General features: G+C 46.0%; 1 protein-coding gene across 2 annotated transcripts; it reads right to left on the bottom strand.

Annotated features, from left to right (window-relative positions):
* Positions 1-28493: 28493 nt before the first annotated feature.
* LOC139232881 (kynurenine--oxoglutarate transaminase 1-like) lies at positions 28494-66298 on the bottom strand. Of its 2 annotated transcripts, XM_070863372.1 has the most exons (10): positions 66223-66298; positions 65642-65700; positions 64905-65046; positions 56572-56721; positions 55275-55361; positions 48774-48899; positions 34171-34291; positions 30856-30932; positions 29399-29488; positions 28494-28582 (listed from the first exon to the last, which is right to left on the bottom strand). In XM_070863372.1, the coding sequence occupies exons 2-10, from the start codon at positions 65692-65694 to the stop codon at positions 28559-28561; spliced, it is 870 nt and encodes a 289-aa protein (XP_070719473.1). In that variant the 5' UTR covers positions 65695-65700; positions 66223-66298; the 3' UTR covers positions 28494-28558. The 2 variants fall into 2 exon arrangements, with proteins under 2 accessions (XP_070719473.1, XP_070719472.1); XM_070863371.1 differs by lacking the exon at positions 28494-28582 and having other exon boundaries at positions 29333-29488.
* Between the last annotated feature and the right edge of the window lie 5791 nt (positions 66299-72089).

Genomic DNA, 72089 nt, shown 5'->3' with positions numbered 1-72089 from the left:
GAATTCCACAGGTTAACAACTCTCTGAGTGAAGAAGTTTCTCCTCATCTCAGTCCTAAATGGCCTACCCCTTATCCTAAGACTGTGTTCCCTGTTTCTGGACTTCCCCATCATCGGGAACATTCTTCCCGCATCTAACCTGCCCAGTCCCATCAGAATCTTGTAAGTTTCTATGAGATCTCCTCTCATCCTTCTAAACTCCAGTGTATAAAGGCCCAGTTGATCCAGTCTCTCCTCATAGGTCAGTCCCACCATCCTGGGAATTAGTCTGGTGAACCTTTGCTGCACTCCCTCAATAGCAAGAACGTCCTTCCTCAGATTAGGAGACCAATACTGAACACAATATTCCAGGTGAGGCCTCACCAAGGCCCTGTACAACTGCAGTAAGACCTCCCTGCTCCTATACTCAAATCCTCTAGCTATGAAGGCCAACATACCGTTTGCCTTCTTCACTGCCTGCTGTACCTGCATGCCCCCTTTCAATGACTGATGAACCATGACACCCAGGTCTCGTTGCACCTCCCCTTTTCCTAATCTGCCGCCATTCAGATAATATTCTGCCTTTGTGTTTTTGCCCCCAAAGTGGATAACTTCACATTTATCCACATTATACTGCATCTGCCATGCATTTGCCCACTCACCTAACCTGTCCAAGTCACCCTGCAGCCTTTTAGCGTCCTCCTCACAGCTCACATCGCCACCCAGCTTAGTGTCATCTGCAAACTTGGGGATATTACACTCAATTCCTTCATCTAAATCATTGATGTATATCGTAAAGAGCTGGGGTCCCAGCACTGAGCCCCCGTTCACATTTAGTGCAGTACTGTTGCTCCTCGTACATATGCCTGCGCAGCGCAAGCATTCTCATACCTCCCCTTCTCTTCTACTAACCTCAATTATGTTTCCCAGCTCCCCAGGCACAACGGTAAGTCACTGGAGCATCACCCCCGTTGCTGCAGGTCATGCTCACCACAGGTGAAGATGATAGTACAGAGGAGGACGATGTGCCGGTTGAAGAAGTACTGTGGCCACGTCATCCTCAGCAGATGAAGTAGCGGGGCCAAGCGGATTGCAGCAGGGCACTCCAAGTCGTCCAGTGCCCACGCCCAACCCCGCGGAGGTTGGGTCGGCGAGGTACATAAGAACATATAAGAACATAAGAATTAGGAACAGGAGTAGGCCATCTAGCCCCTCGAGCCTGCTCCGCCATTCAACAAGATCATGGCTGATCTGGCCATGGACTCAGCTCCACTTACCCGCCCGCTCCCCATAACCCTTAATTCCCTTATTGGTTAAAAATCTATCTATCTGTGACTTGAAAACATTCAATGAGCTAGCCTCAACTGCTTCCTTGGGCAGAGAATTCCACAGATTCACAACCCTCTGGGAGAAGAAATTCCTTCTCAACTCGGTTTTCAATTGGCTCCCCCGTATTTTGAGGCTGTGCCCCCTAGTTCTAGTTTCCCCCACCAATGGAAACAACCTCTCTGCCTCTATCTTGTCTATCCCTTTCATTATTTTAAATGTTTCAATAAGATCACCCCTCATCCTTCTGAACTCCAACGGGTAAAGACCCAGTCTACTCAATCTATCATCATAAGGTAACCCCCTCATCTCCGGAATCAGCCTCGTGAATCGTCTCTGTACCCCCTCCAAAGCCAGTATATCCTTCCTTAAGTAAGGTGACCAAAACTGCACGCAGTACTCCAGGTGCGGCCTCACCAATACCCTATACAGTTGCAGCAGGACCTCCCTGCTTTTGTACTCCATCCCTCTCGCAATGAAGGCCAACATTCCATTTGCCTTCCTGATTACCTGCTGCACCTGCAAACTAACCTTTTGGGATTCATGCACAAGGACCCCCAGGTCCCTCTGCACCTCAGCATGTTGTAATTTCTCCCCATTCAAATAATATTCCCTTTTACTGTTTTTTTTCCCAAGGTGGATGACCTCACACTTACCGACATTGTATTCCATCTGCCAAACCTTAGCCCATTCGCTTAACCTATCTAAATCTCTTTGCAGCCTCTCTGTGTCCTCTACACAACCCGCTTTCCCACTAATCTTTGTGTCATCTGCAAATTTTGTTACACTACACTGTGACCCCTCTTCCAGGTCATCTATGTATATTGTAAACAGTTGTGGTCCCAGCACCGATCCCTGTGGCACACCACTAACCACCGATTTCCAACCCCATTTATCCCGACTCTCTGCTTTCTGTTAGCCAGCCAATTCTCTATCCATGCTAATACATTTCCTCTGACTCTGCGTACCTCTATCTTCTGCAGGAACCTTTTTTGTGGCACCTTATCGAATGCCTTTTGGAAATCTAAATACACCACATCCATCGGTACACCTCTATCCACCATACTCGTTATATCCTCAAAGAATTCCAGTAAATTAGTTAAACATGATTTCCCCTTCATGAATCCATGCTGCGTCTGCTTGATTGCACTATTCCTATCTAGATGTCCCGCTATTTCTTCCTTAATGATAGCTTCAAGCATTTTCCCCACTACAGATGTTAAACTAACCGGCCTATAGTTAACTGCCTTTTGTCTGCCCCGCTTTTTTTTTTAAACAGAGGCGTTACATTAGCTGCTTTCCAATCCGCTGGTACCTCCCCAGAGTCCAGAAAATTTTGGTAGATTATAACGAATGCATCTGCTATAACTTCTGCCATCTCTTTTAATACCCTGGGATGCATTTCATCAGGACCAGGGGACTTGTCTACCTTGAGTCCCATTAGCCTGTCCAGCACTACCTCCCTAGTGATAGTGATTGTCTCAAGGTCCTCCTTCCTACATTCCTGTGACCAGCAATTTTTGGCATGGTTTTTGTGTCTTCCACTGTGAAGACCGAAGCAAAATAATTGTTTAAGGTCTCAGCCATTTCCACATTTCCCATTATTAAATCCCCCTTCTCATCTGCTAAGGGACCAACATTTAAGGAGATTGGAGACACGCTCTCCCGAGATGCAGCGTGCAACAGATGCGACTCAGGTTGTGGCATTGGGTATGGAGACCAATGAGCTTACCTGATCACTCATCGGTAGCATCAGTGCAGTGGGTGAAGAGTTGACGGTCCTGACGGGAGAAATAGCAGTAATGACACGGGAACTTAGGGAGGGAATGTCCGAAGGAGTGCAATCGACGGCACAGGCCGTCAGGGAGGGCCTGGTTGAGGTAGCTGCTGCAATAAGGGCACACAGCCCAGCCAGTCAACTGACACCCCCATGAGGAAGTGAACATTCACTGAGATATGGATGAGACATGGTTGCAGCCTTTCTTTGCTGCTTTTGTTCTTGTTTTTGATGTAGCTGTAGTAATGTTTTTCAAATTGAAATTGTTTTGTAAGTTTTGTAACTTTACAACTTATAAGGGATCTTATGGTTTTTAAGTGATCTTATAGTGTAAATGCTCTCACATTTTTTTGTATCTTATTTAATTTTGCACCTAAAAAGTGATCCTGAAGTTTAAGTGTTCTTCAGAGTGTAAGATTTTTCACATTTAAACTGTTTTGTAAGTTTTGTAACTTTACAACATATAAGTGATCTCAGGGTTTTCAAGTGATCTTATAGTGTAAATGCTCTCACATTCTGTAACTTATTTAATTTTCCATCTAAAAAGTGATCTTGAAGTGTAAGTGATCTTAGAGTGTAAAATTTTTCACATAGAAATTGTTTTGTAACTTTTGTAACTTTACAAGTTTATAAGTGATCTTAAAGTTTTTAAGTGATCTTCAAGAGTCATATTAAAAAGTATAGTTTGATACAACAAATATTTTATTACAGTGACGTTAACTTTTCAATAAAATATTTTTTCATTAAAACTGTTTCATGTTCCATTAACACAACACAACGTAGGAATAACTGCAAAGGATAAACATGTCCATGCGCAAAAGTAGTCGCAGAGCCCTCAGGCATCAGTAGTTGAAGCGTTCACGGATGAACTGCTGGCGCAAGGCTCGAGCAATCGTTAAAGGGGCACGATGGACGGCCCTCCTCCAACCTTGTGCTCCGGCATCAGGCACTTGCATGCTTTCCTGATCGTCGTTATCATCCACATCCTGCTCTTCCGTAATACTATCATCATGCACTGGACCCTCACGTAGATCTTCTGGTTCCACTACCAGCTCCTGCTGCCTCATGATGGCTAAGTTATGAAGCATGCAGCACACAACAGTGAAGTGACCGACAATCTGAGGAGAGTATAGCAACTGTCCTCCGGAATGGTCCAGGCATCGGAATCGATGTTTCAATATGCCAATGGTCCTCTCAATGTGCGCCATGTTGTATTGATGGTCAGCTTCTGTCCGTGTCACGCGTAGGGGCGTCATGAGCCAGGTGGTCAGGCCGTACCCTTTGTCTCCCAGTAGCCAGCTCTGCCCTTCTGGCTGCTGCTGAAACATGTCAGATATAACGCTGTCGCGTAGGATGAACGCATCGTGGGTGCTGCCAGGGTATCTCGCATCGACTGACATGATGCGCTGCTTGTCGTCACACACGAGCTGCACATTGATAGAGTGGAAACCTTTCCTATTTCGGTACTGCTCAGAATTCTCCACAGGTGCTTGCAAGGCTATGTGGGTACAATCAATGCAGCCCTGTACCTTTGGGAAACCGGCAATCCTGAAGAAGCCCACAGCCCTCTCATGGATTGCTTGTGCGGTCATTGGGAAATTGATGAAGTCATTCCTTCGTGCATACAGTGCAGCCGTGACCTGGTAAATGCAGGCATGTATTGCACGTTGAGAGACGGCACACACATCTCCAGTTGTAGCCTGAAACGATCCCGAGGCATAGAAAAAAAATGCAGCTGTTACCTTCACTGCAACAGACAGGGCAGTTGCCGTTCTGCTTCTGGGCTGCAAATCTGCTCTCACCATATCACAGATCTGTGACAACTTCTCTGCGAAAACGCAGCCTTTTCACACAATCAGCCTCGCTCATGTCCAGGTACGAGCGCCTGGCTCGATATTGTCGACATGGGTAAGGTCTCCTGCCCATCAACCTACGGGCTACGACGTTCCTGGTGCGGTGAGCTCCAATCAATTCTCTCCTATGCAGTGAATTGATGGCGAACCATTGCATAATACGTGGTGTTGACAATGCAGCACCCATTCTGCAAATTTAAGTATAAAACTGTCGATGTGGCTGCCTCTCCCTGTCCAAATGGCCTCAGTCCCCCTCACAGCTCGAAGGCTGCTGCTGTATCTTCGGTTGTCGTCGAGCCACTGACGCCGCCCCTAAAGCGTGGCCAAATGGCCTCAAAAACCTTAAAGAGCTGCGTCGGTCCGGTGTTGATTATTCGGCTGCTGGCCAGCCACTGACGTCGTTGCTATCCCATGGCCGAATGGCCTCACGTCCGTCCGGTGTTGGTTCTTCGGCTGCTGGCCAGCCACTGTCGCCGCTGCTATCCCATGGCCGAATGGCCTCACGTCGGTCCGGTGTTGGTTCTTCGGCTGCCGGCCAGCCACTGACGTCGTTGCTATCCCATGGCCGAATGGCCTCACGTCCGTCCGGTGTTGATTCTTCACGGCCAGCCACTAAGAGAATGACGACCTGCCTGAAGCACCGCAGCTCAGCTCGAAGGCTGCTTGCTGCCGCTGTTGGGGCTGCCGTAGACACTGACGCCACACCCCTGCCTGTCTCCAACATGAAAGGCCTGCCTGAAGCACAGCAGCTCGAAGGCTGCTGCTGTTTCACACAGATAGGAACATGGTTTATTTAATCTTTTCTTTGCTTCTAAATTTTTATTCAGGTTGGATTTATTTGTATAATATTTGTATAAGTATAACTAAGGATTGATTGTAGAATTTAATGACTTCCCTTCCCCCCATTCCCTCGTTCCCTATGCCTAATTTGTAACCTACGCCTGATTTTCTAAAGTGTAGACAAGGTTTTTTCGAACGTACAAAAATCTTCACTTACTCCATTCTAAGTTAGTTTGGAGTAAGTTTTCACTGCCTAAACTTTGAAAACAGGTGTAAGTGGCCGGACACGCCCCCTTTTGAAAAAAAAATTCTGTTCCAAAGTGAAACTGTTCTAACTGACTAGAACTGGAGCAAACTAAATGCCGAGAATTCAAATTTCTAAGATACTCCGTTCTAAACCAGTTGCTCCAAAAAAACAGGAGCAACTCAGGCCGAAACTTGGCCCCAATGTTTTCATCATTGAAGATTGATTTCTCAAAGCCTCTCTGCCTCAATCGTTTACAAATTTAGTTAATCCAGAATTCCACAGGTTACGTCCATTCCTACAGATCAACACTGTCTTTGCCAATCTCCACTGGTGCCCTGTACATCAGAAAATCAACTTCAAGATCGTCATTCAGTCTCCCAAGTCCCTCCAGAACCTTGTTTCACCCTTTCTGAGCAGTTTTCTCTAGCCATATGTCCCTTGTCACGCACTCTGCTCTTGACTGTAGATTACTGTTCCAATCCTGCTCCCTCTGCTCCACCATCAGAGTTCAGTACTATGCCCGTGTTCTCAAATTCTTTCTAATACCACATTGCTTTGCCATTGAGGAGTGCCAAATAAATGCAAGTTGATTTTGTAAACTTCACATTTCTAATCAGTTTGACCACTAAGTGGAGCTCTGTGATAATACAAGAGAAAATAATGCACTGATCCTGCTCATTTCCTGTAACAATCTCAATTTTCAGCAACTCAATATTATAGACCAGCAATGGTGGTGGTTATGGAGTGTTATATTCTCTTGTAAAATACATCAATGCAAGTAGCATATGGTGAAGACAGAGACAAAATATGATTTAAGACAAAACAAGGAGCTTTATTAAATGCAAGAAGTGTGCTATATAATATATTGTGGTCATAGAAGCAAACCTTGTGTCTCCTGAACACTGCAGGTTCATGGAGGATTGAGTAGTTAATATACTTTAAGAGACAAGGGAGTCGATTTTTGAGCTGCTTCCATCCATTTTCGGGCAGTTTCTGGTAAATCAAGGGTGGGAAATAAGTTGGGGAGCCTCTTCAGCAGCTTTCTGGACACTGTGATCTAAGGTGCTGAACACACCTGCCCAGTTTATTCAAATTAAATGTTATTGGTAAAAATTTGTCATCTGACATATTTACAGTCATCAATCCTTTAGAAAAAGGTGGCATCAGAAGTGCTGTTGTGTTCCTGGTGTCATTATGTTAAGGTTGCGAAGGGCTGCATATTCATTGTGCAATTGATCGTACTGTAAAAATATTCTTAATAAACAGTTTATTTCACCATGACCAACTATACCAACCATGCCATACTGTGGCAAGTACTAAAGAAAGAAAGGCTTGCATTTATAATAGCACCTTTCATGACTTCAGGACATCCCAAACTGCTTTACAATGAAGTACTTTTGAACATAAGAACATAAGAAATTGGAGCAGGAGTAGGCCATACGGCCCCTCGAGCCTACTCCGCCATTTAATACGATCATGGCTGATCCGATCATGTACTCAGGTCCACTTCCCTGCCTGCTCCCCAAAACCCCTTATTCCCTTATCAGTTAAGAAACTGTCTATCTCTGTCTTAAATTTATTCAATGACCCAGCTTCCACAGCTCTCTGAGGCTGCGAATTCCACAGATTTACAACCCTCAGAGAAGAAATTTCTCCTCATCTCAGTTTTAAAGAGCAGCCCCTTATTCCAAGATTATGCCACCTAGTTCTAGTCTCCCCTATCAGTGGAAACATCCTCACCGCATCAACCTTGTCAAGCCCCCTCATAATCTTATACATTTCGATAAGATCACCTGAATTCTTCTGAATTCCAATGAGAGGCCCAAACTACTCAACCTTTCCTCATAAGTCAACCACCTCATCTCCAGAATTAACCTAGTGATCCTTCTCTGAACTGCCTCCAAAGCAAGTATATCCTTGCGGCAGTTGGCGAGAGGTGGGAGCAGTGTCGGAGCGGCCAAAAAAGGCCCAGCGGGAGCTCGAGAGTCAGTGGCAGTTGGCGAGAGGTGGGAGCAGTGTCGGAGTGGCCTATAAAGGCCCAGCGGGAGCTCGAGAGTCAGCGGCAGTTGGCGAGAGGTGGGAGCAGTGTCGGAGCGGCCTATAAAGGCCCAGCGGTGCAGTTACAGCGGGAGAGAAAGCAGAAAAGAAGTAGAAAGGAATCAAAAGGTGATGTCACAGCCAATGGGGTAAGTGATTGGCTGGTGATTGGTGAGTAGCTTTTCTTTTTCTTTTTATATCAGTAAGTAAACTGTAACATTGTTATTACCAATTTAAGGGTATCTAAGGGTTAAGGCATGGCAAGAGAGATCGGTCACGTGATATGCTCCTCCTGTGCCATGTGGGAACTCAGGGACGATTCCGGTGTCCCTTACGACTACATGTGTAAGAAGTGTATCCGCCTCCATCTCCTGATGGACCGCGTTGTGGAATTGGAGCTGAGGGTGGATTCACTCTGGAGCATCCACGATGCTGAGAATGACATAAGTGGCACGTGTAGTGAGTTGGTCTTACCGCATGAGAAGGATCCACAGCCAGCTAGGGAATGGAAGACCAGCAGGAAGAGTAGTACAAAGAAGGTAGTGCAGGGGTCCCATCTGGTCATCCCCCTGCAAAACAGATACACTGTTTTGAGTGCTGTTGAGGGGGATGACTCATTAGGGGAGAGCAACAGCAGCCAAGTTCATGGCACCGTGGCTGGCTCTGTTGTACAGGAGGGCATAAAAAAGAGTGGGAGAGCGATAGTGATAGGGGATTCAATCATAAGGGGAATAGATAGGCGTTTCTGCGGCCGCAATCGAGACTCCAGGATGGTATGTTGCCTCCCTGGTGCAAGGGTCAAGGATGTCTCTGAGCGAGTGCAGGACATTCTGAAAAGGGAGGGAGAACAGCCAGTTGTCGTGGTGCACATTGGTACCAACGACATAGGTAAAAAAAGGGATAAGGTCCTACGAGACGAATTTAAGGAGCTAAGAGTTAAATTAAAAAGTAGGACCTCAAAAGTAGTAATCTCGGGATTGCTACCAGTGCCACGTGCTAGTCAGAGTAGGAATCGCAGGATAGCACAGATGAATACGTGGCTTGAGCAGTGGTGCAGCAGGGAGGGATTCAAATTCATGGGGCATTGGAACCGGTTCTGGGGGAGGTGGGACCAGTACAAACCGGACGGTCTGCACTTGGGCAGGAACGGAACCAATGTCCTAGGGGGAGTGTTTGCTAGTGCTGTTGGTGAGGAGTTAAACTAATATGGCAGGGGGATGGGAACCAATACAGGGAGACAGAGGGAAGCAAAAAGGAGACAAAAACAAAAGACAGAAAAGAGATGAGTAAAAGTGGAGGGCAGAGAAACCAAAGGCAAGAAACAATAAGGGCCACTGAATATAAAAGGGCTGCAGGAGGGGTAAAAACTAAAAATCATGGTTTAAAAACTAGGATGAAAACACTCTACCTAAATGCACGCAGCATTAGAAATAAAGTAAATGAGTTGACGGCACAAATCATTACAAATGGGTATGATTTGGTGGCCATTACAGAGACATGGTTGCAAGGTGGCCAGGACTGGGAATTAAACATACAGGGGTATCTGACGATTCGGAAAGATAGGCAGGAAGGGAAGGGAGGTGGGGTAGCTCTGTTAATAAGGGATGATATCAGGGCAGTTGTGAGGGATGATATTGGCTCCAATGAACAAAATGTTGAATCAATGTGGGTGGAGATTAGAGATAGTAAGGGGAAAAAGTCACTGGTCGGCGTAGTTTATAGGCCCCCAAATAATAACTTCATGGTAGGGCGGGCAATATTCAAGGGAATAATGGAGGCATGTGAAAAAGGAACGGCAGTAGTTATGGGACATTTTAACCTACATATCGATTGGTCAAATCAAATCGCACAGGGTAGCCTGGAGGAGGAATTCATAGAATGCATACGGGATTGTTTCTTAGAACAGTATGTAACAGAGCCTACAAGGGAGCAAGCCATTTTGGATCTGGTCCTGTGTAACGAGACAGGAAAAATAAACGATCTCCTCGTAAAAGATCCTCTCGGAATGAGTGATCACAATATGGTTGAATTTGTAATACAGATTGAGGATGAGGAGGTTGTGTCAGAAACGAGCGTACTATGCTTAAACAAAGGGGACTACAGTGGGATGAGGGCAGAGTTGGCTAAAGTAGACTGGAAACACAGACTAAACGGTGGCACAATTGAGGAACAGTGGAGGACTTTTAAGGAGCTCTTTCATAATGCGCAACAAAAATATATTCCAGTGAAAAAGAAGGGCGGCAAGAGAAGAGATAACCAGCCGTGGATAACCAAGGAAATAAAGGAAAGTATCAAATCAAAGACCAATGCATATAAGGTGGCCAAGGTTAGTGGGAAACTAGAGGATTGGGAAGATTTTAAGCAACAGCAAAGAATGACTAAAAAAGCAATAAAGAAAGGGAAGATAGATTACAAAGGTAAACTTGCGCAAAACATAAAAACAGATAGTAAAAGCTTTTACAGATATATAAAACGGAAAAGAGTGACTAAAGTAAATGTTGGTCCCTTAGAAGATGAAAAGGGGCATTTAATAATGGGAAATGTGGAAATGGCTGAGACCTTAAACAATTATTTTGCTTCCGTCTTCACAGTGGAAGACACAAAAACCATGCCAAAAATTTCTGGTCATAGGAATTTGGGAAGGAAGGACCTTGAGATGATCACGATCACTAGGGGGGTAGTGCTGGACAGACTAATGGGATTGAAGGTAGACAAGTCCCCTGGTCCTGATGAAATGCATCCCAGGGTTTTAAAAGAGATGGCGGAAGTTATAGCAGATGCATTTGTTATAATCTACCAAAATTCTCTGGACTCTGGGGAGGTACCAGCGGATTGGAGAGCAGCTAATGTAATGCATCTGTTTATAAAAGGGGGCAGGCAAAAGGCAGGTAACTATAGGCCGGTTAGTTTAACATCTGTAGTGGGGAAAATGCTTGAAACTATCATTAAGGAAGAAATAGCGGGACATCTGGATAGGAATAGTGCAATCAAGCAGACACAGCATGGATTCATGAAAGGGAAATCATGTTTAACTAACTTACTGGAATTCTTTGAGGATATAACAAGTATGGTGGATAGAGGTGTACCGATGGATGTGGTGTATTTAGATTTCCAAAAGGCATTCGATAAGGTGCCACACAAAAGGTTACTGCAGAAGATAAAGGTACGCGGAGTCGGGGGAAATGTATTAGCATGGATAGAGAATTGGCTGGCGAACAGAAAGCAGAGAGTCGGGATAAATGGGTCCTTTTCCAGTTGGAAATCAGTGGTTAGTGGTGTGCCACAGGGATCAGTGCTGGGACCACAACTGTTTACAATATACATAGATGACCTAGAGGAGGGGACAGAGTGTAGTGCAACAAAATTTGCAGATGACACTAAGATTAGTGGGAAAGCGGGTTGTGTAGAGGACTCAGAGAGGCTACAAGGAGATTTGGATAGGTTAAGCGAATGGGCTAAGGTTTGGCAGATGGAATATAATGTCGGAAAATGTGAGGTCATCCACCTTGGGGAAAAAACAGTAAAAGGGAATATTATTTGAATGGGGAGAAATTACAGCATGCTGTGGTGCAGAGAGACCTGGGGGTCCTTGTGCATGAATCCCAAAAGGTTAGTTTGCAGGTGCAGCAGGTAATCAGGAAGGCGAATGGAATGTTGGCCTTCATTGCGAGAGGGATGGAGTACAAAAGCAGTGAGGTCCTGCTGCAACTGTATAAGGTATTGGTAAGACCGCACCTGGAGTACTGCATGCAGTTTTGGTCACCTTACTTAAGGAAGGATATACTAGCTTTGGAAGGGGTACAGAGACGATTCACTAGGCTGATTCGAGAAATGAGGGGGTTACCTTATGATGATAGATTGAGTAGACTGGGTCTTTACTCCTTGGAGTTCAGAAGGATGAGGGGTGATCTTATAGAAACATTTAAAATCACGAAAGGGATAGACAAGATAGAGGCAGAGAGGTTGTTTCCATGGGTGGGGGAGACTAGAACTAGGGGGCACAGCCTCAAAATACAGAGGAGCCAATTTAAAACTGAGTTGAGAAAGAATTTCTTCTCCCAGAGGGTTGTGAATCTATGGAATTCTCTGCCCAAGGAAGCAGTTGAGGCTGGCTCATTGAATGTTTTCAAGTCAAAGATAGATAGATTTTTAAGCAATAAGGGAATTAACGGTTACGGGGAGAGGGCGGGTAAGTGGAGCTGAGTCCATGACCAGATCAGCCATGATCTTGTTGAATGGCGGAGCAGGCTCGAGGGGCTAGATGGCCTACTCCTGTTCCTAATTCTTATGTTCTTATGTTCTTATCCTTTCTTAAAAATGGAAACCAAAACTGTACGCAGTATTCTAGGTGTGGTCTCACCAATACCCTGTATAACTGTAGCAAGACTTCCCTGCTTTTATACTCCATCCCCTTTGCAATAAAGGCCAAGAATCCATTGGCCTTCCTGATCACTTGCTGTAACTGCATACTAACCTTTTGTGTTTCATGCAAGGACCTCTGGGTTCCGCTATACTGCAGCACTTTGCAATTTTCTCCATTTAAATAATAAGTACCATTTTCCTCTATGCAAGCCTCCATGACGTCTAAGATAAATCTCACACGCTATCTGAATTTTCTCATGGTATTTGGCCCCCCAAACACTCTGTGGGTTGTCTCTCACAATGCATAACAAAAAGGAAGGCTTCGGCACCCTATTAGCTTTGAATGATCCATGCACATAATTAACATCACAATGCACTGCAACTGCTCCTAACACTTTCTGAAAGATCTCTTATATACCTCATGTTAGATGCCTGTAACCTTCGAATACATACTGACGAAGCACATGCAAGATCCAAGCGGATTAAATGGAGGCCTCTCGAACATTCACACAGTATGGCCTAAAGCTACTTTGGTAGGCATCTGTGTCACAACAGCAGAGGGACCCTTTTTTAACACTTCCCATTTTTATCTTTTCAGTCCAAGTACTCCCACAAATGGAGGGACCAACTGCGCCAGGCGGAGGTCCGCCTCAAACACTTCCTCTGACCTTCAAACCTTCCTCATGTCACCCTGCCCCCTCCCCTGCTGCTAACCACTCGTCTGTTGCTTTCTACTTCCAGATGACCAGCCAGAGGCGCATCCCTCGAGGGAGCCCTCCACATCAGGCCATGGTGCAGAGGACGAGCAACTGGATGAGTGATTCGGCGGAGCATCCCAGCCCACCAGTTGTCCCATCGGGACTTGGTTCATCTGGGGACGAGGCTGACTTCCCGGGGTTTGATGATTTGGAGGCTCCTGGCCCCAGTAGCGTGCAGCAACGAAGTGCTGGGGTGGAATCCCACAGGCCAGCTCTCCGGAGGGTGTCGGCAAAATCGGTCTGCTAACAGACCGGCAGACATGGAACTGGACCTGGTGGAAATGTCCAGGGAAAGCACAGCGATGCACCATGAGCTCATTGATGCATTAGGATGGATCCCCGCGAGCATCAACAAGCTCACTGCGACTGTTGTGGAGGGACCATTGCAGATTGTCGCTGCGAGTCGTGAGTCTAGTGAGGCCACCATTGCTCACACACAGAGGCTAGTGGCCTCGAGCAGCGACAGTGCCCTTGATCATGTAGCAAACTTGGGCGCATCACAGGCACAAGCTCTGCTTCAGCTTGGCCATGTGATGCAGACCATATCTGCCTCCATACTCTCTGCGTTCCCCACTGTCCAACAGGGAAGTGACGGTGCCGAAGCAGGCCAGTAAGTTGATGGTTCACATCACACACTGGACCAGCCATGATCTTATTGAATGGCGGAGCAGGCTCGAGGGGCTGTATGGCCTACTCCTGTTCCTATTTCTTATGTTCTTATCATGCACTGGTTGCTAAGGCCCAGCCCTGTCGGCGACGGAATGGCTCCAGGGAAATGGAAGGTGCTGGCATTCCTCAGGATGATAGCATTCCGACTTCCACCACTCACTCGCCAACCAAGCACCAACCATGGTTGATACCTGAGCCACCTGTGACTGGTAATGCCGAGAAAGAGGTGCCCCAGCCTTCCAGTTCAGGAGCTGGTCCAGTGTGTCCTCAGACGCCGTCACCATTGTCTGAGCCCCCAACACAGCAGCCCTCTACCAGCCTTGGTGCACACCCTGATGCCAGATTGAGGAACAGCAGGCATGTGGGGGTGTTGAAGGGAATGGGGTAAAAGCATGACGAAGAACAAAAAGGCTCCACAACAATGTTGTGCACTGCAGAATACAATCTTAATTTATGTTAGATATTGTGTACTGCAGGATGCAGTGTTTCGTACATGTCAATGTTGTGCACTGCAGAATTCATTCTTAATTAATGCCACATATTATGTGCTGCAGGATGCAGTGTTTCTTTGATCTAAATGTTGTTCATTGCAGGATGCAATTTTGTGTCCATAAGTGTATAACCGTTGAATAATTGTGGGCTTTGTTGGGGGGGATTGATACTGTTGCATTTTTATATAAATATATCTTTGACCTTAAACATTGCTGTCTTCAGTCTCATTTGCAGAGTAATTGGTAGAATAGCCAACATGGTGGCACTGAGTTGCGAGGCTTCGGTCAAACCACTCCTTCCCCATTCAAGCAAAGCGGTCATAAGAACATAAGAATTAGGAACAGGAGTAGGCCATCTAGCCCCTCGAGCCTGGTCCGCCATTCAAAAAGATCATGGTGATCTGGCCGTGGACTCAGCTCCACTTACCCGCCCGCTCCCCATAACCCTTAATTCCCTTATTGGTTAAAAATCTATCTATCTGTGATTTGAATACATTCAATGAGCTAGCCTCAACTGCTTCCTTGGGCAGAGAATTCCACAGATTCACAACCCTCTGGGAGAAGAAATTCCTTCTCAACTCGGTTTTAAATTGGCTCCCCCGTATTTTGAGGCTGTGCCCCCTAGTTCTAGTCTCCCCAACCAGTGGAAACAAACTCTCTGCCTCTATCTTGTCTATCCCTTTCATTATTTTGAATGTTTCTATAAGATCACCTCTCATCCTTCTGAACTCCAACGAGTAAAGACCCAGTCTACTCAATCTATCATCATAAGGTAACCCTCTCATCTCCGGAATCAGCCTAGTGAATCGTCTCTGTACCCCCCCCAAAGCTAGTATATCCTTCCTTAAGTAAGGTGACCAAAACTGCACGCAGTACTCCAGGTGCGGCCTCACCAATACCCTGTACAGTTGCAGCAGGACCTCCCTGCTTTTGTACTCCATCCCTCTCGCAATGAAGGCCAACATTCCATTCAACTTCCTGATTACCTGCTGCACCTGCAAACTAACTCTTTGGGATTCATGCACAAGGACCTCCAGGTCCCTCTGCACCACAGCATGTTGTAATTTCTCCCCATTCAAATAATATTCCCTTTTACTGTTTTTCTTTCCCAAGGTGGATGACCTCACATTTTCCGACATTGTATTCCATCTGCCAAACCTTAGTCCATTCGCTTAACCTATCTAAATCTCTTTGCAGCCTCTCTGTGTCCTCTACACAACCCACTTTCCCACTAATCTTTGTGTCATCTGCAAATTTTGTTACATTACACTCTGTCCCCTCTTCCAGGTCATCTATGTATATTGTAAACAGTTGTGGTCCCAGCACCGATCCCTGTGGCACACCACTAACCACCGATTTCCAACCCGAAAAGGACCCATTTATCCCGACTCTCTGCTTTCTGTTAGCCAGCCAATTCTCGATCCATGCTAATACATTTCCTCTGACTCCGCGTACCTTTATCTTCTGCAGTAACCTTTTGTGTGGCACCTTATCGAATGCCTTTTGGAAATCTAAATACACCACATCCATCGGTACACCTCTATCTACCATACTCATTATATCCTCAAAGAATTCCAGTAAATTAAACATGATTTCCCCTTCATGAATCGATGTTGCGTCTGCTTGATTGCACTATTCCTATCTGGATGTCCGCTATTTGTTCCTTAATGATAGCTTCAAGCATTTTCCCCACTACAGATGTTAAACTAACCGGCCTATAGTTACCTGCCTTTTGTCTGCCCCCTTTTTTAAACAGATGCATTACATTAGCTGCTTTCCAATCTGCTGGTACCTCCCCAGAGTCCAGAGAATTTTGGTAGATTATAACGAATGCAACTTCCGCCATCTCTTTTAATACCCTGGGATGCATTTCATCAGGACCAGGGACTTGTCTACCTTCAATCCCATTAGCCTGTCCAGCACTACCTCCCTAGTGATAGTGATTGTCTCAAGGTCCTCCCTTCCCAAATTCCCGTGACCAGCAATTTTTGGCATGGTTTTTGTGTCTTCCACTGTGAAGACCGAAGGAAAATAATTGTTTCAGGTCTCAGCCATTTCCACATTTCCCATTATTAAATCCCCTTCTCATCTTCTAAGGGACCAACATTTACTTTAGTCACTCTTTTCCGTTTTATATATCGGTAAAAGCTTTTACTATCTGTTTTTATATTTTGCGCAAGTTTACTTTTGTAATCTATCTTTCCTTTCTTTATTGCTTTCTTAGTCATTCTTCGCTGTCGTTAAAAATTTTCCAGTCTTCTAGTTTCCCAATAACCTTGGCCACCTTATACACATTGGTTTTAAATCTGATACTCTCCTTTATTTCCTTGGTTATGCACGGTTATGCTGGTTATCCCTTCTCTTACCGCCCTTCTTTTTCACTGGAATATATTTTGTTGAGCACTATGAAAGAGCCACTTAAAAGTCCTCCACTGTTCCTCAATTGTGCCACCGTTTAGTCTGTGTTCCCAGTCTACTTTAGCCAACTCTGCCCTCATCCCACTGTAGTCCCCTTTGTTTAAGCATAGTACGCTCATTTGAGACACTACTTCCGCACCCTCAATCTGTATTACAAATTCAACCATACTGTGATCACTCATTCTGAGAGGATCTTTTACTAGGAGATCGTTTATTATTCCTGTCTCATTACACAGGTCCAGATCTAAGATAGCTTGCTCCCTTGTAGGTTTTGTAACATACTGTTCTAAGAAACAATCCCGTATGCATTCTATGAATTCCTCCTCCAGGCTACCCCGTGCGATTTGATTTGACCAATCAATATGTAGGTTAAAATCCCCCATGATTACTGCCATTCCTTTTTCACATGCCTCCATTATTCCCTTAATTATTGCCCGCCCCATCGTGAAGTTATTATTTGGGGGCCTATAAACTACGTCCACCAGTGACTTTTTCCCCTTACTATCTCTAATCTCCACCCACAATGATCCAACATTTTGTTCATTAGTGCCAATATCATCTCTCACAACTGCCCTGATATCATCCTTTATTAACAGAGCTACCCCACCTCCTTTCCCTTCTTGTCTATCTTTCCGAATTGTCAGATACCCCTGTATGTTTAATTCCCAGTCTTGGCCACCCTGCAACCAAGTTTTTGTAATGGCCACCAAATCATACCCATTTGTAATGATTTGTGCCGTCAACTCATTTACTTTATTTCGAATGCTGCGTGCGTTTAGGTAGAGTGTTTTATTACTAGTTTTTAAACCATGATTTTTAGTTTTGACCTCTCCTGCAGCTCCTTTATATTCATACATATTGTCCCTTCCTATCACCTTGTGGTTTACACTTACCCCAGTGCTACTCTGCTCTGTTGCCTCCTGCCTTTTGCATTCTTTCTTGGGGTCCTGTTCATCTGAGCTCTCACCCACTCTAACTAGCTCAGAGCCCTCTCCTGGGTTCCGAATACTCTTCGCCTTGAGGCACCGAGCTTTCAGGCTTGGCTTTTTATTACACTTTGACCCTGTAGAATTTTGCTGTACAGTGGCCCTTTTTGTTTTTTGCCTTGGGTTTCTCTGCCCTCCACTTTCACTCATCTCCTTTCTGTCTTTTGCTTCTGTCTCCATTTTGTTTCCCTCTGTCTCCCTGCATTGGTTCCCATCCCCCTGCCATATTAGTTTAACTCCTCCCCAACAGCACTAGCAAACATTCCCCCAAGGACATTGGTTCCAGTCCTGCCCAGGTGCAGACCGTCCGGTTTGTACTGGTCCCACCTCCCCCAGAACCGGTTCCAATACCCCAGGAATTTGAATCCCTCCCTGCTGCACCACTGCTTAAGCCACGTATTCATCTGCGCTATCCTGCGATTCCTACTCTGACTAGCACGTGGCACTGGTAGCAATCCCGAGATTACTACTTTTGAGGTCCTACTTTTTAATTTAGCTCCTAGCTCCTTAAATTCATCTCATAGGACCTCATCCCTTTATTTTTAACCTATATCGTTGGTACCAATGTGCACCACGACAACTGGCTGTTCACCCTTCCTTTTTAGAATTTCCTGCACCCGCTCCGAGACATCCTTGACCCTTGCACCAGGGAGGCAACATACCATCCTGGAGTCTCGGTTGCAGCCACAGAAACGCCTATCTATTCCCCTTACAATTGAATCCCCCATCACTATCGCTCTTTTTCCTGCCCTCCTGTGTAACAGAGCTAGCCACGGTTCCATGAACTTGGCTGCTGCTGCCCTCCCCTGATGAGTCATCCCCCTCAACAGTGTATCTGTTTTGCAGGAGGACCCCTGCACTACCTTCCTTGCACTGTTCTTCCTGCTGGTCTTCTATTCCCTAGCTGGCTGTGGACCCTTCACCTGCGGTAAGACCAATTCGCTACACGTGCTGCTCACGTCATTCTCAGCATCGTGGATGCTCCAGAGTGAATCCACCCTCAGCTCTAATTCCGCAACCCGGTCCGTCAGGAGCTGGAGGCGGATACACTTCCCGCACACGTAGTCGTCAGAGACACCGGAAGTGTCCCTGAGTTCCCACATGGTACAGGAGGAGCATATCACATGACCGAGCTCTCCTGCTATGTCTTAACTCTTAGATACACTTAATTTGGCGACAACAATGTTAACAGTTTACTTACTGATATAAAAAATATAAAGAAAAGCTACTCACCAATCACCAGCCAATCACTTACCCCTTTGGCTGTGACGTCACCTTTTGATTTCTTTCTACTTTTTTTTTGCTTTTCCTCCCGGCTGGAGCTGTACAAGCTGGGCCTTTATAGGCCTCACCATGCACCTCGAGCTCCCACCTCTCGGACTGCCGCCGCCTCTCGCTGCCGCTGGGTCTTTTGTAGGCCTCCTGACACCACGCACTCCCGCCTCTCGGACTGCCAGTGTTAAGCTGACGACGTAAGGCTCTTACAGCGACTACATCTCCACGCTGCCTCCCCTGCGGTTATGGTGGTCACGGTACAAGCTTGTGGGCAGACCCCTCTTCCTCCTTCCGAAGTGGCCCTGCAATCCACACTGGCAGTGCCTGTCCCCTCATGATGGCTGTTGTGTAGCATGCAGCATCCGACAATGAACTCGGAGACCTGCTCAGGGGAGTCTTGAAGGTTGCCTCCAGAGCGGTCCAGCCATGAGATGCGCTGCCTCAGCATACCAATTGTCTGCTCAATGATGTGGCGGATGGATGCATGGCTCTTATTATAGCGCTGCTCGGCTTCTGTGGCAGGGTTCTGGAGGGGGGACATGACCCAGATAGCCAGGCCGTATCCTTTGTCCCCGACCACCCAGCTCTGACCTGGTCCATGCCACAGGAACATTCGTGAGACACTTGTCTCACCAAGCTGAAAGCATCATGTGTGCTCCCTGTACAGTCAATGGCACCCTTGAGGAAGCCTGAAAAGCGTCCAAAGCCTGTAGCCCTCTCAGCCTGGCTGTCCCTGCTCATTGGGAATTTTAAAGTCCATTTGCCATGCTTACTGTGCCCTTGCAACCTGGCTATCAGAGCGTGAATTCACATGAAAGTCCGGATTTAAACTGTACACTCATAGAAAGATAGAAAATAGGTGCAGGAATAGGCCCTTTGAGCCTGTACCACCATTCAATAAGATAATGGTTGATCATTCACCTCAGTACCCCTTTCCTGCTTTCTCTCCATACCCCTTGATCCCTTTAGCCGTAAGGGCCATATTTCACTCCCTCTTGAATATACCTAACGAACTGGCATCAACAACTCTCTGCGGTAGAGAATTCCACAGGTTAACAACTCTCTGTGTGAAGAAGTTTCTCCTCATCTCAGTCCTAAATGGCCTACCCCTTATTGTTAGGCTATGTCCCCTCGTTTTGGACTTCCCCAACATTGAGAACAGTCTTCCTGCATCTAACCTGTTCAGGCCCGTCAGAATTTTATATGTTTCTATGAGATCCCCTCTCATTCTTCTAAACTCCAGTGAATACAGGCCTAGTCGATCCAGTCTCTCCTCTTATGTCAGTCCTGCCATCCCGGGTATCAGTCTGGTGAACCTTCGCTGCACTCCCTCAATAGCAAGGACATCCTTCCTCAGATTAGGAGACCAAAACTGAACACAATATTCCAGGTGAGGCCTCACCAAGGCCCTGTACTGCAGTAAGACCTCCCTGCTCCTATACTCAAATCCCCTAGCTATGAAGGCCAACATGCCATTTGCCTTCTGCACCGCCTGCTGTACCTGCATGCCAACTTTCAATGACTGATGTATCATGACACCCAGGTCTCGCTGCACCTCCCCTTTTCCTAATCTGCTGCCATTCAGATAATATTCTGCCTTCCTGTTTTTGCCACCAAAGTCGGTAACCTCACAGTTATCCACATTATACTGCATCTGCCATGCATTTGTCCATTCACCTAACCTGTCCAAGTCACCCTGTAGCCTCTTAGCATCCTCCTCACAGCTCACACCACCATCCAGCTTAGTGTCATCTGCAAACTTGGAGATGTTACACTCAATTCCTTCATCTAAATCATTGATATATATTGTAAATAGCTGGGGTCCCAGCACTGAGTCTTGTGGCACCCCATTAGTCACTGCCTGCCATTCTGAAAAGGACCCGTTTATCCCGACTCTCTGCTTCCTGTCTGCCAACCAGTTCTCGATCCACGTCAATACATTATCCCCAATGTCAAGTGCTTTAATTTTGCACATGAATCTCTTATGTGGGACCTTGTCAAAAGCCTTTTGAAAGTCCAAATACACCACATCCACTGGTTCTCCCTTGTCCACTCTACTAGTTGCATCCTCAAAAAATTCTAGAAGATTTGTCAAGCATGATTTCCCTTTCATAAATCCAAGCTGACTTGGACCGATCCTGTATCTGTTTTCCAAATGTGCTGCTATTTCGTCTTTAATAATTGATTCCAACATTTTTCCCACTACTGATATCACGCTAACCGGTCTATAATTCCCCATTTTCTCTCTCCTCCTTTTTTAAAAAGTGGTGTTACATTAACTACCCTCCAGTCCATAGGAACTGATCCAGAGTCGATAGACTGTTGGAAAATGATCAGCAATGCATCCACTATTTCTAGGGCCACTTCCTTAAGTACTCTGGGATGCAGACTATCAGGCCCCAGGGATTTATCGGCTTTCAATCCCATCAATTTCCCTAACACAATTTCCCGCCTAATAAGGATATCCTTCATTTCCTCCTTCTCACTAGACCCACTGTCCCCTAGTACTTCCGGAAGGTTATTTGTGTCTTCCTTCGTGAAGACAGAACCAAAGTATTTGTTCAATTGGTCTGCCATTTCTTTGTTCCCTATTATAAATTCACCTGAATTTGACTGCAAGGGACCTACATTTGTCTTCACTAATCTTTTTCTCTTCACATATCTATAGAAGCTTTTGCAGTCAGTTTCCAGCAAGCTTCCTCTCATCCTCTATTTTCCCCTTCCTAATTAAACCCTTTGACCTTCTCTGCTGAATTCTAAATTTCTCCCAGTCCTCAGGTTTGCTGCTTTTTCTGGCCAATTTATATGCCTCTTCCTTGGATTTAACACTATCCCTAATTTCCCTTGTTGGCCACGCTTGAGCCACCTTCCCCGTTTTATTTTTACTCCAGACCGGGGTGTACAATTGTTGAAGTTCATCCATGTGATCTTTAAATGTTTGCCATTGCCTATCCACTGTCAACCCTTTTAAGTACCATTCACCAGTCTATTCTAGCCAATTCACGTCTCATACCATCGAAGTTACCTTTCCTTAAGTTTAGGACCTTAGTCTCTGAATTAACTGTGTCACTCTCCATCTTAATAAATAATTCTACCATATTATGGTCACTCTTCTCCAAGGGGCCTCGCACAACAAGATTGCTAATTAGTCCTTTCTTGTTATACATCACCCAGTCGAGGATGGCCAGCCCTCTAGTTGGTTCCTCGACATATTGGTCTAGAAAACCATCCCTAATACACTCCAGGAAATCCTCCTCCATCGTACTGCTACCAGTTTGGTTAGCCCAATCTATATGTAGATTAAAGTTGCCCATGATAACTACTGTACCTTTATTGCACGCATCCCTAATTTCTTGTTTGATGCTGTCCCCAACCTCACTACTACTGTTTGGTGGTCTGTCCACAACTCCCACCCTTTGATATTCTGCAGTTCTACCCATACAGATTCCACATCGTCCAAGCTTATATCCTTCCTTACTATTGCGTTAATTTCCTCTTTAACCAGCAACGCTACCCACCTCCTTTTCCTTTCTCTCTATCCTTCCTGAATGTTGAATACCCCTGGAAGTTGAGTTCCAGCCTTGGTCACCCTGGAGCCATGTCTCCGTAATCCCAATTATGTCATATTCATTAATAGCTGCCTGCGCAGTTAATTCGTCCACCTTATTACGAATACTCCTCGCATTGAGGCACAGAGCCTTCAGGCTTGTCTTTTTAACACACTTTGTCCCTTTAGACTTTTGCTGCAATGTGGCCCTTTTTGATTTTTGCCTTGGGTTTCTCTGCCCTCCACTTTAATTTTCTTCTTTCTATCTTTTGCTTCTGCCCCCATTCTGCCCCCATGCAGTGCTCGGCGCACAACCATAGCAGTCACTGACAACTCCGATATAAGACACTCTGACTTCCATTCAAAGATGCCGCTATTGCGCCTGCTGCACTATGGGAATGGCAAGTTTTTCCGGTCGGATCATGGGGTGACTGCTAAATCATGCATAAGGCCAGAAAGTTCCACCCGGGGCACATGCGCAGCCTTGCACGACGATTGACGTCATCCTGATGGTCCAAACAGAGGTTGGGGCGGTAAGTTCAAATGCCCCAGCAAAACCTATGCTGAAAATTCCGTCCGGGCGCTAAATCCTGGATACCCTGTTTGACGCGCAGAAACACCATTTGCCGCATCACAAAACAAGGCGCAAACAAGCGGAAAATCCAGCCCTCAATATTATGGGCCCAAGTTTCGGGCCTAGAATGGCGCAGCCCCGACCTGGACGCCCGTTTTTCGCGCCACAACGTGCGCCTAAAAAAAAACTTACATATTCCCCGGCTCCCTGCTGGTCCTCTTGAGTCGGGCGCGGCGCAGCACGAGCTGTGCGGGCGGAGCTAGGTCCCTGCGCTAAAAACAGTGCCGGGACCCCTGCACATGCACGCTATAGTGGGCGTGCATGTGCAGTAGCTCCAGGCGCCCAAAACTGTGTGGGAGGGGCCCGAAGCACGCAGCCCCTAGCCCTGGCCGAATGGCCTCATTGGGGCTGCGTGCATAAGGCTGCCTCCCACGCCCAGCTCCTGCTTCCTGCCGACTCGACTCCCGCTCCCCCCCCCCCCCACCCCCGGGCCGGACCGTGACACCGACCCGACTCCCGCTCCCCCCACCTCCCCCCGGACCAGACCGGACCCGCCCCCACCCCCCCCACCACCCAACCTGACCTCCCTCTCCCTCCCTCCCTCCCTTGCACTGCCACCTCCCACCCCCGACCCGACCCAAGCTCCCTCCCTCCCCCCTCACCAACCCTCCCTCCCCCACCCACCGACCCAACCCGTGCTCCCGACCACTCCCTCCCCCCGGACCGGACTGGACCCGCGCTCCTGACCCCGACCTGCGCTCCCACCAACCCGACCCGCACTCCCGACGTCGGAACCGACCCAACCCAACGCCACCTACCTGTAAATCTGGTGCTGGGGACGGGCCCTGACCGAAGTCTCGGGCCCGGCCCGTTCAGTCTCCCTCCCCCTTCTCCTTCCCCCCCCCCCCCTTCTCCTTCCTCCCCACTTCTTCTTTCCCCCCCCTTCTCCTCCCCTTCCCCTTCTCCTCCTCCCCTCCCTTCCCCTTCTTCTCCTCCTCCCCCCTTCCCCTTCCCCTCCTCCCCCCCTTCCCTCTGCCCCCCCTCTCCCTTCTCCCCCATCCCTCTGCCGCCCCCCTCTCCCTCTATCCCCCTCCTCCCTCTCCTCTCGCTGTCAGAAACACAGACACTGACAGACAGAGAGTGAGAGACACACACACACAGACAGAGAGATAGAGACACTGACAGAGATACACTGGGGGGGTGGGGGTGCATCCCAGCACGCTGTTGGAGGGCTCCCGGTGCTGCAGTCGGTAAGTAGAAAATGTTTGATTTATTGATTTAAAAAAAAAAATTTTTCTTATTAATTTTTTTTGATTGATTTATTGGTTGATTTATTGATATTTTTATCATTTATTATTCATGATGGCTCTTTATTTGTAAAACTGAAGTGTTTAATGTTTGTAAACTTCCCTTTAAACCCCCCCCCCCACCATTCCCGACGCCTGATTTGTAACCTACGCCTGATTTTCGAAAGTGTAGACAAGGTTTTTTCGAGCGTACAAAAATCTTCACTTACTCCATTCTAAGTTAGTTTGGAGTAAGTTTTCACTGCCGAAACTTTGAAAACAGGCGTAAGTGGCCGGACACGCCCCCTTTTGAAAAAAAATTTCTGTTCCAAAGTGAAATTGTTCTAACTGACTAGAACTGGAGCAAACTAAATGCCGATAATTTTAATTTCTAAGATATTCCGTTCTACACCAGTTGCTCCAAAAAATCAGGAGCAACTGAGGCCGAAACTTGGGCTCCATGTAACTTGTTGCATAGCCTGCATATTACTCAAAGAGCTTGAATGATGGGGGGTGGCGGGGCGGGGGCAGCTGAATATAAAGTAGAAAGTAAAATATGAAGTCAGGAGTAGAGTTCTGACTTTTCACAAAGCCAAAAGATAGGGGCCTCCTATCTCATTATATTATGCAAGACTTACATACCTATTATAAAGTGCATCATGCAAGATTTGTATAACCTCTATACTGCATTGTCACCTGCTTTTCACAGAAATAAATACCGTTGTATCTCAATATACCCAGGAGCTTCACAATCCCTAATACAGCTCACCTTAATAAAACAGAATCGTATGAAGTTTTCAAAGCCCTTTTTGTGATCAGAAGAGTAGAATGCAGACACTGGAATCGTGGCCAAGCCCTGTGAATAAAAACAATAGCAGAGAAAAGAGTCAGAACATTATTTTTTTTTGCCAAACAATTAATGTAGTAAGATTCCACACTCACTGCCCCCCTCTCCACCACTCTCCATGGCCAACTGTTCCTGATGCTGGAAGCTCTGTTGCTGGATGTAGCTATTAAAGATTAACTTTGTGCATCAATTGCATATAAAGGATATTCCTGTGTCTTTCCCACCATTACAGAGTTCCTAATCTCAGTCATGTGATTGTGGAGAATTCAAGGAAAGGCAACGTACACAGGATGGAAATGTACAGAGGTTATGTCACTTTCGCTGCATAGCTTCTACTGACAGGCTTTACAGTAGGCGGCTGGATTCTGGTGGAAAATATGAACTACCCTGGTTTATAGCATACAACGTACCAGGTGATAAGTGGATAAGAGATAGGTAACCTCGAAGAGCCATAATGTGAACCAATTTGGTCAGCAATGCCTAATGTTTGAAATTTCTCCGAAAGATTCTATAGGTGTGTTGGCCTCACAATGTACAGAATCGGGGACCACAAAAACAGCTGCTTCAAGCATAAGAAAAGGCTGCCACAACAGGTTGTTCACATTCAGGAACAGTGAACGACGACAAATTCTAGTCAGCTATCCTCAATTTTACAGTTAGCACCATCATTTCACAGCTACGCACCTTATTGCGTATGAGCCACTTCACAAACCTATAATCACATGGCTCCTCAATTTTGGTGGAGTCTGGCAGGTCAACTTCTGATAGAAAAAGGTACAAAACAAGAAAGTCAGCCACTTCACAAAAAATAATCCTGACCATTTTATTGTGTTAACACATCTTGTATAACTCAAAAATACACTGGTGGAGGTCAGACGTTCCCTCATAGGATGAGGTGAAGAGAGAAAGCAGAGGACTCAATTCCAAGCCTGCTTCATGTGCATCTTAGCAGCAAGATTCATGACAGCAATGGAGCAGGTCACCATACTCTTGGCCACATATAGTGCATGGTATGGCGAGAATGATACCTTAAAATAACAGGAAGTTTCATTCAGAACCAAAACTTAACATCAAAACCAAATGGAGACCATGGGTCCGAAATTGCCCTCCGCCCTGTTTGGGGCGGATAATTTGAATTAAATGATGAATTACCGCCAGGATGGAGATTGGAGGGAAGTTCAGCCCTTTTGGGTACAAAAATGAATGGGGCAGTGTTGGGGGCAGCAGATGATTGGAAGAGAGTCGGGAGCAGGGTGGAAGGCGGGCGGTGTCATTTAGGGCCGCGCTGAGCACATTAGTGCGACGCGTAGCAATGTCCCTCCCCTTTACTTAAAGGGATAACTCTTAGAGGCGGTAATGAGCGTTAAAAAAGGGGCAATTTCAGCTCCCATATATTTTTGCTCCATGTTTCTACCTGAAAGACTGCATTTGATACATGGTCTCTGGAACAACAGCTACACTGATTCCATATTACACTCATAGAAAATAACAAATCCCATCAGTCTGTTTATACGGTTTGTACTTTCTTTGTGACAACCAAAGTGGCTACTCACTGATTGCTGAGATGTCCACGATCAAGAAGTATCCACCCTCTGGTGTAACTGGCTTTAACCCCACAGAAGTGAGGCAGGCAGCAAGCCGATCTCGTTTCAGTTGCAGCTCCTGACGTAAGCTGGTGAAATAACTCTCTGGTGCTCCCAGACATCCAATTTCTCTCTCAAATCCCTCTGCTACCGCTTGCTGAGGACAGAAAACTACTGTTTTTTTAAAATAGTGCAGTCAACTTCAATGAAGTTTAGCCGTGTAACATTTCAGATTCAAAAGCCATTTTTGTGTCATCCACAATTCGTTGCTGCAATTTACAGAAAACCAACTCATGATTAACCTCCTTGGGGAGGGGGGAAGGTACAGAGGAAGGTAACTTAAGTCGCTTTGACTCAAATTGGGTCCAAGATGATATACCTGACAATGGATGATTGGAACTAATCTGTGGTAAATTCACTAATCTGATACATCAATCAGGCAGGTCCACAGTACTCGAGAGAGCTGTTGCTGACTGACAAGCCAGTGTGGCTCATTGATGAAAGTGGAAGGGTAGTTCTGACACTGGCTCCTGGCATTGTTCTCACTTGCCTATATGTAAGTCTGCAAATAAATACCCCAATATGTAAGGTGGTCTTAACTAGACAAATTTACCAGTGCTCTGCGTGGTGTGGTTTTAGCTGGTTAAACTCCAGTATATGCCTACTCACAATTGGGGGTACCTAAACTTAGCTCTTGCCAACCTGTACCTAACTGCAATTTCCATTTATGTAGCTCCTTTAGCATGGAAAAAAAATTCCAAAACACTTTACTGGGGGTGGGGGGGGCTGAAAAATAAATAGATAAAATAAATATAGTTACAGGTGCTAAGTCAAGGTGGGGAATTAGGAGCATTGACTAAAAGCTTGGTTCAAAATATGAGTTTTGAGAAAGTTTTTGAAGGGGAGAGGTGGAGAAGTGGAGAAGTTTTGGGAGGGAGTTCCAGAGAAAGGGGCTGAGATGGCTAATGGCCCTGCCACCAATGGTTGAACAGGGGTAGAGGGAGGATGCACAGAATGCTAGAATCAGAGAGTTGGAGGTGTGAGGAGAGGCAAGGCCAGAGGAGATTGCAGAGGGGCAAGGCTGCTGAGTGATTTGAAGTTGAAGACAAGGATTTTAAATCCAACGTGTAGGGGACAGAGAGCCAGTGTAGATCAATGACGATGGGAGTAGTGGAGAAACAGGACGCAGTGTGACATGTCCTGGCTGAGTGTTTTGGGTTTAGGTCAGTGGCGTGCATCATTACAGGTAAAGTGTTTCAACTTCACATCACGCTGATGGAACCTCCACATATGTGGATTTCTCAGTAGCCTGGTTTGGGGACTCATAGGCCTGCTGTTGGATTTTTGCATCTCAAGACTCCTGGCTGACCAAAGAAACCCAGCAAAGGATATGTTTAAGTTTGTTCTGAACAAAGACCTGTTCTGAATTTAGCAACATGGCCCAGAGAAGTCGCAAAAGCAGACAGAGGAGCTTTGGAAATGTCTCACTGGTGCTGCACTGGTTGGGGAGGGGGAGGTGCCATTATGAATGAGAAGTTCAGGTGCATTGGGCCCAATTTTAGCCATGATTTGCATTAATTTTTTTGGAGTAAGTTGTTTTTTTCTAAAAAACATTTCCCCCCCCTAAAATTTACTCCAGGGTAAGTCAGTTAGGTACGATTTTTTTAGTTCAGTTTTTTTTTCAAAAGGGAGCGTTCCCAGACACTTACGCCAGTTTTGGCCATTTATGCCACTTTGGCCACCAAAAACTTACTCCAAATCCACTTAGGTCAGCGTTTGTGGCCAGCTCTGAAAAACATTGTGGGCAGTTAAGAATTCGGCGCAGGTTAGTACATTTAAAGCACCAACACTTACAAAGCACTAAACAAACCACAAAAAGTAATAAGCAATCAATCAATAACAAATAAAAAATAGAAGTCCTACCTTTATGCCAGAATCAAGTTTTTTTTAAAGTCCCCACCCGCATCAAAACATTGTTTCCCGCCCCCCCTCCCCCCCAAAAACTCTTCTTCTCCCCCACACCCCCAATCAAAACTTCTCACTAAACAAAGCACAACCATCAATAAATAAAACATAAAACTGAAGTCCTACCTCGGCCCGGGAAGTCAGCGGGCCGGCCGGCCGGTGCGGGAGGCCACTCGGCCGGGGATAGGGTGCGTCGAACTTCGGGTCATCCCTTCGGCCGGAGATAGGGGCTGCGAGCATCGGGTCCTGCTCACAGCCGACAGGACACGCTGGGAGGGCAAGGAGCATGCGTGCAGACTTCACTGCGCATGCGCGCAGCTGCCGGCAGTGCTTTCTGCGTTGGGCTGTTGCTCCGCCCTCCACTTCACTATCTATTGCACGCTGGGACACCGGAGACTTGGCAGAGCGGGCAGGATGGGGCCACTTTTTTTCGGCGCTGTTTCCAGCGCGCAAAGTCGGCGCATTTAAGGTAAGTGCACCGAAAAAAGGAGTTGGGGAAATTGGGCCCATTATTAGGGCAATGCAGAGCGAGCTCTGTACTACACGGTACAGCATTACACATCTCGATGGTCACATAAGTAAAAACATTCACCTCTGTACATTCATAGCTGTGAAAGCATTCTCTTTGGTATTTCTCACCTGTGCTCCAGTGGCACAATGGTAAATTGAGTTCTGATGGACAGTCTGTAAGTGCTTGAGGATGTCCTTAGGTCCAATTGCCCAGCCAATCTACAGTAAGCCAGGTAGATAGAATATCACAAAATCTATAACTAGAAAATATCTAGGCATCTTTGTATTTTATACTTAAATAAAGTGTAAGCTGTTTAAAGAGTTTCCCGGGATGAGAGGATTGTCCTACGAGGAGACGTTGAGTAGATTGGGCCTATACTCTCTGGAGTTTAGAAGAATGAGAGGTGATCTCATTGAAACATATAAGATTCTGAGGGGGATTGACAGGGTAGATGCTGAGAGGTTGTTTCCCCTGGCTGGAGAGTCTAGAGCTAGGGGGCATAGTCTCAGGATAAGGAGTTGGGCATATAAGACTGAGATGAGACATTTGTTCACTCAGAGGTTTACTAATCTTTGGAGTTCTCTACCCCAGAGGGCTGTGGATGCTGAATCGTTGAGATTTTTTTAAAGCCGAGATATAAAGATGTTTGGACTCCAGGGGAATCAAGGGATATGGGGATCAGGCGGGAAAGCAGAGTTGAGGTCGAAGATTAGCTATGATCTTATTGAATGATGGAGTAGGCTCGAGGGAGCCGTATGGCCTACTCCTGATCCGAATTCTTATGTTCTTATAACAGATTTATGGAAATTTTTCTTTTACAATCAGCTCGTTTAACTCTGACGGCACAGTTAACATGGAAACTTAAACTTAAGTCCTATGATCAGCTGTAGCACCAGCTGTACTGCACTAGCAATACCAGCTGTAGTGTGGCTGGGTGCAACATCACGACAACAGCTAATGTTTTTTTTTATTCGTTCACGGGATGTGGATGTCCCGCATGATCAGTATTTATTGCCCATCCCTACTTGCCCTTGAAAAGGTGCTGTTGAACCGCTGCAGTGATACTTCTTTGTAACAGTTTGGTACAACTCAGAGGGCAGTTGAGAATGTGCCGGATATTGAAGTTTAACTTTGTTTACTCTATTCTAATGTTTCTAACTACTGTAGCTGAGCTGCAGTGCACTGGGTCAGTGATTCAATGTATTGGGATTCGGGATCAACTTTATCATCCCATCAAATTGCAGCTGATCCCAAATCCTGCTGCAGCTCCAGCTCAGCTGGTCCAGTTTGGTACAGTTCAAGCCAGTTCAGCCACAGTAAACAAAAGCATCAGAAGAGAGTTATCAGTTGATCCCAAATCCCAAACCAAATTAGTTGCTTACAACAGGTGCTAATTCGCTGGTTAAAATTGCATTCGAATTCATTCTAAGGAATAGATTTTACTAATAATTAGTTAGGGATTCAAGATGGTGTCTGTTATAAGCAGTTGTGCATCCATTAGACACAATCTAAGTGAATTGCACTATAATGAATCAGCACTAAAGTTAGTTATTGCAATTTCTCTGATTAACTTTCTCCGACTCACCTTCCACCCTGTAGCACTGAAGGTTTTTCCTGCACTTCCAACAGTGATTGTCCTCTCCCACATCCCTGGCAGGCTGGCTAGGAATAGGAACAGAAACAGTAGCTAATTAGAGGTGTGTGTGTGTAAGGTGGTGGTGGTGGGGGGGGGGAAGAGAAGACACTAAAGGGTTAACTTATGCGACTCTCCTCACTGGTATGGAACTCATTAACAGGATATGGAGCTAGAGTTGTAACTGTGTAGCCCTGATTTTCCAAACTATGATTGCTGTCCAGAGTTGAACCTCATAAGAAATACTACCCAAGCAAAATTGGTGGTAAATCTGTTACTACGCACCCACAAGACTTAAATTGCATCAAACTACGATTTAAGTTATTTAGTCAGATCAAAACAACAATAACAGCAAGTAACTTGCATTTATAGAGCACTTTTAACATCAAAATGTCCCATGGCATGTCACAAACAGGTGGATGCAGAACCTATGCAGAGTCAGGAAAGGAGAGATTATAGCCCCAAGTTTCCACATGATTTGCTCCTGATTTTTAGGAGCAACTGGTGGAGAACGGAGTATCTTAGAAATAGGAATTCTCCACATTTAAGTTTTCTGCCATTCTAGTCAGGTAGAACAGAACAGAATTTCACTTTTGAACAGAATTTTTTTTTCAAACGGGGGCGTGTCCGGCCACTGACGCCTGATTTGAAAGTTTCCACAGTGAAAACGTACTCCAAACTAACTTAGAATGGAGCAAGTGAAGATTTTTGTAGGCTTGAAAAAACCTTGTCTACACATTAAAAAATCAGGCGCAGGTTACAAATTAGGCGTCCGGAACCGGGTGGGGGGGGTAAGGGAATTCATTAAATTCTACAATAAATCCTTAGTTATACTTATACAAATATTATACAAATAAATCCAACCTGAATAAAAATTTATAAGCAAAGAAAAGATGAAATAAACCATGTTCCTACCTGTGTGAAAGTGCTTCAGGCAGGCCTTTCAGGCAGCGGTTTGCCGTCGGGACCGACCGATGGCAGGGGGAGGGAGGAAGAAGGCTGCAGGAAGCCTCAGAACTTGAGGCAGCCGTTCCCGACGGCAGAGAGGGGGGGGAGGCAGGGGAAGGCTGCAAGAAGCCTCAGTACTTGAGGCAGCCGTTTGCTGTCAGGCCCGACGGACGGCAGGGGGAGAAAGCTGCAAGAAGCCTCAGTGCTGATCATGGAAGGGCAATGTGGTTTTATTAAAAAATGTTAAAAATTGAACAGCTACAAAGAATTTGAATAGTCTCAAACAAGTGCATGTGTCCCGTTTATCACAGTCTATCTTTAATTACAGAATGCACTCCCTCACCCTCACACACAGAAATATCAAGAAAATTAAAATACAAGCCTTTGCAAGGGTTCAATAAACAAATTTTCACTTTTTCTGCAGCACTTTTTAAAATGGCCGAGTGCCAATGTTTTCTTCACACTGCGCGTGCGCGAACGCTCCAACGCGCACGCGCAGGGTTGCCGGCACGAAAAAAACTCATTTAAATTGTACCCGCCCCTCCTACTTACAAAATCGGCACGAGTGGTAGGCTCCGCCCCCTGGGCGTCGCGCCAAGCAGACATCGAGCTGCAAAGCGCTCGATAATAGCGCGTTTTTTTTCAGGCGCCGTTTTCGGCGCGAAAAACGGGCGCCCAGCTCGGAGGGGCACCTGTTTTGCCGCGTGTGGAAACTTGGGGCCCGGAGTAGTGACAGAAAGTCAGGTTAAAGCAACCAAGGAGGTGTTGGAGGAGCATTGTGTGTCAACTGTATCAAACACTGTGGAGAGGTTGCTGTGAGTCACAGTCACAGAGGATGTTGTTTATGACTTATACTATCATCTCAGTACTGTGAAGAGATGGAAGCCAGTTTTGATGCGGCGGGGAGTTTTGATTGGGACAGGGGGGAGGGATTTTTGATCGGGGGTGGGGGGTGGGGGGTGGGTTTTGATCGGGACAGGGGGGAGAGAGTTTTGATCCCGGGGGGTGGGGGGGGGGGGCGGTGATAACCGTGTAGCCAATAATTTTAATGAGCTTACTCAAGACTTTCCTTAACCCTGTTGATGAAAATACTTTTCTAACCAAGTTAATAGAAAATACTTTCAAATAAATCATAATCAATTCTTGAAGATTAGATTTGATGGAATAATTTTGCTTGAATTTTCAAAATATTTAAAAACAGAAAATAAACAGTGGCTATATGGTATAAAAAATTTCTATGATGGTGGATGAGCTTAGGCGACTGGGAGAACATAAGAATTACGAGCAGGAAGTACTTCGATTTTTTATTTGGATATTTTGAAAAAATTATGTAAATATGTTTTGTCTCTTTACAGTTCTGCTGCCCTCCTGCACTGATTTCTTAACTCTCCGCAAGGGTTTTCTGTGCGGCCACAAGTGGCCACATACACTGACCTAAGTTAGTTTGGAGTAACTATTAGCTGTCCAAACTGGCTTAAATGGCCAAAACAGGCATAGGTGGCTGGTAACGCCCCCTTTTGAAAAAAACTAAACTAAACTAAAAAAAATCCTAATTAACTCACTTACACTGGCGCAAATTGAATGTGCAAAACGGGAATTTTCAATATACTCCAGAAAAATCAAGTTGCTCCAAAAAAAACAGAGCAACTCCTGGGCAATTTTGAGTCCTGTATTTTAGCAGTAAAGCTGTCCGAAGTGCTTCAGTGCAATAAGCTGAACCTTTCAAACAATGTTCCAGAGTTTTGGGGAAAGAAAAGATTCTGTTTTTGATAATTTTGTTAAGACTACTATAATCATACACATTCATAGCAGAGTGTTAATTACTGTGCAACAAAGTTATGAACTGAAGCATATAGTCAATGGAAAAGGGAGCCAACAGTTGAAAAAAAACAAGTTAAAGCCTCTCCCCACACACAGAAGCAGGCTCTCAAATCAGTGTTGTGCCTACCAATTACAGTCCTCATTTCCAAAATAGATAAACAAGGGGTTGAGCCAAAGGGCTGCCTGTCACTCCGATCCACTTGCCACAGTTGATCAGCTGTACACTTGATAAGTATTCAGCTGGGTCAAAGGGGAAAGTCTACTGTGAACACAACATCCACATAAGGGGAATGGAAATTGATGACTCTCAGTATGCTCGTCTTGTGTGATTACAGGCAGACATTGGGTAACACTGCCTTGATCTCTTCAGCTGAAGGAAGTAATATGGAGTTGAGATAGATTATAAGTAAACCTGATGCTAAAATCAGGTTCCCTCATTCTAGAACTGTTCATGTTTACACACATTTGGCTAAGATTGTTCGGATAATGCTTTCTTACCAATTCGCACGTGTTCATTAGCATCATACACCAGCCACTCATACACCTCTTCACTAATACACAACACATTGTGTTTCACACAGAGATCTGCGATCACCTGCAACTCTTCACGTTTGAAAACCTAAGTTGGGGTCAAACAAAGAGCAACTGTTCAGTAATATGCTTGAAGTGGATGGAAACTAGCTAAACTTCCTTCTTTCTTTGTACTCGGTTCTGCTATAATTAACCTTTCTTTCATCTTTCTCGAGGCTTCCCTTTCCAGTCAGGTCACAGAACTGACTCCATTTCCGTTTACTCATTAGGGAGGAATGTCAGTCGCCGCTAGAACATTTCTGTTTCCGCTTGTCATTTAATCCTCATTCTGAACATGCCTTGGCTAAAGTGAATACAATTGTTTGGCCATTCACAAATGTCTTATCAAGCTAAACCTGCTGCCTTCATATTCATGGAAAAAAAAAATGTATTAATTCATGGGATGTGGGCGCCGCTGGCAAAGCCGGCCTTTATTGCCCATCCCTAATTACTCTCGAGAAGATGGTGGTGAGCCGCCTTAGACACAACTAAGTGGCTTGCTAGGCCATTTCAGAGGGCAGTTAAGAGTCAACCACATTGCTGTGGGTCTGGAGACACATATAGGCCATACCAGGTAAGGACGGTAAATTTCCTTCCCTAAAAGACATTAGTGAACCAGATGAGTTTTTAATGATAATCCGGTAGTTACATGGTCACTATTACCGATACTAGCTTTTTTATTTTAATAGTCACTGAACTATTAAAAATAACGTATTTGTAGAACACCTCATCATGGGCTAAAATTTCGCCCTCCGATTAAAACGGTGCACTTGCCTGAGGTGCGCCGACTTTGTACTCCAAAAGCGGCACCAAAAATGTAGCTTCGTATTCTCACCGCTTCATGGACCGTCGTAGGCCTTGGCGTGGCAAAAGCAGAGGGAGGGCGGAGCCAGGTCCCAGCGCTGAAAACAGTGCCGGGAGCCTGCACATGCGCGCTAGAGTGTGCGCGCATGCGCAGTAGCTCCTCGCCCCCAGAATCTGAGTGTGCGCTCTGCAGGCTGTGTGGGAGGGGCCCGAAGCACACCGTCCCTATCCCTGGCCGAATGGCCTCCCGCACAGGCCGGCCGCTGCCGAGTTTAGTTGAAGGTAGGATTTACTTCAGTTCTTTATTTGTGAATTGAATTATTTACTTCAGTTCTTTATTTTTTATTGAATGTTTATTACTTTTTGTGCTGTGTTTAGTGCTTTGTAAGTCTTGGTGCTTTAGGTGCAGGTCTTCTCTGCTTCCTTCTATTTTTTATTTGTTAATTAATTGCTTATTTTTTTTTTGCTTTGTTTAATACCGTATATACTCGCGTATCCTGCGATCTCGCGTATCATGCGACCCCTAAATTTTCGTCCCCAAAACATGATTTTACCGTATATCTCATGTATCATGCGAGTCACTTTTTTGAGATCGAATACAGACCTTAACATGAAACATCGAGTGGATTCTGCTGTGAAAGCTGTTCGCGAATCGAACACCGATACAGCAATCGTTCCAGCTGGCTTGACTAGCATCGTTCAGCCACAGCCTCTACTGTGTTTGGGAGTTGTGGGTGGCGGAGGTCGGGTCGCCGGGGGGGTGGCGGGGGGTGAAGAGGAGGTCGGGTTGGGTCACCGGGGGGAAGCGGAGGTCGGGTTGCCGGGTGGGGGGGGAGTTGGGGGAGCGGAGGTCGGGTCGCCGGGGGGGTGGCGGGGGGTGAAGAGGAGGTCGGGTTGGGTCACCGGGGGGAAGCGGAGGTCGGGTTGCCGGGTGGGGGGGAGTTGGGGGAGCGGAGGTCGGGTCGCCGGGGGGGTGGCGGGGGGTGAAGAGGAGGTCGGGTTGGGTCACCGGGGGGAAGCGGAGGTCGGGTTGCCGGGTGGGGGGGAGTTGGGGGAGCGGAGGTCGGGTCGCCGGGGTAGGGAGAGCGGGGGTCAGGTCGGATCCGGTCCGGTCTCTTTCCTTCCCCCCCCCCCCGACCTCCGTGACTCTCTCTCATCCCCCCCGATACAGTATAAGCGACAATAGAGGCTGCAATCCAGCCCAGGAGATACCTGCCGAGATTCAGCGTGGATACGGTCTGCTTAACAGCCTAACAGCCTAATCTTGGCCAGCACTTCACACCCGCAAATTTTGTATCTCGCGTATCATGCGACCCCCCAAATTTAGGTTACAATTTAGGTCTTCAAAAGTCGCATGATACGCGAGTATATACGGTACTTTGTAAGTCTTGGTGCTTTAGGTGCAGAGTTCTTTCTATTTTTTTATTTGTTAATTAATTGCTTATTACTTTTTGTGCTTTGTTTAGTGCTTTATAAGTCTTGGTGCTAGGTGCAGGTCCTCTCAGCTTCCTTGTATTTTTTATTATTTTTTTGTGCTTTGTTTAGTGCTTGGTGCCTTAGAATGTACTTACCTGCACTGATTTCTTAACTCTCCGCAAGGGTTTTCTGTGTGGGCCCCAAGTGGCCACATATACTGGCCTAAGTTAGCTTGGAGCAACTATTAGCTGTCCAAACTGGCTTAAATGGCCAAAACAGGCATAGGTGGCTGGTAACGCCCCCATTTAAAAAAAAAACGAAACTAAATAAATCCTAATTAACTCACTTACACTGGTGCAAATTAAATGGGCAGAATTGTGATTTTTAAGATAGTCCAAAAAAATCAAGTTGTTCCAAAAAAAACGGAGCAACTCCTGGACAAATTTGGGCCCCGTATCTGGTGAATATCCCAAAGCGCTTTACATAAAATGAATTACTCCTTGTTGAAATGCCTTGTGTTGTAGCCAAAGGTGCCACAAACATCAAGACGATGAATGACTAGTTAATCTACTTTTTCGTAATGCTCATTGCAGGAAGAATGTTAGTCAGGATGCCGGGTGATCTCTGCTCTTCTTCAACTAAACGAAAAAAAGACTTGCATTTATATAGCGCCTTTCATGACCACCAGGCGTCTCAAAGCGTTTTACAGTCAATTAAGTACTTTTTTAGAGTGTAGTCACTGTTGTAATGTGGGAACTAGGCTAGTCCTGGGACTAATGTCCACTGGAACAAGCAGATAGGAACTGTTTAGCTAGTGAGCCTTCATTTGAAAACCAGCCTCATTGTTAGGCCACAGGTATGGAAGGTATGGAAGCATGGGCCAGCCCACACTGCGATATGTGTACGCACTAGGTCGTGCAATAGAGCTGGCCACCAGTGGCCTTGGGTAATCCTTGCCACTGGACCAAGACCTAGCTCTGTCAAGCCCGTGTGGTGGCTGGTGTGCAACGGCCACAAGTTAAGAAAATCCATGCATAGGCATCTTCCACCCTTCAGGATGTAGTTCAGGTCCTTCACTGAAACACATGTAAACTCATCTTTTTTTGGCGTGGAAGCAAGTCATCTTTGTTTCGAGGGACTGCTTATGAGGTGGAAGATAATTATTTTAACAATGCAACATTTCAATTTAAGGATTCTGTTCCACAAAATACTAATTCACAATTGTGGTCATGAATTGTAGGCAGGTTGTAAAGATAATAGTCTAAAGGTCATTATATTTAACCAGGTCTGTAATGGTCACTGAATTGTAGGTAGATTGTAAACACACAATCGGCCTATCTGAAGCACTGTTCACTAGAATTCTGATGTCAAGGCCCCGTTATTTATTGATGTTATATGTGTATAGCTAAATTCATTAATTCTGTTTGGATTCTTTTGTGGTGTCTCTAATTTCAGCATTGTGCTGTGAAATTAACTGCGACAGGGGATGTGGTGAGCAACAGGGATCTGGGGTTTCATTCACTAGAAGCAGACTGATGAGCTGGTCATGGACCGCCCTTCTGGAAGGCCGACTGAGTGGCTGTCTTCTCCCTCTCCCCTGTCCCTCGTCTTCCTCTTCCTCCTCCTCCTTCTGAGGTGGTCCCACAATCCCTGGTGGCAAGGGCTGTGCCCTCATGTTGGCCAAGTTGTAGAGCATGCAGCAGACCACCATGAAATGGGACACCCGCTCAGCCGAGTGCTGGAGGGCTCCTCTGGAGCGGTCAAGTCAGCGGAACCATTGCTTGAGCACGCCAATACTATGAACGAATCACCCTTGTGCAATCCTTTAGTGTGTGTTGTTCCTAGTCTAGTGTTCCTACGAAGTGCCCCGCCAGTGGATGCAGCATGGCTGGTGGGAGGCTGCTGAGTTTCCTTGTGGCACACTTCAGATGGCCATGTAGGACAATCTCGACCAGCTCTGGACCTAGAAGGCCCAGCTGTAGACTACACCACCTCGGCATGGGCAGCAGCAGTCTGGGCTGGCTGTATGATAGGCAGTGACAAGGGCAATGGTGGAGTGGCAGTGGTGGGAGCAGGAATGCTGTCATCCTGAGAGAGGACAGCAGGTTCCTGCTCCACTCACCCACTGCCACTCCCCGGGAGCAGCACCTCAGCATCCTTAGTAATCTGTTGGAACAAAGGTTGCTAGCCTGCTGCGACACCGTGAAAGCCCCAGTCGACGGTGGTATACGCAGCCATGATGGCAGTAGTCAGAGCTTGGGTGCCATCACGCTGAGCCTGCATGAGAACAGCCAGAGATTGGATGCCATCAGGCAGAGACTGCATGAGAGCGGTCTGAGCTTCTGCTGCAGCACTAAGACGTTGGGTCGCTTCTGCCTGTGTTGCAATGGGAGCTGTGACATTGCCCATCACGTCTGGGTTGCCACGGTTCTCTCTGGGAGTCTACCATCATTTGTAGACCGGAAATGATGAGCTCTATACTCTGCGCAGAGCCTTGTGCAATGTTGGAGGCAGACTCCTGCACGCTCCTTGCCATTGCACAGAGGCTCTCTGGCAGCCTTGCCATTGCACCCATCATGTGCATGCCCATCATCTTTCTTCTAAAGGCCTCCCCATCAAAGTCCTCATCTGAGCTGGCCCCCGAGCTAACCTTTCCCCGTGGCCTTGCTGCAGCCCACTCGTGCCCGTTGCCTCACCCTGTGCAGATCCCGCTACCACACCAGCCTCTAAAGGACGCGTAGTGCCAGTATCTGAGCTGATGTCTGCGGGTGAGAGATGCAGTGATCCGGAGTCTTCTTCCTGCTCCTATTCTCTCGCTCATTCTCTGCGGTGTGCTCAGGGTCAGGCTGCTGATTATCTGAAAGTAGAAAAACACAAGAGTCGGGTTTGAGGAATGAGGGGAGGGGGCAGGAAGGCAGAAATGCATGTGTACAGCATGAGTAGCTTGAAAGTGTGAAACGATTGTGGGCTGAGTGGGGTATTAGAAGGAGTAGACATGAGAAGACATGACGTTATTGTCCCCAAAGAGGTCAATGCCGCCGTTGGCCACAGTGTTCACGAGCTGGCACCCAATAATCTGCAGCACTTGATTCTCCAGATCACTCAGATGTTCAGCGTGGGCTTGGCCCCCGTCTGTCTACTCTTGCTCCCTCTGGTTGTGAGCCACCTTGGCCTGCAAGAGAAAGGAAAGTGTGTGAGTGTGGTGCAATGTGTTTGGGTGATGTGCTTGCCATAGTAGAATAGCTATCATTGTGTGCAAGGTGTGAGATGTGGGTGTGAGTGTTGGTAGGTAGAGATTATTGGTGGGTGAGTGCTGGAGGTGTGGTGCTTTGGCCAGTGTGTGAAGCTTGTGGTACAGAAGGTGGTATGTAGCATTAGTTGAAGCTTTCGCTCACCCTGACTACCCGTGTGAGGTTGTTAAACTTCTTCCTGCACTGATTGTGGGTCCGGGGGACCATAGTGCTGCTGGTGACGTGCTGTGCTACCTCCTTCCACATGGTGCGGCAGACTTGTAGCGAGGGCCTCCTGCCAGTTGGTGGGTACACGACCACCCGCCTTCTCTCCAACGCGAAAACCAACGCCTCCGAAGCTTTGTAAGAGAAGCTCTGGGCTCTCTCCCTGGGGCGGCAATCTGCCATCACGGCAATGTATTCACTGCTCTGGAACCTTCCCCTGCTGTTTCTTCTTGTTAGGATTGTTGGGGCAGCTGCACATCCAACAATGAGAATGAGGTGCTGCAACATCAATGAACCTCCCCTTTAAGTAGTGAAAAAAGCCTGTGGCAATCATGACTTGCAACTAGACTGCTCCCAACATTGGTCCAGTGTTACGGCAAGGAGCTTGGATTTTTAAGACTAGATATATGACTGCAATCATTTTAATAAGGAGTGAGCATGAGTTTTGCGTGCAGTCTAGACGATTTTCAGTTGGCACTACTTAACCATTTTTAGTCTAAACACCGCTCATTCCTTGGCTTATAACAAATTTCTAGCCCTATAGAATTTTGAAGTACAAAAGGAAGTTATTCGGCCCGTCGTGCCTGTGCGGTCTCTTTGAAAGAGCTGTCCGATTTAGTCCCACACGCCAGCTTTTTTCCCATTATCCTATAAATTAGTCCACAAGTGCACGTCCAATTACCTTTTGAAAGTTCCTATGGAACCTGCTTCCACCACTCTTTCAGGTAGCACATTCCAGGTCATAACAATCCTCTGTGTGAAAATGATTTCTCCTCATTTCTCTTCTAGTTCTTTAGCCAATTATTTTAAATCTTTGACCTCTGTTTACCGACCCACTTGCCGGAGGAAACAGTTTCTCCCCTCATATTTTTGAATACCTCTATTAGATCTCCCCTTAACCTTCTCTGCTCTAAGGAGAAGAATCCCAACTTCTCCAGTCTCTCCACATAACTGAACTCCCTCATCCCTGGTATCCTCTTGGTAAACCTTCTCTGCACCCTCTCCAAGGCCTTGACATCCTTCCTAAAGTGTGGTGCCCAGAATTGTACACAATAGTCCTGCTGAAGCATATCTAGTGATTTGTAAAGAGATAACATGACTTCCTTGTTTTTGTATTCACTGCCCCTATTAACAAAGTCAAGTATCCCATACGCTTTCCTAACTGGCTTATCAACTTGCCCTGCCACCTGCACCCCCAGGTCCCTCTGCTCTTGCAAATAGTACCGTTTAGATTATACTGCCTCTCCAACCTGTTTCTTCACATTAATCCACATTAGAGTGCATCTGCCATGTGTCTGCCCATTTCACCAGTCTATCCATGACCTCCTGAAGTCTGCTATTATCCTGTTCATTATTTACTATGTTGCCAAGTGAATCCGGGTTCGGCGACAGGCCAACAAAAGGCCGCGAGAGGCAGCGGGAGTTCGTGGTCGCTGAGGCGTGAGTCCGGGGTCGGCGAGAGGCGTACCTGTGCAGCTACAGGGAGAAGACAAAAAAGAAGTAGAAAAAAACAGAAAGGTGACGTCACAGCCTAGGGGGTAAGTGATTGGCTGGTGATTGGTGAGTAGTTTTTCTTTTTCTTTTTTATATTAGTCAGTAACTTTTAACATTGTTGTTGCCAATTTAAGTGTTTCTAAGGGTTAAGTCATGGCAGGAGAGCTCGGTCGGGTGTTATGCTCCTCCTCTACCATGTGGGAACTCAGGGACACTTCCGGTGTCCCTGATGACTACGTGTGCGGGAAGTGTATCCGCCTCGAGCTCCTGACGGTCCGCGTTGTGGAATTGGAGCTGAGGGTGGATTCACTCTGGAGCATCCACGATGCTGAGAATGACGTGAGTATCACGTGTAGTGAGTTGGTCTTACCGCAGGAGAAGGGTCCACAGCCAGATAGGGAATGGAAGACCAGCAGGAAGAGTAGTGCAAGGAAGGTAGTGCAGGGGTCCCCTGTGGTCATCCCCCTGCAAAACAGATACACCGCTTTGAGTACTGTTGGGGGGGATGACTCATCAGGGGAGGGCAGCAGCAGCCAAGTTCATGGCACCGTGGCTGGCTCTGCTGCACAGGAGGGCAGGAAAAAGAGTGGGAGCGCGATAGTGATAGGGGATTCAATGGTGAGGGGAATAGATAGGCGTTTCTGCGGCCGCAACCGAGACTCCAGGATGGTATGTTGCCTCCCTGGTGCAAGGGTCAAGGATGTCTCGGAGCGGGTGCAGGACATTCTGAAAAGGAAGGGTGAACAGCCAGTTGTCGTGGTGCACATTGGTACCAACGACATAGGTAAAAAAAAGGGATGAGGTCCTACGAAATGAATTTAAGGAGCCAGGAGCTAAATTAAAAAGTAGGACCTCAAAAGTAGTAATCTCGGGATTGCTACCAGTGCCACGTGCTAGTCAGAGTAGGAATCGCAGGATAGCGCAGATGAATACGTGGCTTGAGCAGTGGTGCAGCAGGGAGGGATTCAAATTCCTGGGGCATTGGAACCGGTTCTGGGGGAGGTGGGACCAGTACAGGGCAGGACCGGAACCAATGTCCTAGGGGGAGTGTTTGCTAGTGCTGTTGGGGAGGAGTTAAACTAATATGGCAGGGGGATGGGAACCAATGCAGGGAGACAGAGGGAGACAAAAAGGAGGCAAAAGCAAAATACAGAAAGGAGATGAGGAAAAGAGGAGGGCAGAGAAACCCAAGGCAAAGAACAAAAAGGGTCACTGTACAGCAAAATTCTAAAAGGAGAAAGGGTGTTAAAAAAACAAGCCTGAAGGCTTTGTGTCTTAATGCAAGGAGTATCCGCAATAAGATGGATGAATTAACTGTGCAAATAGATGTTAACAAATATGATGTGATTGGGATTACGGAGACGTGGCTCCAGGATGATCAGGGCTGGGAACTCAACATCCAGAGGTATTCAACATTCAGGAAGGATAGAATAAAAGGAAAAGGAGGTGGGGTAGCATTGCTGGTTAAAGAGGAGATTAATGCAAAAGTTAGGAAAGACATTAGCTTGGATGATGTGGAATTTATATGGGTAGAGCTGCAGAACACCAAAGGGCAAAAAAGGTTAGTGGGAGTTGTGTACAGACCTCCAAACAGTAGTAGTGATGTTGGGGAGGGCATCAAACAGGAAATTAGGGGTGCATGCAATAAAGGTGCAGCAGTTATAATGGGTGACTTTAATATGCACATAGATTGGGCTAGCCAAACTGGAAGCAATACGGTGGAGGAGGATTTCCTGGAGTGCATAAGGGATGGTTTTCTAGACCAATATGTCGAGGAACCAACTAGGGGGGAGGCCATCTTAGACTGGGTGTTGTGTAATGAGAGAGGATTAATTAGCAATCTCATTGTGCGAGGCCCCTTGGGGAAGAGTGACCATAATATGGTGGAATTCTGCATTAGGATGGAGAATGAAACAGTTAATTCAGAGACCATGGTCCAGAACTTAAAGAAGGGTAACTTTGAAGGTATGAGGCGTGAATTGGCTAGGATAGATTGGCGAATGATACTTAAGGGGTTGACTGTGGATGGGCAATGGCAGACATTTAGAGACCGCATGGATGAATTACAACAATTGTACACTCCTGTCTGGCGTAAAAATAAAAAAGGGAAGGTGGCTCAACCGTGGCTATCAAGGGAAATCAGGGATAGTATTAAAGCCAAGGACGTGGCATACAAATTGGCCAGAAATAGCAGTGAACCCGGGGACTGGGAGAAATTTAGAACTCAGCAGAGGAGGACAAAGGGTTTGATTAGGGCAGGGAAAATGGAGTACGAGAAGAAGCTTGCAGGGAACATTAAGGCGGATTGCAAAAGTTTCTATAGGTATGTAAAGAGAAAAAGGTTAGTAAAGACAAACATAGGTCCCCTGCAGTCAGAATCAGGGGAAGTCATAACGGGGAACAAAGAAACGGCAGACCAATTGAACAAGTACTTTGGTTCGGTATTCACTAAGGAGGACACAAACAACCTTCCGGATATAAAATGGGTCAGAGGATCTAGTAAGGAGGAGGAACTGAGGGAAATCTTTATTAGTCGGGAAATTGTGTTGGGGAAATTGATGGGATTGAAGGCCGATAAATCCCCAGGGCCTGATGGACTGCATCCCAGAGTACTTAAGGAGGTAGCCTTGGAAATAGCGGATGCATTGACAGTCATTTTCCAACATTCCATTGACTCTGGATCAGTTCCTATCGAGTGGAGGGTAGCCAATGTAACCCCACTTTTTAAAAAAGGAGGGAGAGAGAAAACAGGGAATTATAGACCGGTCAGCCTGACGTCAGTAGTGGGTAAAATGATGGAATCAATTATTAAGGATGTCATAGCAGCGCATTTGGAAAATGGTGACGTGATAGGTCCAAGTCAGCATGGATTTGTGAAAGGGAAATCATGCTTGACAAATCTTCTGGAATTTTTTGAGGATGTTTCCAGTAAAGTGGACAAAGGAGAACCAGTTGATGTGGTACATTTGGACTTTCAGAAGGCTTTCGACAAGGTCCCACACAAGAGATTAATGTGCAACGTTAAAGCACATGGGGTTGAGGGTAGTGTGCTGACGTGGATTGAGAACTGGTTGTCAGACAGGAAGCAAAGAGTAGGAGTAAATGGGTACTTTTCAGAATGGCAGGCAGTGACTAGTGGGGTACCGCAAGGTTCTGTGCTGGGGCCCCAGCTGTTTACATTGTACATTAATGATTTAGACGAGGGGATTAAATGTAGTATCTCCAAATTTGCGGATGACACTAAGTTGGGTGGCAGTGTGAGCTGCGAGGAGGATGCTATGAGGCTGCAGAGTGACTTGGATAGATTAGGTGAGTGGGCAAATGAATGGCAGATGAAGTATAATGTGGATAAATGTGAGGTTATCCACTTTGGTGGTAAAAACAGAGAGACAGACTATTATCTGAATGGTGACAGATTAGGAAAAGGGAAGGTGCAACGAGACCTGGGTGTCATGGTACATCAGTCATTGAAGGTTGGCATGCAGGTACAGCTGGCGGTTAAGAAAGCATATGGCATGTTGGCCTTCATAGCGAGGGGATTTGAATACAGGGGCAGGGAGGTGTTGCTACAGTTGTACAGGGCCTTGGTGAGGCCACACCTGGAGTATTGTGTACAGTTTTGGTCTCCTAACTTGAGGAAGGACATTCTTGCTATTGAGGGAGTGCAGCGAAGATTCACCAGACTGATTCCCGGGATGGTGGGACTGACCTATCAAGAAAGACTGGATCAACTGGGCTTGTATTCACTGGAGTTCAGAAGAATGAGAGGGGACCTCATAGAAACGTTTAAAATTCTGACGGGTTTAGACAGGTTAGATGCAGGAAGAATGTTCCCAATGTTGGAGAAGTCCAGAACCAGGGGTCACAGTCTAAGGATAAGAGGTAAGCCATTTAGGGCCGAGATGAGGAGAAACTTCTTCACCCAGAGAGTGGTGAACCTGTGGAATTCTCTGCCACAGAAAGTAGTTGAGGCCAATTCACTAAATATATTCAAAAGGGAGTTAGATGAAGTCCTTACTACTCGGGGGATCAAGGGGTATGGCGAGAAAGCAGGAAGGGGGTACTGAAGTTTCATGTTCAGCCATGAACTCATTGAATGGCGGTGCAGGCTAGAAGGGCTGAATGGCCTGCTCCTGCACCTATTTTCTATGTTTCTATTTATCATCTGCGATCTTCAAAATTGTACTCCCTGTACCCAAGTCCAGGTCATTTATATATAACAAGAAAAGCAACAGTCTAATACTGACCTCTGGGGGACCCCACTGCATATTTCTCTCCAGTCAGAAAAACTGGATGGCATTTTTCCATTTAAATATCCTGCTAATACCTGTTCCGCCTGTAGGTGGTGCTGTAATAGAGGTTTTGTTAAGGTTTCAGCTAAGTGCTTTAACTCCCCAGCTGCTAACAAAATAGTGGGCTCAATTTTCCCGGGTCATTTGCGCTGTTTTTTTTGGTGCGCGTTTTTTTCTGGCGTAAGTATTTAATTCAAAGTTTCCCCCTGGAATTTGCGCCGCGTAACTGCTTTAGTTACGATTTTTCTAGGTTGAACTTTTTTGACGCATTAGGGGGTTCCCTCGTCTGCGCCAGTTTTCATCATTTTTCGCAGTTTGCCCCCAAATTTTTAATCCTAGGTCGGTGTAGCTGGCCACTCCCGAAAAACCTTCTGGTGGGTTAATAGAAAGCAGCACACATTGAAAAATTGGCGCTGATAGACGCCATTGTTTTTCATCGAAGTTTTTGGAGGGAGTCGAGAACACTTTAAATATCCATAATAAAGTTCAACTTTTTTTACCTTTCAACGGAGTACATGGAAGTTTCTTGGATTTCTGAAGTTTTCATTTTTTTTTTTACTCACATGCCACCACCGAACGTCTTCAAACAGGGCTGGAGAATCTGCCCCACGCCCAGACACAGGGGCTCATGTGGAAAACAAGCCCAGGGGGGGGGGGGAGGTGCCGATCGGAAGGCTGCTGCACTGGGCACAAGACTGCAATGAGTTGTGGGGGTGGGCGGGAGAAGGGGAGAAGTCACAAGACTGCAATGAGTTGGGGAGGGGGGGGGGGAAAGAGGAGAAGTCACAAGACCTGGGTGTGGTCCATCTTTACAGACCTTAGGGAGAGAGAACAAAGAACCTGTCCTGCCTGCTTTCCTGCCATTTTGAGCTTCTTACAAAGGTGAAATTTAACTATGGGTGTAATACTGACAATGCCATACCATGTGCGAGAGCGTTCTGCATCATGGCGCTACGTGGAAACAATTGATTCAACATCATCGCATGAGGAACATCAGAGCCCGTAGGCTGCTGGGCAGGAGGCCTCCCTCACCCACGTCGAGTATTTCTTTGGGTGGAACTTTTATGTGACCTCTGCTGGTATCCAGCTCCTGCCATCTGGTCTCAATCACAGTAACTAGTGCCTCCACTTCATCCTGTAAGAAATTCTTGGTCCTTGCACCTCGTTGCATCTTGTATTGCTCCAGTTCGTTGTCACACACACAACTGGCTCATTAAAAATGGCCGATTGCCAACCCGGAGCTGTACTGCGCATGCGCGTCCATTGAAATAACAACAAAAACGTCACTTTTATCCCCGCAAATGTGCAGAAGGTGTGGCATCGTTTTTTCAGCGTAGACAGCAGGCTGCACCCCCCCCCCCAAGGCGACTGGACACGCTATGTGGCGCCAAATTTGAATTATACATCGGGGAAACTTTGGCAAAATATTTCTGCCGCATTTCTGGCCTAGAAAAATGGGCGTAACTCTGGCAATACGCCAGAAAACGGGCTTAAGCAAAATTGAGCCCAGTGATTTTATACTGAGAGCTTATGGACTGAATTTTCCTTTGAAGTACCTAGCATTTTTGAGCACGTTAGGAGCACTAAACGGAATAAAATGGGGTGGCAAGGCCGACCGCCTCAAACCTGCTCCAGAAAAATTGCACCAGAGTTTTCGTCCCTAAAATCCAATATTCTTCTTTAATCTCTGCTAGGAGTCTGCCCTGTCATATATAAAGTGGAATCAGGTAGGCATGGCTAATCTTCCCGCTGCATTTCGCCAACTTTCAGCCCAACCCGACCCCAGGCAAAACCTCCTCTATATAAGTGGCAGTATGAGTAACACGGCAGTGCCCTTGAGGGGGATGCCACATTGAGAAGGACATTTGGTTTGTCGGAGGTAAAGGTTAATTGTTCTGCAAATTAATTTTAGCTGGTTGGTCCTCTGGAGCTACTGTTAGCACTATTTCTGCCATATTTAATCAGTTTGGCAGAAATTACAGTTTTGAACTGTGGACATAGATTCCCAATGAGAATCCCTCTATTTCTATATTTTGAAGAGGAAGAGGAGGAGGAAATAGAAGAGGCTAGATAATAGTGAGTTAGACTGAGACATCACAGAAGATGCTTGTTTCCTACATGTAGGTACCAACTCATCAGAATGTACAGGCCAAGACGGTCTTACTTAGATTTCTCTGTACAGCACTGCTTCAGGAGATGACACTTGAAGACCTGCAGCTCACTTGCACCAGAAGAACAGCAATGTCTGTATCAGTCAACATCACAGCTGCCTTGAATTTCTTTGCAACTGGATCCTTCCAAGCAGCATCTGGTAAACTCTGTCACTTAGTCAGACAGCAGCTCAACTTCCCCTCCTCCCTCATCCCCGACCCTCCCCGCCTTTGTCGAGTTATCCCCCAACCGCTAACCCTACTTGACCTGAACACAGCACATGGTATTGCCTCTGTGTGCAATTCCACAGAATGACTGTATATACAAATAGTATATATACCTTGTTAATCCTTGCCACTGGTCCAAGACCTAGCTCTGTCAAGCCCGTGTGGTGGCTGGTGTGCAACGGCCACCACACGTTAAAAAAATCCACGCACAGGCATCTTCCACCCTTCAACATGTAGTTCGGGATCTGGAATATTATGTCCTTCATTGAAACACCTGTGAACTCATCCCTTTTTGACGTGGAAGCATGTCATCCTCATTTTGAGGGACCGCCTATGATGATGATATATACTAAATGTTTGAACAGAATGGCATTTAGTAGTAGATCATCAATAAATACACACAATGATTTATATTAACAGGCTTTCCAATTCAAACAATTCCACTATCCATCAAATAGATGTCTACATCTGACATTGGTCTAATGAAGGAAAGAACGGAGATGAGATATTCTATCCCTAAGGCTACTGAAAATGCTCTAGAGAAGAACTAAACAACCCTTCTTCGTGTATGTAGCACACATATTCTAGGATTCGGACTTGAATCCACAACAAACAAAGGTCTTAAATAAACCTTAATCACTCACAGCTGTCATAAGGCAGCCTGTAACTGCACAGTTCCTCTTCACTGTTACCTTGCCAAGAGGGTTGTTTGGAGTGTTGATGATGATTGCTTTAGTACGTTTGCTGAATTTCTTTGCGAGTTCAGCAGGATCCAATACCCAGTCAGCACTGGTCGTCAACCTTCCAGATACTGGTTTCTGAAGGAACAATAGATAACCTTTTAACTTTGTAATCTGTAGACAGTACTTCTGCATTGTCAACAAGAGTCTCCCATCCCCACCCCCCGCCCCCCCCACCCCCCCCATCTTATCTGCGCAATTCAATTTTAATTCCATCATCTGCTGTTGGTGCTGCTCGGAAAAGGGTTTTACAAAAGTTAGGCAAAAGACAAATAAGTGTTCTATAATATAAAATATAATTCCCATTCATGGATACAATTTACGCTATCTACGGCAATAATAGCAAAAGTCCTAAATAGTCTTTCAGACACTAAATTCACAATTGTGTGATGACTTGAAGACAATCTCAAGAATATACAGGCAATCTCACTCTTCTCTTATTCCAAAGAGTTCGGTTCTGTATAGAATGTTGTCAATTCTAGTCAGGATAACACATCAGGACCCTCAAGCTTATTTCATGCAGCAGGCGCACCTGTGATTACCACTGATACACAGCTAAAATGCACGTGAGATTGATGTCAGAGGTTGAGACACAATTTAGAAACCATAAGTTCTATTAATTACATTTTTTTTTAATCATTCATGCGTTGTGGGCGTCGCTGGCAAGGCCAGCATTTATTGCCCATTCCTAATTGCCCTTGAGAAGGTGGTGGTGAGCCGCCTTATTGAACCGCTGCAGTCCGTGCGGTAAAGGTACTCCCAGTGTTGTTAGGTACGGTGTTCCAGGTTTTTGACCCAGCAACAATAAAGGAACGGTGATCTATTTCCAAGTCAGGATGGTGTGTGACTTGGAGGTGAACTTGCAGGTGGTGATGTTCCCAGTTGAGACAGTCATAGACAGAAAGCAGCTTGTTACTTGTTATGTATTTATGCTTGGAGTCACCAGACACCAGGGGGCGCCACTGTTGGAGGTCATCGGGCTGTACGCGCGTGTGCGCGGTCATTGGTATATAAGCGCGGGTACCATGTCACGCGGGTTACTTTGGACGCAAATAAAGTTGGATCAGGTTTACACCTGAGGCAGTTTACAGTAACAAGTCTTTTGAGTCATTACATTCATTACATTTGGCGACGAGGTAACTTAAGAACCTTCGCATGTACAATGGGCACGATTGGAATTCTGGAGAGATTCGCGGATGGCGAGGATTGGGCGGATTTTATCGACCGCTTGGATCAGTATTTTGCCCAACAAAATGGAGGGAGATGCTGACGCAGTTTGGTGCAGGGCAGTTTTCCTCACCGTTTGTGGTCCAAAAATTTATGGCCTCATGAAGAATATTCTCTTACCTTTACGTCCAATGGACAAAGAATATGGGGATTTGTGTGCTTTGGTGCGTGACCATCTTAAGCCAAAAGAGGGGATCATCATCTCACGCTATCGCTTCTACAGCATGTTGGTGCTGAGGGCCAGGATGTGTCGGGATTCGTGGCCGACCTGCGCCGTCTTGCTGCGCCGTCTTGCTGCGCCGTCTTGCTGCGCCGTCTTGCTGCGCCGTGTAAGTCTGGAAACGTGTTGGAAGAGCGTGCTGCGAGATTTCTTTGTGATAGGCATCAACCATGATTCTTCGGAAGTTATTGGCTGCAGAAACGCTGGATTTGAACAAGGCCATTGCGGCTGCCCAGGCATGCATGACAACTGATGATCATTTGAGGCAGATATCATCGAAGAGTCGGAGCTCCACGGCAAGTACTGGAAACAAGATTGTCTGGCAGAGCTGCTTATAGCAGGGCCCACTCGACTGCTTATGTGAAACCTGTAGCTGCTCAAAGTCCGCCAACTGGTACGAATCCGATTTCACCCTGTTGCCGTTGTGGGGGCAATCATCGACCTCATCAGTGTCGGTTTAAACAGTACTCCTGTAATGGCTGTTCGAAAGTGGGGCATCTTCAGAGAATGTGCCCACAACTGAGCAAGCGTGCTGCCACTCATCACATTGCTGATGATGACCAGTTCAGTGCTGGCCCGGATACACACCCGAGTAGGAAGTGTATGGTCTGTATTCGTTCTTGGGAAGGAGCCAGCCGATAATCGTTAATGTGAAGCTGAATGACGTGCCGGTATCGATGGAGTGGGACACGGGTGCGAGTCAGTCGATAATGAGCCAAAGGACATTCGACAAGCTGTGGGACACTGAGGCTGTGAAGCCTAAGCTGAGTCCAGTCAATGCCAAATTGCGTACTTACACTAAGGAACTCATACCGGTGATTGGCAGTGCAGTAGTCAAGGTGTCATATAATGGTGTGTTCATGATCTACCGTTATGGATCGTCCAACGCTGTTCGGCAGGAATTGGCTCGAGAAAATCAAGTGGAATTGGAATTGGAATTATATCAAAGCGTTGTCATCGGTGGATGACACTTTGTGTGCTCAAGTGTTGAAGAAGTTTCCTTCTTTGTTTGAACCAGGCATTGGTGATTTTACTGGAGCTAAGGTGTAGATTCACCTGGATTCTGATGCAAGGCCTGTCTATCATAAAGCTCGGTCTGTTCCCCACATGATGAGGGAGAAGGTTGAAATTGAGCTTGACAGACTCAACGTTAAGGGGTCATATCATTGGTCGAGTTTAACGAGTGGGCCAGTCCTATTGTTCCTGTGTTGAAGAGTGATGGCACTGTCAGGATTTGTGGAGACTACAAGGTTACGATTAACCAATTTTCGAAACAGGATCAGTACCCGTTACTGAAGGCTGATGACCTGTTCGCCATGCTAGCTGGTGAAAAGTCGTTCACTAAACTAGATCTAACGTCGGCCTATATGACACAGGAGCTTGTCGACACTTTGAAGAAACTCATCTGCATCAACACCTACAAAGGACTTGTCTACAACAGGTGTCCTTTTGGAATTTGTTCGGCTGCAGCCATATTTCAGAGGAATATGGAGAGCTTACTGAAGTCCGTTCCTAGAACTGTCGTGTTTCAAGATGACATTCTGGTCACAGGTCGCGACACTACTGAACATCTGAATAATCTTGAAGAAGTCCTACATCGTCTGGACAAAGTGGGACTCAGGCTGAAACGTTCGAAGTGTGTCTTCATGGCACCTGAAGTTGAATTCCTGGGGAGGAAGATTGCTGCTGATGGCATCAGCCTACTGAGTCGAAAACCAAGGCCATCAAAAATGCACCCAGGCCTCAGAATGTGACGGAGCTGCGTTTATTCCTTGGGCTACTCAATTACTTTAGTCATTTCTTACCCAGATTGAGCACTTTGTTAGAGCCATTGCACGTGCTACTCAGAAAAGGCGACAACTGGGTCTGGGGTGTGTCTCAAGATAGAGCCTTTGAGAAAGCTAAGAATCTGCCCTGTTCAAACAAGTTGCTTGTTCATTTTGATCTGTGTAAGCGTCTTGTATTGGCCTGTGATACTTCATCATATGGGTTGGCTGTGTACTCAAACAAGCAAATGAGTCAGGTAAGCTACAACCTGTTGCGTATGCTTCGAGAAGTTTGTCAAAGGCAGAAAGAGCTTACAGCATGGTAGAAAAAGAAGCTTTGGCCTGTGTGTATGGAGTCAAAAAGATGCATCAGTACCTGTTTGGTCTTCGTTTTGAACTCGAAATGGATCACAAGCCACTTATTTCATTGTTTTCGGAAAACAAAGATATTAATACCAATGCATCATCCCGTATCCAGAGGTAGGTGTTGACATTGTCTGCCTATGATTATGTTATTCATCATAGACCTGGCACTGAGAATTGTGTCGATGCACTGAGTCATCTGGCGTTGCCCACACCTGAGGTTGGGACGCCTCAATCTGTAGATCTACTGTTAGTAATGAATGCTTTTGAGAGTGAAGGAACTCCTGTCACTGTTCAACAAGTTAGGATCTGGACCAGCCATGACCCCAATTTATCAGTTGTGAAACGTTGTGTCCTCAGTGGTGATTGGTCTGCAATACCTATGAATTGTGTGATGAGACCAAACCTTACAACCATCGCAAAGATGAACTGTCCATTTAGTCAGATTGTTTACTGTGGGGTAATCGTGTTGTTATGCCTAAGAAAGGTAGACAAAAATTTGTACGTGAACTACATAGCACTCATCCTGGTATTGTCATGATGAAAGCCATTGCTAGGGCTCATGTATGGTGGCCTGGAATTGACTCTGATCTGGAATCATGTGTGCATCAGTGCAATACTTGCATGTAGCTAAATAAAGTACCAGCGGAATCTCCGCTGAGTCTTTGGTCGTGGCCATCTAAACCAAGGTCAAGGATCCACATCGATTTTGCAGGACCTTTCCTGGGAAAGATGATTTTTGTTGTGGTGGATGCATATTCAAAGTGGATAGTGTGTGTTATTATGTCATCCAGTACGTCTACAGCTACTATCGAGAGCCTTCGTGTCATGTTTGTTACTCATGGTTTGCCTGACATTGTTGTGAGCGACAACGGATCTTGCTTCACAAGTCTGGAGTTTCAAGAGTTCATGAAACTCAATGGTATTAAACATGTGAGGCCAGCCCCATTCAAACCTGCTTCTAATGGTCAAGCAGAGCGTGCTGTTCAAACGATCAAGCAGAGTATGAAATGTGTAACTCAAGAGTTCACTACAGACTCGCTTATCCTGTATACTGCTCAGTTACAGGACCAGACTTCATACGCTTAACTGGGGTCTCCCCTGCTGAACTACTGATGAAGAGAAATCTCAAGACCAAGCTCTCTCTTGTTCATCCCGATTTGAATGATCGTGTTGAAAACAGACGTCAAAGTCAGCTAGGGTATCATGATCATGCTGCTGTCATGTGACATCTCTGTCAACGATCCGGTTTATGTACTGAATTATGGTCAAGGTCCAAAGTGGATCGCCTGTACTGTTACAGCCAAGGAGGGTAACAGAGCTCGGGAATGGGCAAACATGCAGGAAACATGTTGATCAGATAAAACTGCGGCACACAGATGAACTGGAATCGCTTGAGGAAGATGCAGACAGTGACCAACCAACCAATGTTCATTCATCAGAGGACTTTGCTGGCATTATTGAAACTGGACCTCCAGTCTCTGATGTGGTCATTACCACTCCCACCAGATCAGTTACTCAGCCTTCAGTTACAACTGACTCGGAACGCTCGCCTAGAACTTATGTTGAACTGAGACAATCAACTCTTGAGCGGAAAGTCCCAGATCGTCTTAATTTGTAAAACGACTGATATTAAGATCTTGAAAAGGGATGTTGTTATGTATTTATGCTTGGGGTCACCAGACACCAGGGGGCGCCACTGTCGGAGGTTATCGGGCTGTACGCGCGCGTGCGTGATCACTGGTATATAAGCGCGGGTACCATGTCACGTGGGTTACTTTGGGTGCGAATAAAGTTGGATCAGGTTTACACCTGAGGCAGTTTACAGTAACAAGTCTTTTGAATCATTACATTCATTACATTACTGTTAGCCCATTAAATGAGAATTAGACACTGTAAACACAAGAGGCAATCTTAAAACTACTGCATCAGGAATCATTTTGAAATTAGTTGTTATTACTCGGCAATATGCATTGAAGGCTCAAAGGATGAGCAGCAAACACCTGTGCTTTTACAGCACATGTCTTAAGCTGCTATTTCAACAAAGCGTATCCTTATTGCAGAGTCCGAATTGCATGTAGCCTTTGGCAAAGGCATGCTGAAAAATTCTGGGAAACTACCTTTCTAGTTAACCCCCTAAATCTGGTGCTTAGAATAGCCTGATGCATTTTCGAACACAATTGGCAGTGTATGGTCAGTTGGTGCTATGGGTAGAAAATCATTCGTTACCGTGTTTATATGTTTGTCCCCCACCTTGCAGAACAGCAGGATCTCATCTCACATAAAAATCTAAGTTTCGTATTTTACATCAAACGCAGCAATTTGAGAATAGCAACGCTCGACCAGGGCTAGCGTGCACGATCAGCTTTAGTATTCATTTCTGGCTTGGATCAGGAAAACATTGGCATGTGAAGGATTTTTGAATTAAGAGTGCTCTACAATTTTTTTATTTAATTGTACGTCATTGTTCAGGATTCTTCAAGGTCTGCTGAGTGCACCTTCCTTGAGCAGAGAATATTAGACGCAATTTATTTAACTTGGTACCTTTTCTAAGCAAAGCCAGGAATGAAAAAATAAACACAAGAACATAAGAAATAGGAGCAGGAGTAGGCCATTTGGACCTTCGAGCCTGCTCCGCCATTCAATAAGATCGTGGTTGATCGTCTACCTCCACTTTCCCATCCTATCCCCATTGCCCTCGAGTTCCTTAATATACAAAAATATATCCATCTCTGTCTTGAATATACTCAATGACTGAGCACCCACTGTAATAATAATAAACATATTAAGTGAGGCATGAATTGTACTATCATTCTATTCAGTGAATTAAATACAAAATCAATTGGTATACACTTTGATTTGGCTGCACAGACTCACCGGATGCAGTGTGATAAACACTGGCCGGCCACCTGCCATTCGCACCATTGGTTCATAACAGTCAAAGTAAGGCTCAATAATAATCACCTGTATTGGAACAAGAGAAACTGGTCTCAATCAAGAGTGGGAATCCAGGCTGATTTTTCCCCTCCCTAACCCAGGGCACTGAAGCTAATTGTAGTGCTGCTGCTGCTGGCACCCAGTTGATGCCGAGATCAGCTCATTCAGCACAGACTAGGAATCAAACCTAGTACCTTCTGGTCTGTATGGCTGAGTTAGACTTTCAGTTTGCTAACTGAGCCATTGAAGGAGCCGGTGAGGGATGTTTTTCATTCGAGGTTGGTTTTGGTCATTCAATTTAACTCGTTAACTATGGTTTTGTTGTGGGAATGTTTCTTTTTTCTGCATTGGGTCATTCAGCTCTGTCTTTTTAACGGTAGCAATTCCTCGTAAAAAATGATTACAAAATCTAGGACTGAAAATAGATTGTAAAAGCTATCTAATAAGCTGAACAATGTAGCGTGCGGTATAAAATGATCAACTGTAGCTAAGCTACACAGTTGGATCCAAGCGTCACGAGAAGGTAATGGCTTCTGTTCATTTATTATCCAAAACATCATTTAATTTTCTACGGATAAAACATGAGCAATTGCTGGGGATGTTGGGGCCCAGGAGTGAGCAAACACCACAAAAGCCCACCAAATCGAAAGAAGGATCTTTTAGAAAAAGCCTCAGGATTGAGGAGATATAGAACCAACCAAGTGGATTAAAATGGGAGACTTCAGCTGTGTGTTTCTGCACCTCTACCGATAATTTATGGTGCGTTTATATTTATCGCTTCTGATAGAGGAGCTGGCTTTGTTCACACTGAACAGAAGGAGACTTGATTGAATTGATAGAATGTAAAAGCATCTTTAGTTTCCTCATGTGATCAGGCTCTGAAAGCTCCTCCAAGTAGGGCCTCCCGTGATGTTAATCACACTGGTTTAAAACAAAGGTACGTGATTTTTAAAAGAAAAATGGATTGTGCATGCAGATCACACTCTGCAATTTTTACAGATCAAAAAACAGTTTGTGCTAATTAATAGCAGCCCTCATTAAACCTACGTCTACATAATTAACTAAACTGGGCTCAAATACAATCCAATAATTAGAAAACCTTTAGTTGGTTAATTTAAAAACTGGGAGTATCACCTAAAAAAGGTTCAACAGCAATGAAAAGTTAGCATCAATGGCAATACTCTACTGTTGCTACAATGAGTCTAACTTTACTGGGGCTTCAACAATTTCCACCTACTTCATCTTCATCGTCAATCAGTGCTTGGAAGAAACAGAATAGGGCTCCGTATGCCCCAACTGTCACGAGCACTTCTCTGAATGGGTCAATGTCTTGTCCCAGTAATTTCCCAAAGAACTTTGCTAGGATCTTTACGAGTGGAGGGTGACCCTGAAAGGGGCGAAGGAAAGAAAAGAAATGAAAATCTTGCATTTATATAGTGCCTTTTACGACCACCGGACGACTTAAAGTGCTTTACAGCCAATGAAGTACATTTGGAGTGTAGTCACTGTAGCAATGTGGGAAATGTGACAGCTAATTTGCGCACAGCAAGCTCCCACAGACCGCAATGTGATAATGACCAGATAATCTGTTTTTGTTATGTTGATTGAGGGATAAATATTGGCCAGGACACTGGGGATAACTCCCCTGCTCTTCTTCGAAATAGTGCCATGGGATCTTTTACGTCCACCTGAGAGAGCAGACGGGGCCTCGGTTTAACGTCTCATCTGAACATCCCAGAACAATTTAAGCAGCATGATGGAAATACAATGCATTTTTACTGAACTCATAAATGGAAGTCCCAACATTAATAATTTCTGGTGTAACCGAGCTTAACTACTTTACGAAAATAACTCATTGGTCAGAAAATCCTTGAAAAATACGTTGAAAAAAATTTTAAGCTATCATTTGTGTAAAATACTGATTAGAAAAAAAAATATTTAATGGGTTTTTTTTGCACATAAAAGCCAGCATTACAGATCTGATCTTAAAAATCAGAGTCAAATTTGTTCAGGATATGGGCAGCACTGCCAAAGTCATATTTGCTGCTCATCACTAGTTGCCTTGAATTTTACAACTTGCTAAACCATTTTAGAGGGAACTAAGAATCAACCACATAGTGTGTAACATTACGGGCCCAAGTTTCGGGCCGCGCCTAGAACGGCGCAGCCCCGACCTGGACGCCCGTTTTTCGCGCCACAAAGTGCGTCTAAAAAAAACTTATAGATTCTCCGGCTCCCTGCAGGTCCTCTTGAGTCAGGCGCGGCGCAGCACGAGCTGTTGGGGGGGGGGGGGGGCGGAGCTAGGTCCCTGCGCTGAAAACAGTGCCGGGACCTCTGCACATGCACGCTAACGTGGGCGCGCATGTGCAGTAGCTCCAGGCGCCCAAAACTGTGTGGGAGGGGCCCGAAGCACGCAGCCCCTAGCCTCACTGGGGCTGTGTGCATAAGGCTGCCTCCCACGCCCAGCTCCTGCTTCCTCCAGACCCGACTCGACTCTCGCTTCCCCCCCCACCGCCCCCCCCCCCCATCCCCGGACCGGACCCGACCCGATCCGACCCCCCGGACTGGACCCGACCCGTGCTCCGCTCCCCCCCCCTCCCAACCACCCGACCTGTCCTCCCTCCCCCCCCGACGCGAACCGAACCGACCACCCTCCCACCACCACCCCCCCGACCCAACCCGCGCTCCCGACCGTCCCCTCCCCCCGACCTGACCTCCCTCTCGCTCCCTCCCTCCGACCCGAACCGACCTCCCTCCGCCGCCCCCCCCCGACCCGACCCGTGCTCCCGACCCCGAACCCCGGATCCGACCCGACGGCACCTACCTGTCAATCTGATGCTGGGGACGGGCCTTGCCCGAAGTCTTGGGCCCGGCCCGTTCAACCACCCCCCCACCCCCCTCTCCTTCCGCCCCCCTCTCCTTTCCTCCCCCTCTCCTTTCCCCCCCCTCTCCTTCCCCCCCTCTCCTTTACCCTTCTCCTCCTCCTCCCCTTCTCCTCCCCCCTCCCCTTCTCCTCCCCCTCCCCCGCCTTCCCCTTCTCCTCCCCCCCTTCCCCTTCTCCTCCCCCCCTTCCCCCTCTCCTCCCCCCCTTCCCCTTCTCCTCCACCCCTTTCTCTCCTCCACTCCCCTCCCCCTTCCCTCCCCCCCCTCCCTCTCTCCCTCCCCCTGGCCCCCCCCTCTTTCCCTCTACCCCCCTCCTCGCTGTCAGAAACACAGACACTGACAGACAGAGAGTGAGAGACACACACAGACAGAGAGATAGAGACACTGACAGAGACACACTGGGTGGGGGGGGGCATCCCAGCACACTGTTGGAGGGCTCCCGGTGATGCAGTCGGTAAGTAGAAAATGTTTTATTTATTGATTGAAAAAAAAAATTATTTCTTATTAATTTTTTTTGATTGATTTATTGGTTGATTTATTGATGTTTTTATCATTTATTATTGATTATAGCTCTTTATTTGTAATACTGAAGTGTTTAATGTTTGTAAACTTCCCTTTAAACCCCCCATTCCCTACGCCTGATTTGTAACCTACACCTGATTTTCTAAAGTGTAGACAAGGTTTTTTCGAGCGTATAAAAATCTTCGCTTACTCCATTCTAAGTTAGTTTTGGAGTAAGTTTTCACTGCCGAAACTTTGAAAACAGGTGTAAGTGGCCGGACACGCCCCCTTTTGAAAAAAAAATTCTGTTCCAAAGTGAAACTGTTCCAACTGACTAGAACTGGAGCAAACTAAATGCCGAGAATTTGAATTTCTAAGATACTCCATTCTACACCAGTTGCTCCAAAAAATCAGGAGCAACTGAGGCCGAAACTTGGGCCCTACGTGTAGGTCAGAATGTGTGGCAGGTGCCCTTCCTTGAAAGACATTAGTGAATCAAATAGGTTTTACCACAATCCAGCTTTCATGGTCATTTATTTTTGTTTGTGCTCACAAATGACCAATTTTACAACTGCTTGCTGGGTGCTGAATTCATGATCTCCTAGTACCATAAACACTACCATATCCAATTGTAATCCTTTTACCAGATTGTAAACCAGTGGCATTCATAATATGGTCACTTACTGCCCACTTCACTTTTACTTATGGTTCTCAGGAGATCTGCTGCTCCACATATATTTTTGAATATATTTAAGGTGGAGATAGACAGATTTTTGAATGATAAGGGAGTCAAAGGTTATGGGGAGCAGGCGAGGAAGTGGAGTTGAGGCCAGGATCAGATCAGCCATGGTCTTATTAAATGGTGGAGCAGGCTCGAGGGGCCAAATGGCCTACTCCTGCTCCTATGATGTTCTTATGTCTGTGGGCATGAATTCAAAGCCCACCACTTCTGAAATATTGCCAGAACCAGAATTAGTAGAGGGAAAGAGAGAGACAAAATGTCTAAAAAGCAAAAATAAGCAGTTGGAATTGCTTTACGGTCAGTCTGTGAGGCTGTTTCTTGAGCACATCACTCCTCGTGATATTTATATAGCGCCTTTAGCATGGAAAAACATTCCAAGGAACTTCACGGAGGCGCAAAGATAGAGGAGAGATTTAGAGCAGTGACCAAAACCTTGATTGAAGAAGTGGCTTTTAATGAGGGTCTTAAAGAAGGATTGGGGTTGTAGAGAGGCAGAGGAGATTTAAGGAGGAAATTCCAGAGAGTGAAACATACACGGCTGAAGGCATGGCCAGCAATGGTTGAGAAAAGAGAGAGGAAGATTCACGCGAGGTTAGAGTCAGAGGAAATAAGAGTTCAGCGGGGGGGGGGGGGGGGGGGGAAGAGGAGGAGTTGTAGAGCTGGAAGAGGTTGCAGAGATAGGGAGAGCTGAGATGATGGAGGAATTTATACATGAAGATGACAATTTTAACTTTGAGGCACTGGGGAACAGTTAGCGAGAACAGGGGTGATGGGCAAGCGTGACTTTGAGTGGTATAGGATAGGATTTAATGAGGATTAATTCTGTATCATGCACTTGCATCTCTGATTTGCAAACTTGAATTTTACATAAGTTTGTAAAATCAAAATTGATGACATGGAGATTAAATTAATTTATTAACATCAATATTTACCATCTATGCAACAAATCAAGATATCCACCATACTGACTTTGGCCTTATCCTTCGTGTTAATGCAATCAGGAACTCCTCTCTAGGACATTTGTAACAAGAAAATAGCAGGATTTCCCATCAATGAGTTGAATGCAAGCATAAGATATTCAAGTTGAAGTATCCCATTCTCTCTACTGTTCTGTTTCAGTTTTGGCTGGAGGCGGAGTTAACTAAGAGGCAGAAGATGGATCAGAAAAACGGAATAAAATCCTAACTGAAATGGACAGGGAAAAGAAAGTGAATGGTCATTGATGGAGCATTTCAAAACCTGTCCTGCTTATGGAACTTAGTTCAAATATTAAACTCTCTCCGCTCCCCTCCCCCTCCCCCGCCCCCAATTTCCCCCTTCTTTCTTTTAAATTTTCTCTCTATCTTTCCACAGGTACTGAATCATACAATCATAGAATAGTACAGCACAGGAGGCCATTCAGCCCATAGAGTCTGTGCCAGCCCTTTCGAAGAGCAATCCAGTTAGTCCCACTCTCCTTTTCCTCATATCCCTGCATTTGTTTCCTTGTTCTAGCATTTATCCAATTCCCCTTTGAAGGCTACTATTTCCACCACCCTATCAAGCAGTGCACTCCAAATCATAACCACTTTATATGTTAAGAAGTTTTTCCTCGTGTCAGTTCTGGTTCTTTTGCCAATCACCTTAAATCTGTATCCTCTAATTATTGACCCCTCAGCCATTGGAAACAGTTTCTCTTTCTTTACTCTATCTGAACTCTTCATGATTTTAAAAACCACTATCAAATCTCCTTTTAGCCTTCTCCACTTCAAGGAGAACAATCCCAGCTTCTCCAGTTTATCCATGTAACTGTAATCCCTCATCCCTGGAACCATTCCGAGTAAATCTCTTCTGTACCCTCTCCAAAGCCTTCACATCCTTCCTAAAGTGTGGTGCCCAGAATTGGACACAATACTCCAGCTGGGGCCAAACTAATGTTTTACAAAGCTGACTCTTGTTTGTACTGGCCACCCTCCCCGACATCTTGTCCAAGTGACCATCCTTCATGTGTTAAGCTAGACAGCGAGTGTCAGTAAACTATTGAACGGCAAAGTCTGATTCTGTTCTGACATGTAATTCACATACACCTTCCTGCAATTGGAAAGCAGTCAGAAGCAGGAACGCCAGGTGATTTTTCCACCTCTTGCTCAGAGGTGCTGAGGCCATTTGTAATGATCCAGCAACTGCATTCAGCAGATTATGGACCTTTTCCTCTATATTATCCAGAGTGTGCCTTTACACATTAGGCAATTGAAGGGGTGGGTGGGAGCGGCGGCTATTTTTCTTTCACAATCCACCATCACGTGTCAGGGTGCTCGTGGCCACAGGATTCCATATGTACGGAAGTCCCATAAGCATGAATGGGGATCACATAAAAAATACATTTAACATAACAATTTAAAAAAATACATATTTAAAATGGTGACAGATTAGGAAAAGGGGAGGTGCAACGAGACCCGGGTGTCATGGTACATCAGCCATTGAAAGTTGGCATGCAGGTACAGCAGGCGATGAAGAAGGCAAATGGCATGTTGGCCTTCATAGCGAGAGGTTTTGAGTATAGGAGCAGGGAGGTCTTACTGCAGTTGTACAGGGCCTTGGTGAGGCCACACCTTGAATATTGTGTACAGTTTTGGTCTCCTAATCTGAGGAAGGACATTCTTGCTATTGAGGGAGTGCAGCAAAGGTTCACCAGACTGATTCCCGGGATGACAGGACTAGCATATGAAGAAAGACTGGATCGACTAGGCCTGTATTCGCTGGAATTTAGAAGAATGAGAGGGGATCTCTTAGAAACATATAAAATTTTGACAGGATTGGACAGGTTAGATGCAGGAAGAATAATTCCGATGTTGGGGAAGTCCAGAACCAGTCTAAGGATAAGGGGTAAGCCATTTAGGACTGAGATGAGGAGAAACTTCTTCTCTCAGAGAATTGTGAACCTGTGGAATTCTCTACCACAGAAAGTTGTTGAGGCCAATTCGTTAGATATATTCAAAAGGGAGTTAGATGTGGCCCTTATGGCTAAAGGGATCAAGGGGTATAGAGAGAAAGCAGGAATGGGGTACTGAAGTTGTAAAATTGAAAAGCCATGATCATATTGAATGGTGGTGCTGGCTCTAAGGGCCGAATGGCCTACTCCTGCACCTATTTTCTATGTTAAAAAGCCATTCCCATTTCGACATGGATAATGTAGGAGTATGAAGGCGTAATCAGCATCGACTGAAAATAAAAATTAGAAAAGATAAGAACATAAGAACATAAGAATTAGGAACAGGAGTGGGCCATCTAGCCCCTCGAGCCTGCACCGCCATTCAACAAGATCATGGGTGATCTGGCCGTGGACTCAGCTCCACTTATCCGCCCGTTCCCTGTAACCCTTAATTCCCTTATTAGTTAAAAATCTATCTATCTGTGTCTTGAATACATTCAATGAGCTAGCCTCAACTGCTTCCTTGGGCAGAGAATTCCACAGATTCACAACCCTCTGGGAGAAGAAATTCCTTCTCAACTCGGTTTTAAATTGGCTCCCCCGTATTTTGAGGCTGTGCCCCCTAGTTCTAGTCTCCCCGACCAGTGGAAACAACCTCTCTGCCTCTATCTTGTCTATCCCTTTCATTATTTTAAATGTTTCTATAAGATCACCCTTCATCCTTCTGAACTCCAATGAGTAAAGACCCAGTCTACTCAATCTATCAAAGATATACTGTATTTTTAGTTATCAGTTGGCTCAATGAAAAAGTCAGACCTGACATTCAGCATTCCATTACCCTGATCATTTTGTGCGATCAGAATGAGAATCAGAATTTACCAAAATTCCCTGAATTCTGGGGAGGTCCCAGCAGATTGGAAAACTGCAAATGCAATGCCCCTATTTAAAAAAGGAGGCAGACAAAAAGCAGGAAACAATAGACCAGTTAGCCTAACATCTGTGGTTGGGAAAATGTTGGAGTCCATTATTAAAGAAGCAGTCAGCAGGACATTTGGAAGGGCAAAGTTCGGTCAGGCAGAGTCAGCATGGATTTATGAAGGGGAAGTCATGTTTGACAAATTTGCTGGAATTCTTTCAAGATGTAATGAACTGGGTGGATAAAGGGGAACCAGTGGATGTGGTGTATTTGGACTTCCAGAAGGCATTTGACAATGTGCCGCATAAAAGGTTACTGCACAAGATAAATGTTCATGGGGTTGGGGGTAATATATTAGCATGGATAGAGCATTGGCTAATTAACAGAAAACAGAGTCGGGATAAATGGTTCATTCTCGGGTTGGCAATCAGTAACTAGTGGGGTGCCGCAGGGATCAGTGCTGGGACCCCAACTATTTACAATCTATATTAACGACTTGGAAGAAGGGACTGAGTGTAATGTAGCCAAGTTTGTTGATGACACAAAGATGGGAGGAAAAGCAATGTGTGAAGAGGACACAAAAAATCTGCAAAAGGATGTAGGCAGGCTAAATGAGTGGGAAACATTTGGCAGATGGAGTATAATGTTGGAATGTGTGAGGTCATACACTTTGGCAGAAAAAAATCAAAGAGCAAGTTATTATTTAAATGGAGAAAGATTGCAAAGTACTGCAGTACAGCGAGACCAGGGGGTCCTTGTGCATGAAACACAAAAGGTTAGTATGCAGGTACAGCAATACAATCTTGGCCTTTATTGCAAAGAGGGTGGAGTATAAAAGCAGGGAAGTCTTGCTACAGTTATACAGGGTATGGGTGAGGCCACACCTGGAATACTGCGTGCAGTTTTGGTTTCCATATTTACGAAAGGATAAACTTGCTTTGGAGGCAGTTCAGAGAAGGTTCACTAGGTTGATTCCAGAGATGAGAGGGTTGACTTATGAGGAAAGGATGAGTAGGTTAGGCCTCTACTCATTGGAATTCAGAAGAATGAGAGGTGATCTTATCGAAACGTATAAGATTATGAGGGGGCTTGACAAGGTGGATGCAGAGAGGATGTTTCCACTGATAGGGGAGACTAGAATCTTAGAATAAGAGGCTGCCCATTTAAAACTGAGATGAGGAGAAATTTCTTCTCTCAGAGGGTTGTAAATCTGTGGAATTCGCTGCCTCAGAGAGCTATGGAAGTTGGGATATTGAATAACTTTAAGACAGAAATAGACAGTTTCTTAAACGATAAGGGAATAAGGGGTTATGGGGAGTGGGCAGGGAAGTGGACCTGAGTTCATGATCGGATCAGCCATGATCATATTAAATGGCGGAGCAGGCTCAAGGGGCAGTATGGCCTACTCCTGCTCCTATTTCTTATGTTCTTATTAACATTGAGCAGGGTGTTGGCTGCATGCATCCGAGCACAGTGAACATCGTTTGGGAGTATTCTATTAATACTAAATGGCCCATCTCAAACTGAATTATAAAGCTGCTCTTCAAAGTTAGTTCAATAACCCTGCAGTGCACGGAGTGATCCTGTTTTGCTGCATTCTCCGAGATAAATACTCACAAAAGCCCTGGTATACTGGTTCAGGTCACTGTTTATGGCCCTCGTGAAAGCTTCTTTTACAAAATTCGGAGGCGAGAAGTCAGGAAATCCCTGCCCCAGGTTGACAACTGGATAGTCAGCAGCAAGCTGTGTAAATTCTATCCTGAAAACATTGGAAAGAAAACATACCAGAAATGTTTTAGCTAGATCCACCCCTTTCTCCCTGGTACTCAGCACAACAGCCCTGCTGTGAGGGGTCACTAGGTATCAGGCATCGCTAGATATTCTGCTTTACAACTGACTGCTAACAGGTTCAAGAGTGCTGCAGGCAAACCCAACCTCAGAATATTCCCTCCTGAAAAATGGGCAACAGGATCACCTCCATTTTGTATCTCCCGCAAAGGCCAACTGAGCTGCAGCACCCTCTGTGGCCCACTCCATTTGTCCTTAGATGCACTGTGTCACTTGAAGCATACTCATTTTTCATTTTTTTTAAAACTTTAATCAAAAACAAAGTTACATAAAGCTATAAAAAGTACTGAGTCATGAAAGTGTAGCGGTTTACACATCACCACCTTTGCATTATAAATTTTTTGAGCATCCACTGTTAGGAATCTTGCCACTGTCAGAGCATTTATCGGAAAGTGGCAGATGTGTTGCCCCATGATATTCCATCCATTGAAATCTGGCAGCAGGCAAGGCTCCTCGATGTCTGTTTGTAATCGGTAACTTACACCATAGGCTAGACATCAACTTACCAAATATTCTTGTCTAATCCTTCAATTCTCCGAGAATGTATCTGACGGGACATCTTTACCTGAACAATGCAGAGAGACCAGATTTTAGTTACAATAATCAAATATATCAAAATCAAGCAACTAAATAATGAACAGCACCAAACCATAAAGAAATGAAGTTAAACCTTGTATATATAGCCCATGAGGCTCTTCAAAAACAAAAGTTTGGACATCCCTGATAGAGGAAACAGCATTCCATGAACAAATTGAGGGTATAGTTAATACTGAGGAGACTGCAACAGAATACAAGACATCAATAAGCTTGCAGAATGGGCATGTAAATGGCAAATTAATTTCAATATCGATAAGCGAGAGGTGGTGCATTTTGGTAGGAACCTACTCCTTGAAAAATAAGAGTCTAAGGCCTGGATTTTCGGGTGGTTTGCGACCGTGTTTTCGCCGCGTTTTGACCCTCCACGGCGAAAACCCGGTCGCGATCCTCAGTTCCTTGTTTTCCGCACCACTTGGAAGCACCGCCGGGGAGAGCAGCGCCGGACATGCAACGACTTGGATTGTGTTACTGTTCGAGTTTCGGCACTCACCCGACCTGTATGTCGTGCCCTGAGTACTGACAGGTAAAACCTAGCGGTGCAACTCTGCTGGCAGCGGTAAGTTACAAAACCTGTAAAAAAGGTAAGTTAAAGTTTTTATTTTAAATTTTTTTTGTAGCGATTTGTTAGGTAAGGGTCTTGGTAATGTTTTTGGAATCCTCCCCCCCCCCGCCCCAAGACCTCTCTCACAGCGCTCCCGGCCCCGCAATAAAGTTGGCAAGGATTGCGTTATTACGCCCCGAAAATAGTGCAACACCTCCCTTTACAAGATACCAAGTGCCGAAAGTTAGGCCTTAAATTGGTAACGCTGCGAAAATGGTAATTTTCACGTATCACTTGCATTTTTGCCCAAAAACCCCAAAATCCAGGCCAAGGGGTAAAGGCGCAAAGAGATCTAGGGCTACAAATTCACAAATCACTAAAATAGCAATGCTGGTTAACAAGGTCATAAAAAGTGCAAACAAAGCACTGGGGTTTATTTCTAGAGAAATAAGAATTCAAAAGCAGAGAAGTTATGTTAAATTTGTATAGAACCTCGGTTAGACTACACTTGGAGTACTTTACACAGTTCTGGTCTCCATATTACAAAAATGATATAGGGGCAATGGCGAAAGTGCAAAAAAGATTTACAAGGATTTTGTAAAAGGTAGGATGGAAAGCGAAGACTGAGAGATGACTTTGATAGGGCAGACGTAAAGATGTTTCCACTCGAAGGGAAGTCCAAAACTAGGGGCCATAAAGATAAGATAGTCACTAATAAATCCAATTCAGAAATTCAGGAGGTGAGACTCTTGCTGCAGAATACCCAGCCTCTGACCTGCTCTTGTAGCCTAGTATGTGTGTGTCTGGTCATCATTTTATTCATGATGACTTGCTTCCATGAGGAATGGTTGAGGGGAATACCATAGATGTATTTAAGGGGAAGCTACATAAGTACATGAGGGAAAAGAGAATAGAAGGATTCCTTAGAGCAGTGTCCGAGGCACAACCATCTTCAGCTGCTTCATCAATGGCCTCCCTTCCGTCATAAGGTCAGAAGTGGGAATGTTTGCTGATGATTGCACAGTGTTCAGTTCCATTTGCAACTCCTCCGATAATGAAGTAGTCCATGCCCGCTTGCATTGACTTTGAGGCTTGGGCTGATAAGTGGCAAATAACGTTTGTGCCACACAAGTGCCAGGCAATGACTATCTCCAACAAGTGAGAGTCTAACCACTACCCCGTGACATTCAATCGTCAACATCCTGGGGTCATCATTGACCAGAAACTTAACTAGACCAGCCACATAAATACTGTGGCTGCAAGAGCGGGTCAGAGGCTGGGTATTCTGCAGCAAGTACCTCACCTCCTGACTCACCAAAGCCTTTCAATCATCTACAAGGCACAAGTCAGGAGTGTGATGGAATACTCTCCACTTGCCTGGATGAGCGCAGTTCCTACAACACTCAAGAAGCTCGACACCATTCAGAACAAAGCAGCCCGCTTGATCGGCACCCCATCCACCACCTTCAACATTCACTCCCTCCACCACCGGTGCATCGTGGCTGCAGTGTCTACAAAATATACTGCAGCAACTCACCAAGGTTTCTGCGACGGCACCTCCCAAACACGGGACCACTACCACCTCGAAGGACAAGGGCAACAAGCGCATGGGAACACCATCACCTTCAAGTTCCCCTCCAAGTCATATGCCATCCTGACTTGGAAATATATCGCCATTCCATCAGCGTTGCTGGGTCAAAATCCTGGAACTCCCATCCTCACAGTACTATGGGAGTACCTTCACGTCACGGACTGCAGGGGTTCAAGAAGGTGGCTCACCACCACCTTCTCAAGGGCAAATAGGGATGGGAAATAAATGCTAGTCTTGCCAGCAACGCCCACGTCCCAGGAACGAATAAAAACAAGATATGCTGATAGGGTGAGATGAAGTAGGGTGGGAGGAGGCTCATGTGGAGCATAAACACTGGCATGGACCAGAATGACCTGTTTCTGTGCTGTAAAATTCCATGTACCACACAGAGTTTTGATGATGTATTTGCAACACTGTTGCAGATGACAGCAGATCTAGGCAACAATCCACACTCCAGTTAGAATAGATAGTTACAAATTCCAGAATATCTAACGTTAAAAAAAGATACAAAAAAGAAACAAACCTTGGACAAGCTCAGAATATCAGTAAGAAAAAACTTATATTTATGCAATGCCTTTCATTTTGTTAGGACATCCCAAAGCACTTCACAGCTAATGAATTACTTTTGAAGCATAGTCACTGTCACAATGTTATGTAGACAAACACGGCAGCCAGTTTGTGCAAGAAAGCTCCCACAAACAGCCATGAAACAAATAACCAGTTAATCTATTCTGGTGGTGTTGACTGCGGGATAAATGTTGGCCAGGACACCGGGAAAAGTCCCCATCTCTTTCCTGAATAGTGCCACACGATCTTTTACATCCATTTGAATAGGCAGATAGGGTCTCAGTTCAATGTCTCATCTAAATGATGGCGCCTCCAACAATGCAGCTCTCCCTCAGTATTACAATGAAGTGTCCTAGATTATGTGCTCAAGTTATGCAGTGGGGCTTGAACCAAAGTCCTTTTGACTCAGACGCAAGACTTCTATCATTGAGCCAAGCTGGATCAACAACAACTTGCATTTATCATCATCATAGGCGGTCCCTCGAAACAAGGATTACTTGCTTCCACGCCAAAAAAGGATGAGTTCACAGGTGTTTCAATGAAGGACTGAATATTCCAGGTCCCGAACTACATCCTGAAGGTTGGAAGATGCATGTGTGTGGATTTTTTTAACGTGGGGTGGCCGTTGCACACCAGCCACCACACAGGCTTGACAGAGCTAGGTCTTGGTCTAGTGGCAAGGGTTAACCAAGAAGACTGGAGACCTGCTCTGCTGCACGGGCCTAGTGCGCGCACATAGCGCAGTGTGGGCTGGCCCGTGTTGCCCCTGGGCCCCGAACTCACGCCTCTCCTGGGCCCCGATCATTTATATAGCGCCTTTAACGTAGTGAAATGTCCCAAGGCGCTTCACAGGAGTATTATTAGACAAAAAAATTGACACCGAAACATATAAGGAGAAATTAGGGCAGGTGACCAAAAGCTTGGTCAAAGAGGTATGTTTTAAGGAGAGTCTTAAAGGAGGATAGAGAGGGCGAGAGGTTTGGGCAGGACATTCCAAAGCTTAGGACCTAGGTAACAAAAGGCACGGCTACCAATGCTTGAGTGATTACAATCAGGAATGCTCAAGAAGGCAGAATTAGAGGAGTGCAGATATCTCAAGGGGTTGTGGGGCTGGAGGAGATTACAGAGATAGGGAGGGGTGAGGCCATGGAGGGAATTGAAAACAAGGATGAGAATTTTGAAATTGAGGCGTTCATTGCTTAACCGAGAGTCAATGTTGGACACCTACAAGTAGTAGACAGAAGAAGATCCAGTGAGCCAGCAATGAAGTGATAATGAAACAAAAAGTGGAGGGGAATGGGTGGTGGGCAGTGCAGAGCATATAGCCAGCTGAAGCTGAGAAACAGGGAGCATCACCTGGCAAAAAGGAGCGTGGGAGTATTCTGCCAGGGAATTTTTGGCTGTCAACAGGGAACAGTACGCACTTCACTCTGTGATGTGCCTTCGGACATTTATCTTCACTAAAGGCACAACATAACTCTAGGTTGTTGTTAGGCTGTGCCGTCCTAATCTTGCATGCGTGCGTTTTTCTAATATCCCTGCTGTACACTGGCTTTTTTGAGTCACCCGACTTCAACCACCTGCGGCTTGAAATATCTCTCCCTCACAACACTAAATTCATCAACTATCTCTACCACTCCACCAACCTTAACAACTTTTCAGAACTTTTCAACTTGCTGTCTGTCATGTATTCAACCAGCATTGTAACCCATGTATAAACTGACCGAAGTTGTACACTGTGAGAACAATGACCACTAGGTGGGAGACACTCCTAACCTGGACCTTCAGGTATAAAAGGGGAAGCTCCACCCACCTTCATCACTTGAGTGCTGAGGAATAAAGGACAGGTCACAGACTGACCTACTCTCAAGCATGGGCCTCGTGTGCATTTATACTGTGTAGTAAGGACATATCAATGGCAACGAGAAACTGTGATTTAAACCACGCGAGCATGGCCACGAGCAGAACAGACGAGAGGTACTGTGTTAAGGAATGGTTGGGACAGAGTTTCAACATTGTTAAAGCAGCACACAGTTCTCCAGGCAGACAAGGGCAATTGGGCATGCCCCAACATGTAGTCGAACCCAGTGGGGGAGTTCGACAAAGACAATGGCAAGCTGAACGGCGATTCACACCATTGCAAGGGACAATGCGGCCAGTAATGGGGCCATCAACACCTGTTAATGGCGCATTCAAGGACAGTCACAGGGGCAGTCAGGGACGATCGACTGGCAAGGGACCTTTTTGTTTCAAACAATAACTCATGCTGGAGGCGTGGAGGCACACACTCAGCCGGAGTTTGCAGAGATGAGCAAAATACCTGCAGAAATTGCAGAAGTGAACGCTGGGGGAAATCGCTGGAAGCTGAAGTTCAGCGAGTTCATGTGGAGCACGTATACAGTTCATACACCAGGACGCCACCGATAATGATGAAAGTGCTCCTCAATGGCATCCCAGTATCAATGGAGCTAGACACGGGGGCCAGCCAGTCCCTGATGGGTATCAAACAGTTCGAAAAGTTGTGGCCGTCCAAGGCCAGGAGGCCAAAATTATCGCCGATTGACGCACAGCTACGAACTTACACAAAGCAGATCATTCCGGTGCTAGGCAGCACCACAGTAGTTGTGACCCACAAAGATTCAGAGAACAGGTTGCCACTCTGGATTGTCCCAGGGGATGGTCCCGCACTACTGGGGAGGAGTTGTCTTGCTGTCATGAACTGGAAATGGAGCGATGTCAATGCAATTTCCTCTGTGGAGCAAGTAGCATGCTCACAGATCCTGGACAAATTTGACTCATTATTTCAACCCGGCATTGGCACTTTCATGGGGGCCAAGGTAGTGATTCATATAAACCCGGATGCCAGGCCAGTACACCACAAGGCCCGAGCGGTGCCATACGTGATGCGGGAAAAGATAGAAGGCGAATTGGACTGCCTGCTGAGTGAAGGCATCATCTCGCCAGTCGAATTCAGTGACTGGGCGAGCCCGATCGTGCCGGTGCTCAAGGCGGATGGGTCGGTCAGGATATGTGGTGATTATAAGGCCACCATCAATCGGGTGTCACTCCAAGACCAGTACCCGCTACCGAGAGCGGAGGACCTCTTTGCGATGATATCCGGTGGCAAATTTTTTTCAAAATTGGACCTGACCTCAGCTGACATTACCCAGGAGCTGGCGAGTGAGTCGAAGAAGCTGACCACCATCACGACACACAAGGGGTTGTTTGAGTACAGCAGATGTCCATTCGGGATTCGCTTGGCCGCCGCGATCTTCCAACGAAATATGGAAAGCCTCCTCAAGTCGATTCCAGGGACGGTGGTTTTTCAGGACGACATCCTCATCACGGGTTGCGATACTGAAGAACACCTCCACAACCTGGAGGAGGTGCTACGCAGACTGGACCGGGTAGGGCTGCGACTGAAAAAGGCGAAGTGCGTCTTCCTAGCTCCAGAGGTAGAATTCCTGGGGATGAGGGTAGCAGCAGACGGGATCAGCCCTACTGCATCCAAGACGGAAGCGATCCAGAGAGCATCCAGACCCCGTAACACGACGGAGCTGCGTTCGTTCCTGGGGCTCCTGAACTATTTTGGTAATTTCCTTCCCAAATTGAGCACGCTGCTAGAGCCGCTACACGTGCTCCTACGCAAAGGTCGCGA

Source organism: Pristiophorus japonicus, chromosome 20 (genome assembly GCF_044704955.1).
Source record: "Pristiophorus japonicus isolate sPriJap1 chromosome 20, sPriJap1.hap1, whole genome shotgun sequence".
NCBI lineage: Eukaryota > Metazoa > Chordata > Chondrichthyes > Pristiophoridae > Pristiophorus > Pristiophorus japonicus.
The sequence above is the reverse complement of the archived record's forward strand: the minus strand, read 5'-3'. Positions and strand labels throughout refer to the sequence as shown.

Excerpts from the sequence above, each read along its gene's own strand:
- LOC139232881 (XM_070863371.1), bottom strand. The coding sequence starts at position 65,694 with ATGTCCCGTCAGATACATTCTCGGAGAATTGAAGGATTAGACAAGAAT. Across the intron at positions 65,047-65,641 it reads GGATTAGACAAGAATATTTG|GATAGAATTTACACAGCTTG; the intron begins GTAAGTTGATGT and ends CAATGTTTTCAG. Across the intron at positions 34,292-48,773 it reads CAAACAACCCTCTTGGCAAG|GTTTTCAAACGTGAAGAGTT; the intron begins GTAACAGTGAAG and ends ACCCCAACTTAG.